The sequence below is a fragment of the Asterias rubens genome, chromosome 11 (assembly GCF_902459465.1).
Source record: "Asterias rubens chromosome 11, eAstRub1.3, whole genome shotgun sequence".
Classification (NCBI taxonomy): Eukaryota; Metazoa; Echinodermata; class Asteroidea; order Forcipulatida; family Asteriidae; genus Asterias; species Asterias rubens.
The window spans coordinates 13933633-14005721 of NC_047072.1; the positions used below are offsets into that span (position 1 = coordinate 13933633).

At 37.4% G+C, this 72089-nt stretch overlaps 3 protein-coding genes across 3 annotated transcripts in view; 2 read left to right on the forward strand and 1 right to left on the reverse strand.

Moving 5' to 3' along the window:
- Window positions 1–25037: 25037 nt before the first annotated feature.
- LOC117296734 (girdin-like) lies at window positions 25038–29043 on the forward strand. The gene is made up of 4 exons (XM_033779778.1): window positions 25038–25364; window positions 25900–26052; window positions 26248–26339; window positions 26706–29043. The coding sequence occupies exons 1-4, from the start codon at window positions 25038–25040 to the stop codon at window positions 29041–29043; spliced, it is 2910 nt and encodes a 969-aa protein (XP_033635669.1).
- Window positions 29044–31378: 2335 nt separating this feature from the next.
- LOC117296931 (sperm-associated antigen 17-like) lies at window positions 31379–58250 on the forward strand. Its single transcript, XM_033780038.1, has 36 exons — window positions 31379–31433; window positions 31815–32006; window positions 32526–32697; window positions 33153–33347; window positions 33750–33931; window positions 34495–34639; window positions 34978–35189; window positions 35779–35916; window positions 36990–37235; window positions 37396–37621; window positions 37985–38134; window positions 39193–39428; window positions 39731–39885; window positions 40336–40541; window positions 40720–40882; window positions 40968–41172; window positions 41514–41625; window positions 42276–42434; window positions 43982–44170; window positions 44866–45044; window positions 45518–45650; window positions 46488–46669; window positions 46983–47133; window positions 48095–48309; window positions 48694–48838; window positions 49614–50590; window positions 50935–51155; window positions 51781–52016; window positions 52726–52812; window positions 53256–53405; window positions 54243–54401; window positions 54692–54921; window positions 55481–55741; window positions 56241–56385; window positions 56743–56880; window positions 57211–58250. Exons 2-36 carry the CDS (start codon window positions 31863–31865, stop codon window positions 57246–57248), a joined length of 6882 nt encoding a protein of 2293 aa, XP_033635929.1. The 5' UTR covers window positions 31379–31433; window positions 31815–31862; the 3' UTR covers window positions 57249–58250.
- A 2647-nt stretch (window positions 58251–60897) lies between these two features.
- LOC117296932 overlaps window positions 60898–72089 on the reverse strand; it is a 33163-nt gene continuing 21971 nt past the window's right edge. Inside the window, exons 2-5 of the mRNA XM_033780039.1 lie at window positions 68116–68309; window positions 65941–67266; window positions 64680–65668; window positions 60898–62995 (exon numbers count right to left, since the gene is read on the reverse strand). Of these exons, the coding sequence (XP_033635930.1) occupies window positions 62864–62995; window positions 64680–65668; window positions 65941–67266; window positions 68116–68299 (2631 nt within the window). The 5' untranslated portion in view covers window positions 68300–68309 and the 3' untranslated portion in view covers window positions 60898–62863. The remainder of the gene's footprint in view (window positions 62996–64679; window positions 65669–65940; window positions 67267–68115; window positions 68310–72089) is intronic.

Here is a 72089-nt window from a genome sequence, read left to right on the forward strand (position 1 = left end):
AGACCATTGATATTTGTCATTGTCTTTAAAGCCTCATACTTATGTCTAGTTATATTAGTACACAATATATGAACATTACAATTTCACTTTCTGAAAAACAAATTATTTTATGGATTGTACTCTCACAAACTTAATTGAAAATAGTGACTTTGTTTTTTGTTTGTTGGGGTGTTTGTTTGATTGTTTGTTTGTTGTCCGTTTGTTTAATTGACTGTTTGCTTGTTTGATTGTTTGTTTGTTTGTTTGTTTGTTTGTTTGTTTGTTTGTTTGTTTGTTTAATTGTTTTTTATTTGTTTGTTTGTTTGTTTGTTTGTTTGTTTGTTTGTTTGTTTGTTTGTTTGTTTGTTGGTTTGTTGGTTTGTTTGTTTGTTTGATTTTTTGTCAACAGAAAGGATAAATTCTTCTTAACAAAAAAAAATATTTAACATGATCTACAGATCAACACAAAGGGAATGATGTTGAAAAGGGAAACATAGTTTGGCATGTAAATGATGTTTCCTTGTTGTCTTATAATTAGTGCTCCTTGACATTCCAGCCTTTGTCTTAATATTGTGTCTTCAAATGAATTTGTTACCAGTTGATCCATACTTCTCAGTGGTTAAAAGGAACACAGCATCATATTAACGAAGGTACTGCCTCTATTCTTTAAAAACAAAAGGGCTCTTATAAAATTTAACCATAAAAACAAAATGCAGAAGTGTTCTATAAAATTTCATTTACCAGTAGATCAAAAACAAATATCCAGCCACCTGTAAAATAATAATGAAAGACTATGAAAAAGACATCATACATGTAACATAATGAGATTGCTCTTTTTCAGTAACCAGTCCCCCCCCCCATATTGGACTCCATTAGCAGGTAATATGAACCACTTCTCATTAATTAAGAGTCCATTATGGAGCAATTATCCATAATCCAAAGCTTTTCAGGCAACTCCCAAGGTTACATAGATTTTGTGTGAGCTGACCATGCAGATATTAAATTGGACTAACATGTAATTGAAATAAAAACAAATAATGGAATACCAGTCCTTATTAAAACTAGTCAAATACATCAATTTAATGGAGGGGGAGCCACTGACTTAAATTTGAGTCATTGTTGGGCTAAACAAAAACAGTTTTTTATTTATCACGCCCGACATCAAGAAAAATAAACAAATTATTTATATTTTAATGGATTAATTAAAGCACTGTATTCTCAGTACTTACCCGAGCTTGGGTAACCACACATCGGTGTATATGGGTAAAACCAAACTTTTATAATCATTTACATGTTTGCATATGGTTTTTTAAAATCAAAAATGAATTAAAAAATTAAGACAAGTAATGCTGGACTTCATGACTGCAAAGGTTGGTTGACCTTGGATGAGGTCAGAAGCTCTAATAAATTGAGTTTCTGCAAACAGTTCTGTTACCCTCTACTGACAGGAAAATGCTGAGCAATTAATGGGGTAGAGAGACTCTAATGTACCCCAAAGTATAACTTAATTATTCATCATAAAATATTGTTGTGTGAAAAACAAGATCCACTCCAAGCACTGCATATACTGATCATATTACAAGACTGCAAGTTAGTCTCTAGATACTTGTATTGGCAGGAAAACAAAGACCCAAGGTTGGGGCCGACAGAATTGCATTACTATTTTTAAAATAGATATAAAGAGAGAAATATTTCAAAGAATAATGCACTTAAAATAAAAAATCCTTTTCTAAAGTGTGTGGGAGTGTGTTACAATGCTATGAGTAAATACATACTTTGAGTGACCCAAGATTTGGACTTTGTCAATACTGTTTAATAGAAATTCATTATTTCCCCTTCAAATGGCTTATATCAAACAAAAATCTTAGAATTATCTGTGATCTTCAGTATGTGTATTCAAGTAACAACTGCCCATTATCAACACACTGCAGTGCAATTTATTATGGATGTTTTGGTGGATTTTTAAACAAACCCAATAAGGCGGCATAAGGAAATATTTAAATTGTAAAAACAATGTACATTTGTATATGAATTGTGCTAATATAAAAACGTTTGATTTAAAAAGATCATGGTTGCAAAGTTATTGCATGCTATGAAATGTTACAAGCAATATACAGGTTTTTCCATGTGGGGTGGCGTTCAAACAGTTACCACATTGTTGGGTACTATAACCTAACCACTATTTATAATGACATCACAGCTAAACGTTAATCATATTTAGATTCAATCAAAGTTAACTCCTCACATGTTTCACAGTCCTAACAAGAATGAGTATAATATATTCTAAATATGGTAGACACTGCAGACAAACAGGCAGACTGTTATAATGATAAGGGGGTAGACAGATATGACAAGAGACAGGGAAGAACTGAAGAAACTGACACCAATTAATATCCTCTTATTCATTCGTCATCTATGCACAAATAATGAATATCCTTTTCTCGAAACCCGAGCCCCAACCTCAAATATTCTTGAAAAAAGCAAGCCTTCCACAGCAAACACTGCTGTTCGAAAGAATCCCCTAAACTTATCAATATAATAATGTCTTTTCACATTCAGTGTATTGTGTTTGAACGGAGCTACTATTGACTAGGCCTATCTCCAAAATCAAATATATTGAGCATACAACTCAAATTTCTGTATGCGCTTGAAACATGGTTATCCTGTAAATGGAGACTCTTTGTATTAACTCACTACTGGGTTACAGTTGACTGTTTACTCAACAATGCACCGTACTGGAGTATCAGATTATAGCAAAGAAGGCAACTGGGATAATAATGAATCTTCACTTGACATAAATCTGTCAAGATTCATTGGATTTGGAAATTGAATGAACAGGAAACAAATTGCTTAGTTTGATTTCCATGGGTTTTATGAGAAGGGCATGGTATTCATAATATTTTCCAAATGACTGTTAATGTTGAACTTGTGCCTTTACTTATAATACTTTAGCACAAAGAGTGGTAAACTTTAAATAAAAACAAATAAATAACACCAAATCCGTTGACATGTGAAGAGTAAGAGTACGTGCTTATCTTGCTGTCCCGCCTCTTTCTAAAGGAAGGTGATGCGCAAGTGACAGCAACTTGTGCAAATCTGAACAATCAGTTTTCTGTCTTAAATGTTTAATCTGTGTACTTTTAGCACTTCCTTTACAAATACAAGACATTACTAACTGTTTATAAGACTATTGTATAAACATTTCAATTCTTTTGTCAGGTTGTTTATTGATATTGAAATGTGATACCTTGGAGACACTTCTGATATGTTTCAGTTACCAAGAGTTCAGTGTCAGGCCAATAAAAGAAAGTCAAATGAAAGTGACATCTAATCTTAACATTCAGTTGGTCTGTGTAAGAAGGTCAGAGTAGCTTACGGTACGGAATTTTGCAAACTCCTGCCAAGCGCAGTTGGGAACCTTTCCCAACAACATTATTAAATAATAATAAACAAACTAATTGAAGTCCGAACCAATTCACTTGGCAATCCCTAATAACACATGGAAGCCATGAACTGTTCTCCATGCATCCCATCATTCCTCCCCCTTTTTGAGATCAGTATATTAAATTTCATCTCCGAAGTTGCTGATTTTGCCAATTATCTTTGCGCTCCACTGATGGATGACTAATTAAATTTTGATGTACCAGTTTGTCGGCTTGCCATCCACTATTTCATCACATCTATGATCATGAGTATACTCCCTTGCCAATACAAGAATGCAAGTAGAGTCACGTACTCTTGGGAAAAGTCCTCCCTGATAGACCAGAAATCTTGTTTTTATAAGCACACAGCTTGATAAACAGTGAATCCCTAAGAACTTGGTACAATGCTTTGATTTCCCATAAACATACAACATTGATTGTAAAATTGTTTGAAGGGGCAATAAGAAACCTACAAATTTATTGTTATGGAAAAAAGCTTTGGCAAAACATGTAGACACTTCCAATATGGCAATTGGAAAACGTCTGTCTCTTTATGAAATTCAAATTTATAAATTTGTAATTCAACATTCACAACTATTTTCTTTTGTAGATCCCCACAATTGCTGATTTTAAACTGTATTTTATACTTTTCTTGTTAATTCTGATTTGTGTTTAAAGGAATTTTTAAAATGTTACTCTGTAGCCATGAAGTATTGTTTTTTTTATTGATCGGGCGCTATATAAATTGTTGCTTTATTATTATTAAACATTTGTTTGAAGACAGTGAACACTATTGGTAATTACTCAAAATAATTGTTAGCATAAACCTTACTTGGTAACAAGTAATGGGGAGAGGTTGATGGTATAAAACATTGTGAGAAACTGCTCCCTCTGAAGTAATGTAGTTTTCAAGAAAGAAGTAATTTTCCACAGATTTAATTTCAAGACCTCACATTTAGAATTTGAGGTCTCCAAATCAAGCATCAGAAAGCACACAACTTTGTGTGGAAAGGGTGTTTTATCTTTCATTATTATCTTGCAACTTCCATGACAGATCGAGCTGAAATTTTCACAGGTTTGTTATTTATGCATATGTTGAGATACAGTAAGTGAGAAGACTGGTCTTTGACAATTACCAATAGTGCCCACTGTCTTTAATATTGGTAAGAGCATAGCTTTCAATTTCCATGAACTGATGACATAAAACACAATGTAACGATACATGTATACCAAAACCCCAAAGTAGAAAATAGTGTTTCCAAGTACACAAGTCACCCAAATAAAAACTAAAAAATTGCATCCAAATTCCACTGTATTTAGGCTTCATAGGAGGCGGGGCAACTTCCCTCCCAAATTCGGGCAAGGACAATTCGGGCGCATTATAATTAGGCCCCTACACAATCCATTGTGCAGCATGCACAGGCATGCAATAACCATACTATGCTTGATTTCCTCTGTATAAATAATTCAGAGCTCCAAATCACCCCTTTTCTGAGGATTATTGAGTAATCCATGGTGTCAGACCTAGGTCATTTCGTCATACTAACAAAATTGATGAGCGATTGATAGTTTGCTAGATACCATTGTTTCTCATCGTGTTCCACCATGAGATTTCCGACACCATGGCCAATTATCAGATATGACTTAGTTCACAATAAAGACATTCCATAATTTTTGAAAGAGAACAACAAATTCTGGTGCATTGTATGTGAATGTTCAGTGTCTTTTTGTCTTGTCAGGGTTTAATTGTCATAATGACATTCTCAAAAACTGAACAAAAATGTTTGGTATTTCCCAATTTTTTTTTATAAATAATAATGCAAAGAGGTATGCCAGGAAGTTGTTAATGGAGAATGCTTCATTCTCTTGTAACTTTTTGTTTGGTCAACTGGGATTTTTTTATAATTTTCTTTTACAAAAATTCTCTTTGATAAATGTATCCTTCCTTTGATAGATCAAAAGCACAAAGTCTGACACCTAGACTTATTATTACTCAATGAATCCAACATGAAGGAGATGTAGGTCAGGTCAGTGACCTCATGAAGTAAAACCCAGACATTTATATGACTTGCATGTCCCAACATCAACACAGACAATTTCAAGTGTTTTGTTTAAAGATTAATCAATGTCACAGCATATGAGTTCAGGTCAATGCCATGACTGATCCATCAAGGAGGGAGACGAGACCTATGGGTTTATGAAGGAAGGGATCAATATTCAAGGCTCTCTGGTATGTGCTTGTACATTATGAGGTACGTCTTCATGATTGCCTATCCCCAAATACCTACTTTGGGAACACTGTGTGAACAATCATAGAGAAAAGGTCCAATGGTAAAGCTGTACATGAAATTAATTAAAAGGAAATAAAACATCCTTGTCAAATACTTGTTTCCCTGGAATCCTACTTTTTAAGAATCTTATTAAATGAGACGTTGCTGACCTAACTCTGCAGTGTACGATATTGTTTCAACCACTGGTCTTTATAATCACAGTATAGATCAATCAGGGAAAAAGCGTATCACCAGCCTTTGGGAATACAGAACCCATCAGCTGGAAAATCTTACACGCCAAACTAATCAAAGACAAGGATAGCCTTTCCTTTAAACAGGTCCCCATTTACTCTTCAATAGAGAGAGTGGTTTTATTAGTACAATGTATCTTACTGAAAGGCACGCGCAGGCCCGTCCCTTCTAAATAAGACATGGTCCAAAGTGATAACCGCTCGACCTAATTTCATATGAAAATTACTGACGCAGATAAAATTTTGCTCCGCCAATGTTTTCTGCATAGATTGCTTTCTGGGTTACTGGTTACCAACAAGACTTTCATACGTACGTGCATATACACCTCAAATAAATATTGCTTTTAACAATTGCTTGAAATCTTCAATGGGTTTTGTTTGGGCAACCAAATTTGCCTAGCAAGATTTTCTGCTCTGAAGACCGCAGCTTTGAAACCTTAGTTTGCTATCATTAATTTCAAATATTAAATTTGTCAGTAATAAAACCAAGAACTTTTAGTAAATTCTGAAGGCGTCGACAATAAGGGTTAAATGTGGATTTTTGTAAAGCTGCATTTTACCAGAAGGACGAATTCTGCTAACTCAAATGAACAATTTTGCCGGAAAAATAATGAAAACAAGTGGTGAAATAATTGCATTGAGTATTGATTTGTACTTTGATGACCTGGCACCAATGTGTGATAAGTACTCAATATTTAGGGCTTTTCAGAGTCCTGCACAAAACAATCCACAGGCATACAGCTTTTGGGGGATTTGAGCCTTACCCCAACCCACCATTCCAGAGCAAATGTCTTACCATAAGACCCGATGGGGTGTGCCTGGAGAAGCCGAAACCACAATAATTTTAAAAAGGTAATAAATGCATCAAAAATGATGATTAAACAACATAATTATGTGATGTTTTATCTTGCTAGACAAAAGATCCATCAAGCTTTCATGATGATGATTTCAACGGGTTTTTAAAGCTGTATGGTCGCCCGTTAAAATGATTTTTAAAATGCTTCCTGACCTACTTTGGATTTTTTTCATGCAAAAGAACATCTTACATAGATTGAATTTTCATCAAGCAGTCATCTAACAGGTTGTTTTTCTGTATTTAAAGCTCTTTGCATGGGGCCTATTTCAACTGGAGACACAAAACAGACCTCTGACTGCTAAAGTACAACACAAATACTAAAGTGTGAATACTGAATACATATTCAGTTTTGTTCATGACAATCACACAATTATATGCCTCTATCTAATGTTTGAATGCATTCAGCATTTGTGAATATTCACAGCATTTGAATGATGCTTGTTAAATAAACGCACATTCATACAAATGTGGAAGTTCTTTTATGTTTGCACTGAGGTTTATTGCAATTGCAGCAGATGGCCCGCTCAGACATCGTTTGTCTTGTAATGGAAATGTACATATAAATGTGTACAAACATAATTGCAATTTGCAGCTTTATTTCATGCCTGACCTATTTTGAATTTTGAACAGCCTCAGGTATCGAGTAATGCTCACCAAGCTCTGGCATAATTTTAGATCAAACATCATCAACTCAAATGTGCCTGAGCATTAACATGTGTACCAACCAGGGACTGATCAATAGTACAATCAAATCAGTATTAAACTCTTGATAATCACAGTTCTGGAAATGATTACAGCTATAAAGCTTATAAGCCACACACATTTCTGTAAAATCTACAAAAGAAACAAAAGAGTGTCAGTAGCATGAACCTTTAACCCCAAGAAGTTGAAGCTCTGCATTATGATACTAATTTATAATTAGTTTAACTTGGGATGGGCCTCTATAGAAAAAATTAGTAATTTTGCCAAGAGTAAAGTAAATGAAAAACAATCTCTTGCATGACTTTTAAGGAATTTAGGTCAGATCACGACATCTCTGTTCCAGTAATTAAATTTTTAACTCTGTTAAAATTCCATTATGATTGATTTTCTTTACATGTTTGCCACAACTTTTGTTTAAATCTCGGCTGGCTAAGAGCATGACCACAAGGTCAAGAGAAATTAGTACCAAGTCCAAAAGCAAATCATATAAAGACAATACAAAAATAAGCTAGCTTTTACAATCAGCACAGTTGGAGCCACTCAAAATTTATTTGCTGCAAACAGACAAAAAAAGATTTAATAATCTTGGGGACTCCAGAATGACCCCTTTTCAAGACTGTTTTTTTATTATAGATTTCCAGGAAACATACATACATGTACATACGCATGATTTAATAATTAAACAGTTCTTTTATAGCTCTTAATACAAAATGAAGTCTCTAAGCGCTTCTGTGATTGAAGAGATGGGTTTTAAGTTGTGATTTAAATTATTCTAGCGTGGCACAGTCTTTGAGATTGTTGGGAAGAGAGTTCCATAGTCTAGGTGAAGCATATTGGAAGGAACGTTGACCGTAGAACTTCATGTGAGCTGGAACTGCTGTGAGAAGACCTTTCGAACTGGAACAAAGTTTCCGCGGAGGGTGATAGTGTTGAACTAATTCATGGAGATAGTCTGGTGCTGATCCGTTTTTGCATTTGTAGGTGAGTGTTGGGAGTTTACTTGTGTTCAATGCAACAGTTTTCACCTGAATCACAACTTTATATTGAAGTATAAAAAAATAAAAATAAAAATTATGAGCACCTTCATCTTTTGGTTACATCACAGACAAGTCACAGTTACACCCTTACCAAACTGAAACCATACTTCATGAACTTTGAAAGCATAAATGTAACAATTTCTATGACAATTGGTGTTTAGTTTTTAAACAGAAAGGCATGAGTACCAGACAAAATAACTATCCAACAATGCTCCTGCTCTCAAGTCTCTCCTATCTTTTGTTACTTCATTTTCCCCCCATTTATTGAAGCATTCTAGCGTGAGAACTGGTGAGAACTGGTGAGAACTGGTACGTGGTGGCTTGTGTCTGTGAAGTGTTATAATAACCATAGTGCGTAAGACTGTAGACCCCTTAGGGTGATCCCGCTCCTGCTGCTTGCCAGGTTGTACGGAAAACTTGGGTGTGATCCATAGTTTAAAAAATGGCAGTTACACTACAGTTGTATGGCTTCTGACTAGCACCCCGAACAGAGATATTGACAAAATAGCGAGACCGCTATAGGGCTAGATGGCTCAGTTGGAAGTGAGCGCTCACTGCTGGCATGCAGATTCAATCCTGCTCCATCAAATTTGTCTTTGTTCTACCTCAAGTTAATTAAAATCCCCCCAGTCAGTTTCCATTGTGTTGTGGTTTATTACTTATTCAGAAAAGGTAATAATTGATTGCATACTGATGTACATCTGCTTCCATTGAATTAATTTATTCGATTTCGATTGATAACGGCAATCATCTCTTTCCCTCATTCTCACAGTGAATTTGAAAGTAGGCTAATCAATAAGCTTGTTTCAACACTTTCATTGGAATAATTAACCAGTTGTAAATCTGACCGCCATTTAGTTAAATGTCTAGAGCACCAAACCCGAGTTCTAATGGCAAAATCAATGTGGGTTCGAATCCCAGTTGTGAAACTTGTGTTCTTGGGTTAGACATCTACAATTGCTTCTCATCACCAAGGAGTTAATAGGAACCACTTGGGGTGAATAGATTGTTGGGGTGAATAATAAGCAACATTTGTGCAAATTTTCAAATAAGTTGGGATGGTTTGAGGGATGCTTAGGTCATTTGATAGTAAAAGCGATAGGCACTAAAATATTTTTTTCTTAAACTGTCAAACGATAGTTAATTCATGATGTACTAATAAACCTCTCTGAAAAAATGAATTTGGTATTTAGTAATTAGGTTTTATGGGTTTGTATTATTTTGTTTAAACCTGTTAACATTTGTGGAAGCATGCAGGTCAGCATACTTGCAAGTAGATGTTAGTGACAAAAAACAGACCATGTAATTAAAGGTTACAAAGAAGTTTTCCTGTTCTGCTTACAAACTCTCCTTCTTGTAATGTAACCCTCTTGGCAAGCTATCCTACATCCTTTGCCTACTTATGTCAATATAATCAGATTCTACAGGTAAAAGGTACTTCCTGGTACTGTTTTCACACCAGTGGCCAATAAATACACAAGTAACCATTATTACAATCATTGTGACATAAATTGGCAGACACTTGTGGAGACTGCATACCCTCTGGCCTTTACTTGTAAATGGGTTTGTGTTCAATTCTTTTATAAATACAATCTGTAGCTTACTCTGTTCTCATTGACACAATCAGAAACACGGGTAAGTACTGTATGTAATACGCCTATAATAAAGTTTTTTGCGGAAGGGGTAATGAAGTAAGAATAAAAATGTACATACAATTCAAAACAGTACTGCAAATCCCTGTTAATAGAATTTTCAATAAAAAAAACCTATGAAACATTTTTGTAGACTTTGCTTCTATTGTGTAATTTGTTATCTGATGTATGCCGATTGAAGGTTGACATAGTTCGCCTCAACTGTTGTGTTTGTTTCATCCACCTGTATGTTTCATCAGACCTCAGTTCATGCATATATAGAGGATAAAAGTGGTCTAAAAATAAGAGCTGGGTCAAAGCTGCCTGCAAATGTAGGAAATTTTTTCCAGCCAGACAACCTCATCTTAGATTTGCTACAATGCACTAGGGCCTCCACTCATAATTACCAAATAATACATCCAAGACATGGGTTTTTCTTCATGAACCAGTAGAGTGTGGTAAACATGGTTTGTCAGTTAACAGCATTTCACAGTTTGCATCGGCCCTCTAATGAAGGTTTTGTGTGAGTGGATAATACAATAGGGACAAACCTGTGACTGTGTTAAATGCAAATTGAATCATGTACAATGGAACAAACAAGTACATGTACTGCACATTACAGCGGCCATACAATACAGTGCATAGGAGGGGACACAATTACTGTATGGTCGCCAAGACCTGCTAATTGAAAATTGAAAGTTTTCCCACCAAAATTGGAGCATGTTCACGATCATTTGTGCTCCAATTTTCCAAACTGATACATTGCAAGGAATACAAGAAAAGACAAGGAATAAACAAGGCATTTGTATTCTATTAATGTGTTTTTTATCCTTTCAAGCCTTGAACCATCTTCTTGTAAAATGTAAAAGTAGGTCCTCTATGTAAAATGATATTTAAAATTTTTAAAAATTATTGTTTTGGTCTGTAGGTTTATTTTTCGGTCAACTCATTGTGCATTTATTTAACCCCATAACGGAGAAGTAGCAAAATGAAAAATATATAAGAAAGATTAAATTCTAGTTGCAATCAGAGACTTCTCATAGAATCTGTTATCATTTTAGATGGAACATTGTGTAACCTCATTCTCTCTTAATGCAACGAGCCATATGACGGACAACTCTTTTTAGAGTGAAAGACGGGTACTTTCAACTCGATTAAGAGTGAAGTTTTTTCAAATTTTACTCAAAAAGAGTGACACATATTGACTTTTACTCTCAAAAGAGCAAGTTGACAAGAGGGTGAAATTTGTACTCTTACATTTAGAGAGTAACCTTTAACTACATTCATGTGAATAAATCTAATGACAGATTGATCACTGAGTCAAGTAAACCCACACACAATTCTACTGAATTATACTCTAATATTGCTTATTAATTTGCACATTTTTTTCCTCTCAATTATTTTTTTAATATTTGAATCCTGTTTTAGAGCCAGATAAGTAAACATGCATTACAAAAAAACCAATGGATTTGCTGTTTATGCGCATGGCCGTCACGCTGTAACAAAATCAACATTAAATTTTTTTAATGGCTTTATAATATTTTAAATACTTGCATTTGGAGGGCACTATGAATATTAAATTGTTGTTTACTGCAAAAGCTGTAAGGACCACAATGCAGTGAAGCCGAACTCCAGTAATGGTGCAGAGCCACCATATTGTCAATGAATACTTGATGTGTTTTACGAGCATCTTTGCAGAAAATGTTTCTAAGTTATTCACCCTTATAGAAAAGTTTGCGGTAACACCATGTAATAACAATCTCTCAATGAGTTGGGGTGGTTCTGAAAAGAACCGTTGGATTAACTCGACGTTTCGATCAGTATGCTCTGATCGTCTTCTGGTTCACCCTTGGAACGTTTTTGCATCAATATTGCATAAAGGTCTGAAAAACCTACATGCATTGCATGAATATATAACTCAGTTGTACTGAAAATTTGTGTACATTATTAAATCAGGATGCCCCAGTTCACGAATACCTTCAACAACAAAATGTAAGTGGAGTTTTTTTAAGAATTCGTCCCCCAAAAGTGTTAAAACTTTGGATTCATGTGATTTCATTTGTCAATTTGGAGGATGTTTCAAATCCAATACATGCCGGTAATCCAGTAATGGTTGGTTAAAGTCACGATCTGTTTGAATCTTTTCAGATCTAACACGAAAAATGTAACAGAAAAATCCCTTCTGTTCACAATCATCAAAGCATGACTTACTTCTATGGAATACAATATTCCAAGGATTTTTGCACAAAACATGTGTACACCCATCAGCTGAGTGGTTTGGTTCCCTTTTATTAACGCCGAGTCTACAGACAACATTAACATGAAAAACATCAAAACGAACACCAATTTAAAAGTTGGTTTTCAAATAGAAATAGCACAGTGGAAAATTGCAATACAGATCTAAGATTAGTAGTGCAAAAACATTATTTTTCATACAAAACAGAGCAAAAAGACCACGTTTCCTTTTACTAACTTAGAAGTCAAATTTGTATGCGTTTTGACTTAAATTTTAAATGCTTGTTTATTTAGGAATCTGTACATGCATTGGGAGTGTTCACTGCATCAGTCTTTTAATGTGGATTCCATTCAGAATTTCCGAAAGGAAGTTGAAGCAATGTGAAAGCAGGTCTTGACAGGTCAATTTCTCACAAATTGAATCCATAAGGATGTAACCGGCCACAAATTGAGGAATCAGGTTTCACCTCTTGTAGGAATTTAAACAGCATGTGACTTTTCAACAAGTTCCCTAGCAACATACAATACACTTCAAGGAGGAAAGGAATTCATGTAGAGTCCAATGCTTTAACCATGGCCTACAAAAATGTACAACCACGCACTAAACTCACTCCGGAGAAAAATATACAAAAATATCTACTTGATAAACATTCAGCCATGTTGTTGCCCCAGATAAGACTGAATAATACATGCTCTGATGTAATTACAGCAGCGCAGTTAAAGAATTAGTCCATATTTCATGAGAGTTTATACAGTGCATGTAATACCCTTGTTCAACATGTGAAAGTACTATCCGATGTTACAAGTGTTATTATCGTGTGGTTTTAATTCACAGGATAGGCTGTGAATGTCAATCTTCTCCAAAAAGGAAACAACCACACGTTATCTTACTGATACATCTTGAATGATGAGCCATTATGTGATGCCATAAGCAGGACTTGAAGGGGAGACCTTTGGATAACAATGTCCTCATCACCTTGATGATGCCGATCAGTTATCAACATTATAATATGGAAATTCAAAATCAATGACACCCAATGCCTTTTGCTGACAACATTACCGAATGGTCAAAGAAATTGCCTGCCAATACTATTACTTTGATAACTTCATTTCAGTGCCAACACCTGCGATGATGTAAATAAGGGAGATGAAGTTTTAACTGATGTTGGTTAAAGATTAAGTGCTGAACAAGATGTACATACTTATACTTTACAAATCAAAATAATCTTGTGTGTCTTCCATACTCCCCTTAAAATTAAATAAAAGAACAAAAGAAAACCCACAAATTTACCAGAATCCACTACGTTCATTCACAGTCCGGTCATTAAGGTCTAGTCTCTCATGTTTAATTCATGACAACGAGAAAAGATTAGAAACGCCGCTTCCGGCACCAAGAAGAGGGAAAATACAGCTGTCAAATTGAATTGCATAATTCCTGCAACTGGCTGACGTCACCTGGACTCGGTGAATGAAAATAAACGACCGTAAGGGATGACAGCACCTTAAGGGAATAGCCAAATTATAAATTGGACCATCTATGACTTCTGATTGAATGAGAGAAACGCTTACATACTTTTGCTATTGAATGATGACACAAAACATCTTAATGTTTATGGTGGGCAGGGGTACATTTGTTGGTTCCCTCCAAAATATATTGATCCCAGTATGGTATGCTAAGATCAGTGTCTAGGTTGTTATGTTTTCTCAAAGCAGTTAGAAATTTCCTAACTAATCAAATCCACCAGATAAAATGGCACACAAATAAGTTTGTAATGGTTTTTCTGTAATTAGATTCTATTTTTATTTTATTTTATTTGTTGCTACCACAACAGTGCAGTAACCTTGAAACAGGTTGCTTTCAAATAAGGGATTTCTCTTTACATTAGCCGCCCTACGCCACCCCCTCCCCCCCCCCCTAGATAATAAGTATAAAAACAACAATTTGTGTAAATGATTTTGTTTAAAGGTGAATGTGCATGCTCAAATTTTGTATTGGGTCACAAAGTAAAAGGAAAATATGTCTGAGAAACATCCTGAAAGAAATGATCCTGGGAAACTTGAGCAACCTCTGTAAGCCTGGTCAGGAAGAGATAAAAGCAACAAACTAAAAAAGGAAACCATGAAACATTGATTACATTTAACAAAAAGCATAGGCCTACTGCCACTACGGCTTGGTTTCCGGATTAAGGATGAAAATCCAACAAAATTTCCAGAACTTGGATATTAAGAGACATTTCCTCTTTGAAATTGTTTTCATATGGAAATAACTTTTATTTCAAGCATAATATTCTGCCCAAAACAAACTTCTGCATAGTACATGTTTGCTAGATGATGTTATGTTTACCAACTCCACAAAGCTGTGGAGCAAAGACCAGTTTCAATCAAGCAAGAAAAGACAAATTTGAGGTCTCATCAAAAGCCAAGCAACTGTTAGGTTTTCCAATAATGAACAACGATGAACCATAAGGAGTATCAAGAAGAAAGAAGATGATGATGATGACGTCAGCAACCACTATCCCTACTCCAACCATGTGATAAATGCGACCCTCGTGACAGGTTCCTTGTCTTCCTGGAGGGTATCGTGTTGGCTCATTTCCTCCAAGGTACAAAGTTCAATTGTGTAACACTTAGATGTTGGTCTGCTGAGGCTGGCATCTTCAAGTCCTCCCTGTGGTTGTGCACACACATTAGGCAGGTGCTCTGGGTGAGAACCAATACCTTCTTCCTGCTGGGTGATAAGGCAGCATTTATTACCTATACATGTCTACTCTATGCCTCATCAAATCCTTGGGAAAACTGTTTTGATGGGACGGAAAGAAAAAGAGGAACAAACAATATTGAGCCGAGATGTAAAGTTGCAAAGGGGAAGTATTGGATGGAAGAAGGGATTGGGTTGATGGAAATTATTTGAGTAAATGCTGCTAATGTAACACAACCCACACTCTAACGTCAAGTTTTTGAACCCATTTCCTGTACCAGGGGTGGATTTCACAAAGGTAGTCCTACCTTAGGACTAGTCCTAAGCAATGCTAAGAGATAGGACTGGTCGTAAGTTAGGACCAGTAACTCATCAAAATTTAGGAATGGTCCTACCTCTTAGCATTGCCTAGGACTAGTCCTAAGTTAGGACTACCTTTGTGAAATCCACCCCAGGACCCTTTTGTCAGCCTCGGATAAGTACCATTGGATACTTCCCTGTCATCATCTATCCTCCCCCTTCAATAATCAGTAGACCTACATGTATGCCCAATTAAAGGCATCAATCCCATGAACAATACCTAAATAATACTACAAATCAAAATTTACACAGATTTTGGAGCTTACACTAAAGAGAAATACGCCAACACTTTTTTCCCATGGACTAAACCACACTGGAATGGACTCCCCACAATATCCTAGACTTAAAAGACTACAAAGCCTTCAAGGCAGCGATCAAAGCACACTTAAGACATTTCCACTGGGTCATTGGTCAGGTCATAAAACTCTGATGCGATGCGGGTATCCGTTTTTATCGGAGTATAATATCCAGATCCAGAAATAACCTAATCTGATTTATCTAAACTAAAAACCAGCATCAAGATTGCTTAACAAGACTAATCTTTGCTTAACACCATTTATGTCAGTCGTCATCAATAGTGGACTACTGATGTAGAGCCTAGTATTTACTTCAAAGCTCCAACGCTCATGCAATGTAAAGAAATTTCATCCAATCCAAACCATACCCCACATTCTACATGTATTACCAATTGCAGGCATTCTACTTAATATGCCTCACAATGAAACATGCAGTAGTCACCAGAGGCCCAAGTTATTTGATTTGATGTATACATTTTAAAGTGTATTCAGAATGCACATGTGTGATTAATGTGTATGTATTGTATTGTAAGTAAAATTCAAAGTGCACAGCATTGTCAACACGGCTTAGTCAACATACTCAGAGAAATTTCTCAAATTTCACTTTCTAATATTGAAGACATGTTTCTACCAGATCAATGCCCACACATATTTACGTTATCTTCTTGCTTTTTCCTAACCAACACATTTCATGGTCCCATAATCCCAAAATGAACGCTGTGATGAAACATGAATAAATCCTGCGTTTAAGAAAGTGTATTTCATCATCCATTATCGCAAACTCCTCTTTCTCTTTAGTTCAAGTTGCCATTTACAATGCCAGCCCTCAATTCATCCTTAATCTTTAAAATGAAGCCTGTAGGAATTAGCAGCCTGTCCAGTGGTGACATGTGATATGTGTGGCCATGATCACACTAGTTATCACACAGTAAAGTACAAGTTTGTTGACAGGGCAATGCTATCCCATGACACCAAACCTGAACAATTTCAGGCAAGTTTGGGAAGTGTCAATGTCAGAAAACCAACAATAAAACAGACCATCAGGAATTGACACACAAAGTTATACAGGATGTCTCTAAAGGAAAAACTTTGAGTGGCCATGCAACGGAGTTGAAATTAACCAATCTTTCTCATAATATCACAACCAAAAAAATAAAAAAAATATCATAACTTAAAATTTCATTAGTGAAATATTGGAGAAAGAAAAACTTGCAATCTCAAAAATTATCTTTCATGACAGAAAATAACTTTGTACAACTGCAAAACATATGAGAAAATCCTCCAACCACAAGAGATGCACAAGAGTAGTAACTTAATAACATATTTATAAAACAAGTGATTGATGATCTTTCTATGCAATAAGCGACCAAAATTAAAGGACAACACAAATTCAATTTAGAGAGCCACTTTCTTGTGTTGTACCTCTGATGGCCATTCGATTTTCAGGTATTTGGGTGTCAATTACTGAGACATCAACAAATGAATCATCACCATCCAAAATCTCAAATGAAACTTTTTAATTAATTAGTTTGAAAGTGCCTTTTTATTAAATAAGAAAAACTGTCAGTACCAGTTGACAAAAAGAAAACACTAAGGCACTGATGTACTTGATTATCAAAATGTTTCAAATTTAAGAAATGTGACATAGACTACTTCAGGTCACACCTTTGTGCCCCCTTTTGTTGGTGAAGAAATACATGGTCACAACTCATACCACACCCCAGCCCCACCATGCCCACACCACCACTCCAAGAGATTTCCCCTTTAACATGAGCCAAAGAGTGATATTCATCCTGCGCTCGTCTTCCCTCATCTCCCAGACACGGCTCAGTGGTTTCTCATTAGCAACGCAGGAGAGGAAGATATGTCATGTATTTTGGTTGAGATCGCGTCAACGATGAGAAATGGATACTCTGTGCTCTGATTGCCATTAAACACCCAAAACAATCTATACATTTGACAGATGTTATATTCCTTGGATTTCATCTTTCTTTTTCATGGCTCTAAAAGGTTTGATATTTACTCTTTAAAACTCCAATGTGATAACAGCTTGCCATAGGCTTCGGAAGTCTGTGTCTAGTCATGGAAACAAACATATGGCGGTGAATCTAACACCTGGATGACTTGGGTTAGAATTAATTACAGTTACTCATATTCATTAAAAGGATTACACTGAGAGAAAAAGTGGAAAACTTCAGCAAAATAACGACACATAAAAGCCTGGGTTTAAAAACAATATAGACCTACTTCTTTCATGAATGTTGTTATCATTGGGCAAGCTAAGCAGTCTAGAAATAATGTGTTTTATAAGATTCCTAGATAAGGTGTCAACAGATTTTCTTTGCTTATGGTGCATAATTTGTGAAGAATAAATAAGAAGGGGCATTAATCTCTGATGCAATTAAGACATCTTTAGATGTTCATTCACATTTCTTGTGAAACTCAAACTTGAGTGTACTTTGTTGGCAATGTCTATTCCAGTGTGTAGGCGTTTCTAAATTGATGTACCTGCACATTTTGGTTGTACCAGTGTACTTATTAAAAACGATGTATTTAAAGCCACCAGCTTCACCAGAAAACTTAATTGCTTTGTAGTTTTTAGTGTCCCCGAAAATAAATTATAACAAAATTATTGTACTATGTATTTTATGTTTAATTTTTCTCAATGCAGCACATCTCAAAAAAATATTTATAACAGATATAATTCATGGGTTTAATTCAGCTTTGTTCCGAGATGTGTACGTGGGCCACTGAAAATGTAGATATCACAAACAGTCCCACATAAATGTAGTTCAAGGTACTTTTAGTACTCCAGTTTACTCATCTCACACAAGCATGCACATTCAAGTGCAGTCTATTCTCATTCATACAGCCAATATTTACAGACTATTCTCCGCTAAACCCAAACCCACCCACAGGCACAATCACACAATCACGCTTGCCACCGGCAATTTGGGTCTAATATTTATCACTGGGCCAAGCCCAACAGAAGCTGCCAGCTTTTCATGAGACTTTCATAAGATGACTCAGATCCCATGTCCATTAGTTGACTAAATTATAACAGAGCAGGCCCTTCATGGCGGCAAAAGGATTTCTATAAAGAAGTCAGTGACTGTGTGTGTCAAAAATTGCTCCCGGAAGGCTTGTTAAATGGTATTATTTTTGGCCTAAAAAGCTTTTGGGATACACAGGCACTTGCTCTCACAGGTATCAGCAGAGTGACACTGTAATGTGTCCTACTTAAACCAGGTTTAAGTAGGACGTTACACATTATATACAGCAGCTGAGTGATCCACTTACTGTATTTTTTATCAGAGGCAAACTGCAACCAACAATTATTTTTGTTGTATAGGCCTATGCTTACACTTGATTGGAACATTTAAGTGTCCCTTTTCGAAAGTTGAAAAGGACCATGAAGTTCAAATTTCATCACAAGAAAACTGTCTCAAAACTGTGATTAGTTTGTGCTATTCATATTTCTGGATCCCGGATACAGTATGAGGATTCTGTCAAGGTGTGCTAATGCACTTGAATCCACTTAAGGGCTTAGTTTCAAGACAATCCTGTAGACTTTGGCGTGGCTCAGGCACGAGACATGCTTCATCAACCACCGCACTAGACACGTGTAAAACACCACAAAGTCATGCATGATTCTTCATCCAATAACATCAGTCGAGTTCTAGCATACTTATTAACTGAAGTTGCTTCAAGATTAAAAAAATCATTTTGAAAGTACTAGATTTTGGCTTCAGCAAGAAAATAAACATCATCGGATTAACTCAAATTATTTTTCAGAAGTGAAACAGAACAATTTACAGACCGTATAAAAAAAATAATAATAATAATCCAGGCACACTTGTATTATCATGAAAAATTGCAAATGCAGTCCCTTGCAACACCCCATAAACAGCTACAGATCAAACCCTCAAACTGAAAGAAAATAACAAACAATTCAGAATCTTGGTTTACACTTCCATTTGGTTGGGGTCTGACAAGTAACATGTCATTATGTGATGGTTCACAGGCATCCAGCTGAATCAAGGTTCGTCTTTGTCGTTAAGAAAGTAAATGTTTGCACTGGAGTAGCACATCACTCTTGTAAAGTGAACTTGATCCTTTGCCTATATTTATATTACTTTTTCTCGTTTCCACTCAAACAAACCCACCCACTCAAAGTTTTGAACTATTTTTTTTATACCAAACATAAAAATGAAGCAAGATTTTGTTACAGGAGCCCATCAGGACTAAAACATCATGTTTTTTTGCAAAAAGTTCAGTGGTGAATTGTACAAACTTATTATCGGTAAGTATTATATTTTTTCTATGAATATGCAAACCAGTCAATTTCACAATTTAAGAGAAACTGTATTTTAATTTGAATTTAATTTAAATGTATGCATGGCACCCATGCTGGTCATCACAACATGTTAGTTTCCACTATTGAATTGTTTAGCACCTTGTGTAGTATTTTTTCACTGAATTATTTCGACCACCCCACCGTCCAATGACCCGGAAATAGCCAGATGGGAGAAAAATTTGTGGGATGCAAAAATTGGTAAGTGAATAAATCCATGAGTACATGTGTTCATGAGAGGCGGCATCTGCTAAAGTCTCTCAGATCAGAACTGTTAATAATCCTCTTACTATTTGAGATATTGCTTGAAGCAGTGCGGTTATTAAGAGCAGGATTAGACAGGTTTTTTTCCCCAGTCATTATTGGGTAAATTAAACTCTGTTGTTGGAGTGATTGTCAGGGTTTGTTGCAAGCAAGTCATCCACATTAGCATCAGACTGATACTGTGATACAGACTGGGTTGTCCCCATAATAGTGTCCATGATGCCTCATATAAATATCTTTGACTATCAAAATTAAAACAAATTATGACAAAGTTTCAAGATCTAGATGAAGCATGAGGAGCCTAACATTGGTATTGGGTCTAGTCAATTCATATTTTATACTCAATTATCAATGTAAATGTTAGAACATGCCTGAAACATGATTAATTATCAAGACGATAAACAATCCGTCACTGACACCACAAACCGACTTCGTGTATAAAACTTCTTCTCTTCTTCCATCTTTTTCATTTTAAACAGTATTCGCCAAGGCCTACAATTTCATTAAGTTTCAACGCTTCAAAAAGCTTTAAATTTTTATTATGATAATTATACAATTATGCGTATATAAAGCACTTTGCACCAAGCTCAAATGTATACAAAAAACAGCCGACACCAATTTTGTATTTGTTGTGCATGTAATCCTCTGTTTTTCTGATGTGAGGTGCATGATGTATTGTAACACATTGGAATGTTTCACTTTGTGAATATGACTTCAACAAATAAAAAAAAATGAAAAGATGTCCGAAACTGGGAGTTATACTAATCTTTAAAACATCAGACTTGGACTATAATCAGCCCTTCTTTGGGGGTAAGAACAGGAACATTACAGAATTTGTTATGTTAACAAAACAGTTGCTGGCAGTGTAAGCACTTTATGTAATCCACTAAGTTTGGGCGATATCACGATATTATCGAATATCGCGATATTAATTTGGAAACGATTTCGCTATCGGATGGATTTGGTTTTAATCGAAATATCGATATATCGCGATATATTGCGATAATCGCGATATCGATTAAATATCGCGATGTATTTGCTAGCTGAGACATCTTGCACCCCATAGGTTTGGAGTAAAACCAGAAGAATAGGTCATTAGAACACCTCTCTTATGCTATGACTGTCTCTTCTACAACTTTCACTTGGAGTTTGAAGACTGATGATGTCAAATTTAATTAATCGCGATTATATCGAATATCGCGATATAATGTCGGCGATATATCGTGAATAAAATAAATTGATATCGCCCAAGCTTATAATCCACCATTTTTGTATATGCATAAACTGACAAACCTGTAGAAGTTTGAGATGGATCGGCCATCTGGGTCACGAGAAAATAGTGAAAACCGATTACACATTTTTTATGACATTGATGCAAACAAAAAATGAGTAAAACACTCACTGAATAAACTCCAAACTCCAGAGTTAAATTATTTTTTTCTCATCAAATAAAGCATTTCAGGCAGAAATATTTCAAGGGATGTTTTTTTACTATCATCATCATTAGACCGTGTAAGTTTGATCTGAGATCTTCACGATTTTGTTTTCTTACCAAGTCTATTTTACAACAAACAAGTGGCAGAACGTCAAGATAACCTTCGATATCGTATAGAGAGTAAGCAGCTCCTGCTAGTCTTCTGACCATATGGCTTGCATTTCAATGTATCAGTCGTGTGGAACCAATTTAGCAAGTACAATGATGTTAGTATGGGGAAATGAACAATCCAATATTAAATTTATTATTATATATATCAAATATCATCACCTAGGCATTACAAACTTGTTAATTAAGTTTAAAGGTGCAGTTTGATAACCCCTTCTGGCACCAATACCACCTTTTCGCACTACTTCAAAAAGCCAGTAAACAACGCGACAGTCCCTTATAAAAATATCAGTAGGCCTTCACGTACGTATATGTTATTGTTGCAAAATTGTGTACCAGCACAAAAAACCAAGGGCTATTTGAACATGCACAAAGCAATTACAAAATGAATTATGTATACAGAACACTTTCCATTTTTCCCTGCAAAATAATACAAAGTCGGTGAATTGTAAATTAAGGTTTTTTCAGTGTATTGTACAATTTCCTTGACAAGAATAGCTTTTATGAGAAGAATTCTTTGCATATTAATCTATAATTAAAAGCGACATTTTATTTCTGAGCATAGATGAAACCCTATGAGCACAACAGTTCTCTTCTACAAAAATGTACTGACATATGGTGTGTCATTGATGAGCAGCCTACAACATTCGATCGGCAAAGTGTGGGTTCAAGTCCTGGTAGACATTTAATCGTTGTTCATTTGTGTTTTAAAAAATGGCTGTTCAGCCATTGGTCCACTGTGTTGTATGTGCATAAAAGAATGCATGAAACTGGACTTGCCCAGTTAAGTTACTGGATAGTTTGTATTTGTACCAACATAAGAATATATTTCAAAATAATTTAAACATAAATATATAAAAAAAACAGAAAACTGGGTAACTTTTAATACATTTTTGGGTTGAACAAACAAAATTACTAGAGTAAGAATTGAACCTGCAACCCCCGGATGTACGTGAAGGATTTGAATAATCCAAAATGTGTTTGTGTCATATATTTTATGTTGTACCTTTTTCCAGTGTTTAAAACATTAGAGTTAATTAAGCATGCACAATTATCTTTGAATGCCTTGTCGGCTAACATCACGGCATCAAAACATATTAATATTAATTTATGTATCCATATGGGTCAAATTTCAGAATACAGTTTAGTTGCCACAAAGAGTGTCTAAGTTCAATTCATTACACACATTAATTCCAACCCTTACTTTCACATGATTTCCAACAGTTTTTTTTTTAGCCATACGACAAGAGACGGAGATGCTGTGGGAGATGCTGTGAACAATATACAGAGTTTATAATTACTGTAAAATGAGCTTATCTTCCACATTTAAAACAACCAAACGAAACAAATGGGAGGTATATAATATGGCCAACCTTCCCCTCCTGTGACAAGTGGCACATTTATACATCATTTCCAAACTTCAAAGATTTTGATGTTTAGCATCTTTGCTTGCTTAAATTTAACTTCCCCATACGAAAGAAAGGATATGGAGGCACTGATTGAGGTGCTCTATCCTTGATCTATGGTTCAATAAAATAATTCTCCCACTCCCAGCTGACAGTGATAATAAGGTCAACTATGAAGTGGAGAGCTGCGAGGCCAAATAGAAATAATATAGTATTGGAAATTTTACTTGAGGAATTTGTCCCTGTGAAAAGATAAAGGACACAGCTTGGAAGGTAACAACTTTAGCTGAAGCAGACTAGAAATGCATCACCTTATATTTAATAAAGTAGCATTGGTCTTAACTGGCGATAATGAAAACAAACATTGCCTCGACTCTCGACCGAAAGCTCATACAACCACCAACAACGGTAGCAAGAATTTCTTACTAAACCAACTCATTGTCAAACGTTGACATTTCACCGACTTAGGCTTGTCAGTAACAAACATTGACAAGCTCCACAAAAACTTGCTCGCACTTACCTTTTTCTTGCGTCGTTTTGTCGCAGGAAACCGTTCCGACGAGGAAGATTGAAAGCTACCGCCACCGTCTGCCATCTTGGTTCCTGCAAAAGTGGCCCTCGCTGCCCCGGGGGAACACACGAAAAAATATCTTAGCTCAAGTCCAGCAACGAAGTACACTTATTCTGTTTATTCCATAGGCACTATGCACAAACTGAGTAGTTTCGGTAGCGTGGAAGTTGTGTCAAAGCTAACACATTGTTCAGTTGTTTCCATTAGCCTATGGCCACAGCTCCTAATGGTCCAAAAACCAGTATTTCTTCTGTTAAAATCCGTTCAGAAAGTGTTTTCCCACTCCCGTCACACCCCACGTCCAACGCGTTGAGTGGTTGAAAAAGACAGCTGCCGTTCCACACACCGCGTTGCTCAACAACGCACAAGCTAGTTATGTTTTGACACCGGAAGTAATACAAGATGGGCACCCCCGGAATCACTTTGCCAACAACCTGTTAAAAAATTAATGGTCCTGGTCGTCTGCTACCTCTGGCCATGCTCTGGACGTGCATTGCCCTGGGGAAACTTATCTTTCACGTGGAAAATGGTCGTACGGATCATGGAGGTAGAAAGGAATATTCAAGTTTTTAAAATAACTGCTCTTGCTTGCTGAGAGACTGATACGAGAAGGAAAAAGAGTAAATTTACTGTTACTGACGACAGGTGTACACTAAGTGACAAATGAGGGCGCGCTTGAAATGTTTACGAAGCAGACGAAATCAAGAATTAGCTGCCAACTGAGGGCGCACTTGACAATTAACGGTGTGTAAAACCGATGGTGCAAAATTCCAGCCCATCGCTTGAACATCAACATGTGCAAGTTTTTTAGACTAATAATAAGGCGTATTCAATATTAAACAGAAACTTTTAACGAAATCATAGATTTATAAAGACTCTATGCAAAACCGCACTGTAGTGATGCACGTTTGTGTGATTAGGCCGCATGGCGCAGATTTGCTTTTTGCAACGCGCGCGTCTGTCATTTTGCATCTCTCTCGAATGAGGGCACAAAGCTCCGCGTGAAATTGTAAAGCTACACTTTCATTTAACCAAGACGCTTTTGACAAATTTTGAAATATTGTTGTCTAAACTTCCCATCAATAATACGGAAACTACAAAGATGCCATTTCACTCACTGTTAGCCACTCCTCCAAAACGTATCCGGCGTTTCTGTGAGTTACGCCCGGTGAACAAACAAAGTAAACACAGCCAAAAATATGAGACGAATTTAGACAAGGAGCTGTTACAACACGTGAAGGAGGCTAGATTGTATCAAGATGTAGATGTAGCATCTAGGAAGGGACCGAGAGAGGGGCAAACTCCTTCACCATCGCTACCTTACAGTAAAGATTTCGGAACGTTTGATCTTACACTTTGTCTGGCCACGGATGGTCGTTGTGTGGTACTCGTAGAATATGAGCAGAGGATATTTGTCAACGGACGGCAGGTGAGAAAGTCTTGAAAGTTGGTAATAATACAATAATATTTAAATTTATTCATTTATATTGCGCCCATTCCACAAAATGTACACAAGCGCATAACAAAATAATTACAAATGTTAAAAATTTACAACAAGAAAAAGTGAGGAAATACAGCAATCCATACAAATGAAAATACAAAACCTTATGACTATCCAAAGAGTAAAATTCTAAAACATTAAGACATTAACAAAAATAAATTAGTAAAGGAACAATATAAATGCACATTCAGTAAAATACTTCTTTAAAAAGATAAGTACTTTTTTTCTGAGATTATATAAGAACATGAACTGTCGGTCTGATTGTTAGAGCTGGAGTCACAATATTACCGCCAGTGATAAATATTTTGCTTTCAATTTAGAAGAATATGTTTTTATTTTGTAGGAATATTGATGTTCGACAGACAATCACCCTATTCGTAAAGTTGTAACATAATAAAAAAATAAACAACTACTGCGCTTGAAAAGCATGTTTTTGTTTCATCCTAAAACCTGGATGTTTCAGATCTACATTCAAGATGATGGCCAGGTTTGGGATCGTCTTGGAAAGAAGAATGCAACTTTCCAGGGATACTATGACTGTGCCATCAAGGCCAAGAAACATCTACGGCGAGGCATCGGTGCAAGAAATACCAATAAAAGTCCAATGAAGAATAAGGTAAGCTTCTTTCATCGCAACCCTTGTATTTCAAAGAAAGGAACTTCTGAATTAACCGACCAGAAAGACCATAACATTAATCAAAGTGTCAACAAGTTGAAAACATCAAGGAATAGCAGATTATTTACATAAAAGTTGTGGCTTGGTAGTGATTGCCTTTATTTGAAATTTGAAATGTAATTATAACTCTCACAGAATGGATGTTACGACAACAGCGCAAGGTCCCCGGTTGGAGGCAAGTCAGTTGTTAAACATACACAACCAGAACTGCTTGAACAACATTGTGGGTAAGCATTACATTAAACAGCTGCTTCTTCAATTACATGAAATAATCACCACAGTGTGGTATTGTTAATAATAGAATTGAAGTGCCATAGTTTTCGAGAAAGAAGTAATTTTCCACGAATTTGATTTCGAGACCTCAGATTTAGAACTTGAGGTCTCGAAATCAGCCATCTAAACGCACACAACTTCGTGTGACAAGGTTTTTTCTTCTTTCATTATTATCTCGCAACTTCGATGACCAATTGAGCTCAAATTTTCGCAGGTTTGTTATTTTATGCATATTATGTTTGAGATACACCAACTTAATAGTGTCCACTGCCTTTAACCTAACATTTTAATTGATGTGAAACGATGTCTGTTTCTTTTAGGATTACGTTTGAATCTGAACTGACTGAACTTGAAGCTGCATTTGGTCGAATCATCGCCCGTCTATGCAAAATTATCCTGGACGTCATTGGTTACGAGACAACATTAGCCAATGAAAACACTGACCAAGAGAGTAGTCATAAAACTGACCGGTTGCAGACTACCCTCGATCGACTCTCTGATCAATTTCAGTCAGTCGTTGAGTTGAGCGCCAGTCTGCAAGCACAGTACGAATCTGCAGAGTCTATACAAAACATGTGGACATCTGGAGATGGCCTGATGGAAGTGAACCAGGGACCGCTTGGATCAGAGAAAGATGACCCATCGGAATCCAGTCCTAACTCTCGACGGATTCAGGACAGTAAAATCGTTAATAAACCCCATGAATTATGGGTTGAAAACCAAAAGTTAAGACGGGAAGTCCATACCCTTGAGCTTGACCTTAATCAGCTGGAGCACCTTCATAAGCAAGTTGAAAAGCAGTTCTACGAGGTGGAGAGTGCCCGAGTAGACGCCCAGAACCAACTTGCGTCAACATCTGCCGAGAATGCGGCTCTGAAGAAGCAAGTCTCTCGTCTAGCGAGTGGTAAAACAGTGACGGAGGGAAGTTCATCCGAGGGCAGTGGAACCAATTTGCTGAGTCGGTTTGCAAAGAGGCTGTCTGGATCGGCAAAGCTCACCTCGCCAATAAAAGCAACTAATCCTTCCAGTGTCGAATCATCAAATGAAGATATTGATAATGTAGAAGAATGCAGTGAACATGTCACTGCCAGGAGAGATGGAAATGGTGAACTGGGTGAGCTTAAGACTCTCGATAGACATCAAAACCTCCGCTCGGAGATGAAGCGTCTGCGAAAGGTCTACGAAAACATGGAAGATGAAGTGGAAAAATATGGGGAAGAGAACAGGTCAATGCGCATGCGTCTTCATAAAATGGAGAGGGAGAGGGATGACCTACGGGGAAAACTTCGAGCAGCAGACAGCATTTTGGAAGATAGGAACGGAGAAATAGAGCAACTAGATTGTACAAACTGTCATCTTAATACAAGGTGCACAGGTCTCTCTTCTGAGAAAACAACACTGGAACTTGAACTCAGCAGAGTCAACTCAGTTTGTGCAGAAACTGGTAGCCGCTTGAGGACAGTTGAGAGGGAATTGAAGGAATTTGAGAAGATCAATAAGGAGGCAGAGATAGAGAAACGGCAGTGCAGAGACAAACTCGACCTACTGAATCAAGCACATCTAGATGAATGTAGTAAATCATCGAAACTTCTGAAGGAGAAATCAACCGTTGAGGGACACCTCAGTAGATTAAGACGAGAGGAGGGCGCACTTGCCGCAGAATTGGACAAGCTCCGAGTGGAGAATGATGGCAATGCTAAGGGACGACTCCGGGCAGAGAATGAAAATGAACGGATTACACAAGAGCTTAGGGATGCTAAGAAAAACCAGGCCGAGTTGACAGACGATTTGAACCATCTCCGCAGGAGTCTCATCAAGTCAGAGACGGCTTCGAAGTCACTGGACGCAGAGAGCGCTAAATTGAGAGAGAAATCCAACAGACTGAACGGCGAGGCTGAAGAGTTGAGAGTGCGATCTGAAGAGTTGTATCTAGGCAATAGAATGCTTGAGGAAGAGAACAGCTGCATGAAGGAGATGAATCGAAAACTTCAGTACGAGAACTCAGAGATGCAGGAAACGGTGTCATCTCTGACTGATGTCAACACCGGCATCCGAGCAAAGATGAGGCAATGGAACCGAGACAATGTCTCCATGGAAAACAAGATGAAGAAACTTATCAATGCCAAGGCTGCACTACACGGGGTGATCAAACAGCTTAACACCGTCAACTCGGATATTGAGAACCGCTTTGAGAAGATGGACAGTGAGTACGCAGACTTAGAAGTGCGGCTTGGTGGAAAGAATCCTAACGTTGGTGACGATCGCGGTACCTTCGAAGACGACTTTCAGAGGGAGTATAATAAGCTAAAGAAACAGCTCCAGAACGACGACAGAAAAATGACGAAGGAAGAGAGGGATGAATGCCCAGGAGGGGCAATAGGTGAGGCAAGGAGGAAACCTGCCTCTGATGCTGTCGCCAATTTGAAGAGTGATTTTGCAGAGCTCGAGAGGGAATTTCTGCGTGGTGGACGGGATAAAATACAGAAAGACAGACCTAGCTCTTCCAATATGAACGATATAACTTTTGTGTCAGCATGTAGTGATTTTGACTCTGGGGAGCTTGGACTATGGTGGGATGATACCGGGGAGTTAAACAGCTCTTTGGTCTTAGGGGCAGAGCAAGACAAGTTGCAAAGAACGAGACAATCATCTGATTGATCAATTAGCTTACTCACTGTGAACATGTATGGCCAATCGTTCTCTTAAGTTTGAGGCTATTGATGACCTTTCCTTGATAAAGTCAAGCGACTCAAGAATATTACGCAGGGCTATAGGCCCATGGCTCAAGAAAGATGCCCCCCCCCCAAAAAAAAAAAACCCTAATTCGACCAAAGGAATGTTTCAAAATGATGTAACACGAGCTAGTTTGTGTGTTTGCGTTTTGGTATAAGACATACAATTTACTGTGGGAATAATAATAAAGGCATGAGTGTCCAAAAATGTTTTCATTTAGATTCTGTGAAAAAATTAGTTACTAATAAAAGGTTACTTTCCGTATCGTAGGACCTATGCTGTAAAATAAAATAATGTATTTGAAAACGTTTCGGTCTAATTTTGTTGTGTTGGAAAGTTGTTGCATGTAACAACAAATTCCAAGTGCCTTTACTGTGTCCATCGTGCTGTTAAAAAAATAATAATTAGTTCATCCATAAATTAATTTAAATAAAAAACGGCGTTATCATTATTATTAGGCCTCGGCCTAACTATCTGAAGAGTTTTGCAGTTTCGGGGAACGAACAAGTGAATCCCCCCAAAAAGTTCATAATTATTTCTTCCAAACAGAAATTGAATAAACGAAGAACTCGAATTTAACATTTTCAACGTAATAGCGTATGATAATACAACAAGTAAAGATTGAGGCAATATCTTGCAAAAAAAACTTCAACGAACCGAAAACTTTGAGACTACGCGGCGCGTGTGTGAGACAACGGGCTGTTGATGAAAAATAACGGTCACATTAAATAGCGCCCTCTGTTGTTCTCTGTGCATTATTTCCTAGCAACACTAGTACAACAAGATGGCTGCTTACGTGCAGTTTGTGTGAATACAGCGATTGGAAAATAACTGATTATTTGCAATCGTGTCGGTTATCTTCTAATTATAAAATGTCAAAGAAGAGAGCAAAGAGTGGTGGATCAGCTGGTGTGTCCAGATGGGACTCTGGAATTGTACAAGCACCTTTTGAAGAGGTAAACATTCCGTAAATTTGTTGATACTCGAGTCGATAGGGTGGTTGGATACGGATTTTTGTTTAACTTAAAGCGGCGAACATGGCGAAAAGCACAACATCAACAATGAACAAGCAAGAATACTATGTGTAATTTAAATGGGGCAGCTTGATCTACGTGATCACGTCGTTTAAAATGATTTTAAAAAATACAACCTTTTTCATAAACCTTAATTATTACAATTATAATTATTAGATCTCATCACAAAGATGTGTCACTTTGTTTCTTGTTAAATGGTTTTTAATTTGATGCACGATCATCATCTGACAATCTCATTCTCAATCTCATTTCCATCGCCATGATAATAACCAGTACATTCTAGCCATGTACCCAGGCCTTTGTCTGTAGACTATGTCATGTACAGTTTTAGCCCACCTTGTTGAGCTGTTAATGGCTCCGCTTTTAACATCGGTCTCATCACTGTGACAGTGATGAGACCGATGTTAAAAGCAGAGCCATTAACAGCTCAACAAGGTGGGCTAGTACAGTTTATGAATAATTTTACTAAAGCTATTAATTATACTAAATAATAACAGAAGCAGTGAGTCAGTCAGGACTGAGTGACTGTTTTGGGGTTGGAAGTTTTACTGTGCGTGAAAAATGTCAGAGAGACTTAAGTCTTAAACTTTAATTAAAGCTGCCAATATTTGCAACTTGCAATCAGGGAGATAATTAGAATTGCATTCAACTTAAAAATAGGGAAAAAGTTTCTATAATAAGGGAGTTTTTCAATTTTAATCATCAGAACATAGAAAGGTTGGTATATTTTTAGGGAATTTTCTGCAGAATCAGATAGAGTTGGAAGCTCTTAAAAGTCATTCTTGTCTCACTTCAATGTTGTAATTTTGACTTTGTATATAACGAGATGAAAATCAGGTCATTTACAAATGTTGCACTATATTTCTTAATACTTGATTTCAAAAGCACAGAGTGAGTGCTAACTCCTGTAGCCATTGTGTTTTTTTAAAACTTGAAACAAAACAGTTGTTAATGTATTACTACACAGTCCATAATGCATCAGACAGAGGCAAAGTGACAATAACTTTATTAAAAGTAAATAAAGAACACCTAATATTTCCAAGTTAGCACAATCGCATAGTAGAACAAATTGGAGTAAAACAGAAAAGAGAAGACACGTTGCTGGTGGTAATTAATTGTATCTTTTTATTTTGACACTAGGAAACCTGGACTGCCAGCATAGCCTTTATAGTTGGCCAACGCTTGGAAGATTATGAAAACACCAAGGTGTTGTCTGGGGCTGTTAATTCTGGTCTGCGGAAACTCTTCAGTGTCATCTCTAAAGACCTTCTTGCCCTAGAGGTTGGTTTGTATTTTTGTCCCTAATACTATGGCGCTATGTTGAAACAAAATCAAATGTGATCACACATTCTGGAGTCAAAATAAATATAAAGTGTTATAAAACAAAAAATGTTGTTCACAATTTAACTTGCTTTTACTGCTCCGAACCAAAAACAGTAAGTCTTTTTGTGAGAATCAAAGCACTTTTTAAATGTTTTGACTACTGAATGGAAGGTCTGATCTGAAAGTGTGCATTTCTCCAACCTGTTGAGAAAGGTTACCATGCGTCAAATGTAGAAAATTAAGAGGCAATTGTAATTGTCATGTGGAGTTTCATTAATACAGGTACAATAAACTTGTTATTAGTTTTTGACTGTCAGTACTGACCTTAATTTCTTCTAGGTTCAAGAGCTTGGGAACACTAAGGCTAAGAAGCCTAAGGAAGCTCCGATGTTCTCAGAGATCTGTGAAGCAGTGAAGCCCCACCTGGATAACAATGAAGATATCCCTCTTCCATTGCTGGCCAAACTGCTCAAATGGAAACTCTTAGCCATTAAGCAGAAAGATCTGAAGAGAAGAGAGGATGAAAAGAAGGTAAGTTTTTCATTACTCAATATACACAGAAATTAATTAATTTCTTTGTAGAAATGTTTTCTGCAAAGAATACTGAGCAGAACAGTGTTTTTCATTTTGTGAGTTCATTTTCTAAAAAGCCATAGGCCCTAATGTATTTTTGCAGCTTTCTTATTTATTCTGAAAAACTTTGACCCACTGTTCAGACAAATATTTATTTGTGCATACTAAACAACATATTCTCACCTATATAATAGATGTTAAATTTGACATCTATTATATATCATTGCGGTACCCACTGCCAAAACATAGGATTCGAACTGCCTCTAGCTACCGGGCAATCTCGGTAGTCTAGTTGGTAAGACACTGCTCTAGAATTGCAAGGGTCGTGGGTTCCAATCCCACCTGAGTAATATGCCTGTGATATATTTTTGTCACAGGACTCGGGAAAGTACTGAGTATACAGTGCTAACACACATCGGTGTATGGGTAAAAAAAACAAAATTAATATTCTCACCTGTTTTCCTGTACCCCTAATAGGTATCCAGTGGCAAAGACAAAGACAAGAAAGGTGGCAAGGCAGACAAACGAGCTCGGAGCAAATCCCCAGTAAAGGGCAAGGGGAAGAATAAATCCCCTGAGGTTCCGTCTCCCAAGAAGGAGAGCAAACTGAAGAAGAGAGGAGAAGAAGAAGATGATAATAAATACATCGGTAAAAACTTAATTGTAATTCTCTCACTGAAGACAATTTAGTTTCAGAAATGTTTGTCCCTTCAACACTAATTAAATGTAGTTGACTAAAGGAACATTTGATTGGTTTTTGCTAACAAGCACTTTATGTACTCCACCATGTACATTATCTCACAAACCTGTAGAAGTTTGAGAACGATCGGCCAAGTGGTTCACGATACAAGAGTGAAAAACCGATAACACATTTGGCACGACATCGATTAAAATAAAAACTTATGAAACGCACACTGGGAAATTAGTTTTCTTTATTTTTCATCAAATATGACATTTCAGACAGAATTATTTCAAGGGATGTTTTCTACTACCATCATCATTAGGCTGTGTAAGTTTGTTGTAAATCTGTGATCTTAGACAAGGTTTTTTTCTTACTAATTCTGTAATGTATGTTCGTTTAATATTGATATATTTTCTTTTCAGATGATGAGCCTGACGACGGCCCACAACACTACATTGTGATTGAAGGGTTTGACCTTGCACCCTTGCTAGCTCTACTCTCTGACCTGGGTATCAATGTAGACAGCATCATTAAGGTGGGGTCAGAAGACTATGAGAAGTTTGAAAAGAGGAAAGCACTGGAAGCAGAGCAAGAGGAGGAGGAGAAATCTCCAGAAGGTCAGTTGGAATCCTCAAGTTTAGCTAGGGGTTGGGTTTCAATTAAAAGATGAGATCAGCTTGAGTCAATTTTAATATTTTGCTAGAGATAATAAGATGGTAAATATTACTTTATTTGGGATAAATTGTGGATAATAACTCGGGGCAAAGATGAATCAGCTGAGGTGTCACACATATTTTTTTGAAATTGTTTAATGTCTTTTAAAATACTCTGCTTGGAAAATATTTCAATCGAAAAACCAAGTAACTGGAGGATTTTTAAATAAAATATTTAAAGTATTGTTTTTTCCTGAACTTCTTTGTGTATTAGAGGGACTGATCTGCAACCATGTACAATCTACATTTTCTCAATAGTTCGTATTGAAGTTATGACTCTCATAATCAACGTTATTTATTTGATAGTTGTGGAAGCAGAGAAAGCAAAGATAAAGAAAGCAACTACAAGATTAGAGACTTTCTGGAAGCAACATGATCCCCTTCTTCGCAATGCTCCTAAGGGATCTAAACTCCATGATGTAGCAAGGTTGACGTACACCGTCAAGGAGAAGATTATTCCAGATGACGTGGATGACAATGAACTTAGGGTAAGTTGGAAATACTATAGACCTTTATCATGGTATGGCAATCTCGATTTTCTCCCATTCAAATCAATGTAACCAAACTGAGGTTGTAATGAGAAATAGTCTGTTTCCTTTTTGTAAAATGAATATTAGCATTCATTACTGTTATTGGACGCAGGGAGCATGACCATGATGGTGGCAACGTGATAATGGTCTGTTGTGTGTATGTATAAAGTCAACTGGTGATTTGGGACAAACGTTTAACTCCTGCTTCAATCAATCTAATGTACACACATGAAGACAGGGAATAGATTGTATTTATCAAACAACTATTACTATGAGTAGTATTGGAAACTTTTTATAGTGAGAGAGGTTTGCGGTAACACCATGTGAATATCTTTTTATTTTTTTTTTTTATTTTTTAGAGTTGTTAACCACCGGTTCTTTTTAGAACCAACACTATGCTCAAAAGAGATATTCACATGGTGCTACCGCAATCCTCTCTTACTTAACTATTACTATGATTTTGATGTATGATTGTACCAAAGTTTTCTTGAGATTTCACTAGTTATGTATGTTTATTTCAGACTGAGTTTGGTACGGCCCTGTTTGAGGATGTTGCCTGTATGATGTATGACCTGCTGGATTCTAAACGACAATTCCTGCACTACATGGACAACATGAAACTTGTACAAGTCCCATCTGCATCTGGGCCCCCCATGCCTCCAGCGAGTAAGTTATTATAAACAAATGGTACACAACTTATAAAAGAAACATTTTGTGCCTGTGCAGATATTCAGTCTTCCAGAGGCAGGCTGGCAAGCATGTTCATAGAAGGACCTTGTAAATAATGTCATATTATAGACCAAATCAATCCCATATAATGTAGATGTATAATGTATATTTGAGATCAAACCAGGAACACTACGTGCTTCATTGATTCGGATAGCCCTACATTATGGGCACTTTCAAAGCAACAAAGTGGTTATTTGATATGGTCTATATAAGGAATCCAGTATTTAGAACAAATGAAATATATTAATTATAATTGTTTCCCCCTTATTCCCAAGTGTCTGAAGTCCATTCTGGGGTGTCCCTGACTACCTCAGGGGCAGGTGCTGCATTGACTGCTGGTGGCCCTGCCGATATCCAGGGGTTAGGGGGACTAGAGCAGAAGCCTTCCCCTGCCGAGGTGGATCAACGCTACTACAATGAGCTAATGGATAGTATACCACATGAGAGTGCTAGTATACCATTGATCATGCACTGTATGCTGGAGCAGGTTAGTCTTATGCATGGGCAAATATTATTTGTAGCAAATTGAGCTAGCCAAGGGAATTGTTTTATAGTTGTTTAAAATATTGTTTCCTACGGTGTCAGACCATGTTAGTTTTTTTACTCATGAAAAACCATTGTTTTAAGAGCCTAATGCTGTATCCGAATTGGTGGCTACATGAGCTACGGGTGTGGGTCGTATGTCATCAAAAGTGAACTGACAATAAATAGTCTGTTTTATGTACGTGATGTGGCACTGAAATCTTTATTGTGGAACTTACCTGGGCTGTGCCAAACGTGGTGGCTATGGGTGTTGCTAAGGGTGTTTGTATGGGCACCATGATACTTCAACATCTACATACCAAAATGACAACAAATCTGCAGCCACAGCTGCAACCTCTAATTCGAACCCGGGGCCGATTTCACAAAGCAATAAAATTCATCGCAAGACAAATTTTCAGTATCACCATAGTGATTTGTATTGTGACATAACACTTTACTAAGCAGCTGCGATTGATCTGCAGTTACGATCAATTTTAGATCTTTGTGAAATCGGCCCCTGGTCTTAGACTCCATGATTGTTCCCCCCCCCTTAGATTACAGCAACAGAAGAGGACCTATTGCCACCCAGTGAGAAGGCACATACACCCAGGGATGATGGTTTAGATCCAATACTAGCTGCCCATATTGAGGGTATGACAACCAAGCTGCACCTCTCAACACAGGATAAAGAGGTAAGGACTTTCTCTTTGACAGAAAGACATTATTTTAGTTAATTTACTCTGGTTGTAAAGCCAAGGGCAAGTAGAAAAGTGAACTTCATCACTGTACTACTAGCCAAGAACCCAATGGAGAGAAGACAAGGAAGGAAGTTTTAGATGTGAGAGGAAAACCCCAGAGATTTATTCCAGGGAAAACCCACACGATCATGTAGGGAGTGAAAACCCAATCCATGAAGTGCCCATGGCTTGATTTGAACAAGAGTTCTAGAGATGTGAGGCAAGGAAAGATACTACTATGCCAACTTGACCACCCCGGCAGGTTTATTGGAGGTCAATACAATTGCTATAAGTGGTTGAAACCAAGAAATAAGGTCTCATTTATGGTGATGCATGATGCTATCTTTATTTAACGTTTGAGTCAAGTTGTTGTCCAACTTTATCACCAAAGATCTGTTTTTTAATAGTCTCCTGGATGTGAGGGTGTTTAAATATTGATCTTTTTTTCATAATAGATGTTAAATTTGCATCGGGGATAAAGAATATTAATTTTGGTTTTTACCCATACACCGATGTGTGTTAGCACTGTATACTCGGTACTTTCCCGAGTCCTGTGAAAAAATATCACAGGCATGTTACTCGGGTGGGATTCGAACCCACGACCCTTGCAATTCTAGAGCAGTGTCTTACCAACTAGACTACCGAGGTTGCCCGGCAGCAAGAGGCAGTTCGAATCCTATGTTTTGGCAGCGGGTACCGCAACGATATAATAGATGTTAAATTTGCATCGGGGATAAAGAATATTAATTTTGGTTTTTACCCATACACCGATGTGTGTTAGCACTGTATACTCAGTACTTTCCCGAGTCCTGTGAAAAAATATCACAGGCATGTTACTCGGGTGGGATTCGAACCCACGACCCTTGCAATTCTAGAGCAGTGTCTTACCAACTAGACTACCGAGGTTGCCCGGCAGCTAGAGGCAGTTCGAATCCTATGTTTGGGCAGATCTTTTTTTCCATTGAATTGCACAGAAGATTTTCAAATTTTAAACATTAATGAAATATATTGTGTGATTTTCTCTCAAGAATCTGGAGAACAGTTTCCATAGTCTTACCTCCAAGTCTCCTGTGTCTAATGGGGATGCCACCAAGCCTTACTTCTACCGCAGTGGTGATGACATTGCCCGACGACTCCACCATCTCAAGACACTGAATGGATTCAATCCCTTGGAGGCTGAGCTTGCTATGATGGACTACATTCCGGTGGCGAAGCTGCGAGAGTTTCCAAGACCTTGTTTGGCTGTCTTGAAGCAGAGGGCTGCTCGATTGCAGGTACGTATATCAGCTCTGAATCCTGAGGAGGTTTTTCCTAGCTGAGAGAGATCCTTAGCTATGCCTGGTCCTGAGGAATCACCTGCCTGGTAGTCCGACTGTAATCCACTTCCAATGAGAATTGTCAGTGCTAGCTAATTTTTTTTAATTGTCCTGATAGGAGTTGATTCAGCACTGTGCTAGCGGCATGGTGGACCAGGCCAAAGTGGACCACGCCTTCAGACAGTTTGTCTTTGAGAGCCTGAAGCTGAGAGGAACTGACTCTAGTGGCAACATCCTCAACAGTACAACTGGTGAAGGCAAGATCGTATGGGATGATCCCTATCCTCTCTTTGTCAAACAGGATGCCCTGCTGGAGATTTCTGTACCGGTGGCCATAGCTAATGGTAAAAATAAAATAACACTATTTATAGCGAATTAGAACTTTAAAAATTACACTGTGCAGTACCAATGAAGATTAATTGCAAGTTCCACTGAAAACTCTAAAGGGACTACCTCCCCGAAAAAAATGTTTACTGAAGAAGTAAACTTTTACTGGAGTCCCTTGATAATCCAAAATAATTATAGATTAAAATAGAAATAAAATCAATTTTTATAGGGGACCCGATAGTAGCTTCAAACTTCTAGTGATTGGACTCCCTTTGATTATTCCAAATGATGTTTGATTATACTTGAACAATGTGCCCTTATGCTCATATCTTTGCCCTGTCTTTAAAGCTTACCTGCATTTCTTTCTTTCTTTCTTTCAGCTAATCAGTCTTTGGATAAGCCAGGTTCAAAACCAGGTTCTGCAAAGAGTACTCAAAGTGATCTGACAGCTAGTGGGATACTGAAGAATGAACCTATGCCCAAATCTCGTCAAGGGTCTGCCTGCAGTGCCAAGTCAGTCAAGAGTACAGGTATGGCACCTTGGAGATGATCAGTCATATTAAGGGTGGAATGAGAATCACAACTTTGTTGTCTCTATTTACCTATCACAGAGCTGCCAACATTTTGTAATCCGGGAAAATTTGTTCAATAATTAGGGTGATTTTTAAATTACATTTATCATAATGGGGAAATTTTCAAATTTTTTATTTTTGCTCATCAGAACATGGAAAGATTGGTTTATTTTCAGGGAACTCTCTGCAGAATCAAGGAGATTTGGCAGCTCTGTTATCGGTACTAAAAGTATTTCACACATTTTATTTGTTATGTAGTTCAAATACACAAGCAGATTTTTTGTTTCAAAGGAAAACTCTCAAAGGGTCTTTTACATGTAGGATACTGTTTTAATTTCGTTTCTTTCAATTCTTCTTTCTCTTGCTTCAATTATGACTAATTCTAAATGCACAAACTTCTTCATGTCTTGTAACAAGGAGATTGTTCTGCACATCACTTTTCATTGGAACACACAGAAGGTATTTTCACTAATTGGCTGTTAGTTCTCAATTAGTGCTTAGGTTCAATTGTTTTAGTTGTAGAAAGCAATTAATGCATGGCCCTCATTCGTTTAAATATTTTGTATTGAGAATATCTGTATGTCTCCACATAGCTCTATATGTGTAATTATCAAAACATAGTAAGGCATTAAATAATTGAGCCCAGATCAACTGGTGACACTGCTTGGTCACAAGGTAGGAACTTTTAACCATAGACAATACTTAAATATAATGTTGTCCAAGTAAATTGTATTCACGCTTGCATGTTGATCAATGTGTAACTTATAATATAGTGTTATGTATGTGCTTGTGTGGAGATATCCACTTTTAATCTAATGTACAACAAAACTTTAATATCTTGAAATAAAACTTTAATTGAGATTGTTATTGCTCAGAATTATTGTTCCTTTAACAGCAGTGTTTCTTCCCTTTTAAAATAATTTGCTAATTGCTGGGTGTTGCAAGGAGTTTAATTTAAAGAAAATGGAAACTTGGCGGCTGTTTCTGATGGGCCTAAATAATTTTGAATCCTACAGTTCACTTTGAGAAGGATGCGTCTGGCAACCCCATCCTCCCCTCTAAGGAGCCACTAGTCTTGGATTCCCGAGCTTCCCCTTCAGAGAACTCCCTGGATCCCCAGGTCACTAAAGGTCAGAGGTCAAGATCTAACTCAGCAGGGAGTATTGGGGTTCAGGAGATTGGTGAGAAGCCCAAGAGGAACCTAGATGAATGGCGGTATGCTGAGTACTTGGAACCAAGAGTTCTACTTCAGGTAAAGAGTACAAGAGACAGGTTGACGAGTTGTAAAAAACAATTTCCTAATACTGCTTTGTTGTGGCATTCTGTGTTTCCAAAAGTCATTCTCGCACCTACTAAAGCCCGGTGTTCCTCGCCAACCATTCTATGAGCATTCATTGATGAAGCTAAAACCTACATTCTGTTGACTCGAGCCACCATCACTATAATAACCATGAAAGTTTATAATATTACATTGCTTGTTTATTGGAGTTCTGTGTTATGTTGTTTGTACTGCTTCTTATATTTCTCTTTGAAATCTTGAAACAAATTTCACAGGTTCTTCAAGATGCATGTGAGGTACACCCATACATGGACACATACTACCACAAGAGGGACCACTCTCTTCTTGTAGTCATGCATAATCCTATCGGGCCTGATCTCAAGAATCATGAACCATGGAGTACCAAGTTGCATTCGAACGTCGGCTTCAGGTATGCTGCAGTTATGCAGTCACTTCATGATAAATTGTGTGAATTAGAAGCAAAGTGTGAAGCCATAGACTCAGTGGGTTTGTTTGTCACATAAAATAATACAAAGAATTGTATACGTTTTCAAGGCTTTGTTTTATTCACAGGTAAATGCTGCACACATGCACTTTAAAGCTCTACCATTATTTCATAATTTGTATTTAGGCATGGATTAAGTGATTTGTAATAATTAACTTTTTTCATTGTTGCTGGAGGTGTACGAGTAAGTATAAAATAATTACCGAACAGAATTGTGGAGTGTATTGTTTATGGCTGGTTCTTGCTTTCATTTTCTACTAGATGGGATTTTTAAGGAATATGTTCTGCGTTCTGGACAGCTAGACAAAATGTGACCAAAATTACTTGGATTCACTTCATAACATTAAGTTAATTCCTGTTCACTCCGTTTGATAGGAACTACATGGAGCATGTCGCTGATCACATCAAAGAATGGGTGGATGTTGAGGAAGAGAAGTACCAAGCTGAGATGAGACGTAAGGAACTAGAAGCCATGAGGGCTGCTGCTGCTACCCCATCTCCATCTGTCTCAAGACCCTCTAGTGGCAAGAGTCGAGCCAGGTCTGGATCACCCAAAAAGTCACGCTCAAAATCTCCTAAAGGTAAAGCCTCAGCTGGAAAGTACAATACTGAATCATTTAAGTGTTTTTTGTTTGTGTAAATAATTGACCTGAGGATTTATGTCTACTAATAAACTTTTGTTTAAGATTATCACTGCCTCTTCATCTTTGAAATGGTGAGGCCTGAAATTTACAATGCATTATCGTTGCTCAATATTAGGAAAGCGTAGTGTAAGCCCGACCCACTCAATTGACCACCTGGACCCTGGCAGTGGTCAGTTTATGAGGCCAAATTCTATGAAGGCCTGGAAGCTGGAACAAGACAAGATTCGAGAAGAGGAAGAGAAAAAACGACTGGAGAAGGAAAAGAAAGGAAGACCAAGGTCAGTCATCTATCAGAAAGTGTGTTGCCCACAAACGCATAAAAATCTCTTGAGTTTTCTAATTTATCTTTTGTTTGTGTTTCAGGTCTCGTTCTCGCTCAGCATCCCCAAAGAAAGAGGACAAAGACAAGAAAGATGACAAGAAGGACAAGCGAGCCACATCCCCCTCTAAGGAGAGTGGTCGCAACAGCAAGAAGGGAGTCAAAGGTGATAAGGGGTCAACAGGAGAGGAAGAGAAGACCGGGGAGGTAGTGCCAGAGGAGCCTAAGGAACCAGAACGAGATTATCCTGTAAGTTTATAAAATATAAAATGTGTTTACTATGAAGAGAAGCAGTAGAGTAGGGTCCATATATCACAAGTGTTATTTTTAATACATTCTTACGAGACTGTATAAACTGTGTAAAAAAAATTATAAAATATTAATTTAAACGATTTAAGAAAGTGTCATTCTGTTTCAAAGAAGTAGTTTTTTTAATTTCTGTATTTGTTGAATAGAATTTTAATACCAATCTGCCAACAGCGTTTGTTGTGATGTCAGCAATAGTTTATGTGTGATTTTTTCACTTGAGTTATTTCCCTTTGTTTATAATCAATATTTTTTATATTTATGTTTCTCTTTTCTGCTGACAGTTTGTTGGATATGATGTTGGTAATGATTTGATTCATGCAAGTGGTTTTGTTACTACTCTGTTTCCATGTGATGGAGGCCAGATACGCACAGAGAAAACACAATTCATTGATGGTAAGTCATTGATATAACTCAATGTTAGGACATGAGGAAACGTTTGTTGCATGGAAAGTTTTGCACAGAAGTTTGCTAAACTTTATTGTCGTCTTAAAGAAACAAACTGGTAATAGAGTGACTGATACATATTCACATCATACCTTTGGAAATCAAAATTAATGCATCTATTACCTACAGATAACCTACAGAAATATACTTTTAGATCATGGTATTCCAGATGTAAAAACACTGCAAGTTTATCAGGAAATAATACGGTCGCCATAACTGTACATTGTGCGTGAGATACGTTGTACAATGTACATAACATAAATATGATTTGTACTCGCACAAAACAACCACTGGTTGTGTGTTGTATACCTTTGTTAAGGGGGATGGGACTGTTGTGTTTGGCTACTCTGTGCTCTGCTTAGATCATGGCAATATTAGGATCGCGCTATCTACTCGTATGGTTGTTTGGTGCTTTTCAAAACTCAAGATACAACTTGCTAAACTTCTTGGGCAGTTTGAGGAGTAATTTTTGGGGTGGTTCAGGACAGTGAGGGCTAAAGGGTTAAGATAGCCCAACATCATATTGGATGGGTGGATACAGCGATTTTCCTTTTTGGAAATCCCAGTTTCTTACCTCTGATTTATGGTCAATGTCATAGGCCCAACATTTATGAAGACATCTGTACTGAAAGACGGCCATGTCTTTGTAATCCATCTCCTCAACCCACGTGAGATGAGTGAGAATGAGTTGAAGATGCAGACTGAGGAGGAAGCAGTGGTGGAGAAAGCTGAGAATGAAAAACAGGAGAAAGATGAAGGTAAGACATGTATGTAGCTTAATAAAAGGAATAAAAAAGTCCACCTGGGAGTTATATTCAAATTTTCAACTCATGATAGAAACATTTACACTGTACTACACAAAGGTGAGGTGCATGGTTGTCAGGATTTTTACAAATATGAAGCCCTTTATACTTCCACTCCTTTTTTAAATAATGGACTAAAGGAAGACTATAATGGAAAAGTGCCTGTGAATCCAATGTAACAAATGTCATGTGAAAACTTTTTCCATCCAGAAATAGGACACCCATCCGAAACAATCTCCAACATGAAATCAACTTTGTAAATCCTACCCTTTCACACTGGCTATTCCCCATGCAAAGGTTTGTTAGAGGATTGAAACAATAACCAAGAAGAGGATGTTGGAATCAATTAATCATGTTCAGTACACTGACATACATTCCTGATTTTGCAACTTAACCCATTTCAGTCCCCCAGCGGCCAGAATCAAAGCTCTTACAGGATTTGATTGAGGATGATGCTGGTAGCCTAGCCAGTGAGGAGCTGTCAATAAGATCTGGCTCTGTTAGTGGGTCACAGTTTGCAGAGTCGCGCGATGGTCAGTTAGTGTGCTACCAACGTGTGCGATTATTCACTGGGTGCTGTTGCTTTTTGCCGATTCATTGTATCAACTGAATACACCGTTCCTCCCACAGATTTTGACAAACTCATTTTTAAAAGCATTGTATACTTTTTGTACTCTAAAATTCTCTCTGAAACTGAGCAAATGATTTTATTGCAGTGATGATGGAATTTATCAATCTTTGTTTACAAGTCTTGACATCCCTGAAAGCTAAAAGCGCTTCGCAAAATAACATCTGTCGTTGGTGCAATCATTCCATGTTTTTGTATGCATGTACCGCAATTCCTTTGTGATTTGTTTTCTTTTTCAAATGACAAGCAAAATTGAAATGTTTTCTCAAACAAAACTTAATTGAAACCTATAATAAAAGCACCATTACAATGCTTTTGAAAGTGTAGTTAGCCTGCTGGTTGTTTTTGCAATTCCCAAATGTTAACAAAATGAGCACTTTAACAGCACAACTTCACAATGCAGTTTACTTTTGTTTGCATGTATTATAAACACAGCTTGATTAATGCTTTACTTACAGAATTTATACTTCCCATATAAATTCAACCGGCACGACAGCTAATATCTAATCGTAAAATTCAAAAAGTTTCTAACAATTGTTATATATTCTATTTAAATAAAGGAGTTAAGGTTTAAGGATGTTATCTTTGCTATTATTGTAAAAGTCTGTTTTGTGTAGGTCCTGCTATAGATAACCAGCATTAAAGTCATATAAGCCTCATTCATTTGGGCAGCAATGCTTCTTTAACATCTTGGTGCATTTACCTTTGGGTGCTACTAATCATAAGATATAGAAGCTGAAATCTGCCTGAAAATTGCGATCAGAAGAAAATAATTGCAAACAGTAAAATCCCACATTGCACCCTGCCTAACTTTGTCACAAGTTATTCAATTAAACAACTTAACAACCAACTGCAACTGTTCAATTTTCCAAAGGGGATTCACCAGTCAAGGGTATGGGTCAGATGCAACAGGATGCCACATTGGATGAACCTAATGTACTAGAACCAGCGGAGGAGAGGCCTAAGCCAATCAGCACCTTTGGCTCATTTACTGCCACCCTTAGTGATGGCATGGTGCTGGCTCTCAGTAACTATGGCAACAAGGGGACTCCCTTTGGAGCAGGTAACAAAAATACTTGTGTATTTAAAATACTATGTCTCTGTTGTAAAGTAAAGTGTAATGCTTATTTCTGGATTTATTCTAAAAATTAACAACAGCAATATACATTTTGATTGTGTCATTGAAATGTGACATTATTATTCTACAAGTACATGATATTAGTGCATAGCAATCAAGTTGGTTTCTCTTAAAGCCATTATACACTTTCGGTAAACAGTATTTTCCAAAGGCCCACACTTCGTGTATCACAACTTATATTTAAAATAACAAACCTGTGAAAATTTAGGTTCAATCGGTCATCGGAGTCGGGAGAAAATATCGGGAAAACCCACTCTTGTTTTCGCACGTTTCGCCATGTCATGACATGTGTTTAAAATAAATCCGTAATTCTCGCTATCGAGACTTGATATTGTTTTACTGTTTTCTCAAAAAGTAAAGCATTTCATGGACTAATATTTCAAGAGAAGTCTTTCACCATTACCTTCTGTAAACCCTGTAAATTATTTGTAAATCTGTGAACTTTTTTGTTTTTTTCTGTACCGAAAGTGTATAATGGCTTTAACTATGGTTGAATATCTCCATAACATCCCCAGATTGTGGGTGCAAGTCTAACTGGAGTAACCTTAGCGACTTCAAAGCAAGTAAACACTGATTTACAAATGTATTGTATTGAATTTCTTGTTATAAATTTTCTCTAGAAGAGACAAAGCAAGAGGTAGAGATCTATGTTCCTCCACCTACAAGCCCATCTCCACCCCCTACCATCTCATCTCCTAAGGGGACTAGGGCGGGGTCAGCCAAGAAGGGAAAGAAACAACAGCAGCAGCAAGAGGCTGAGAGACAGGCACAGATGCTGCTGGAACAACAACAGAAAGAGGTATGGTAACTCTGCAAATCATTTATTAACATTGGGGTTAGTTTGTAAGGGGAAATCAAATCAAGAGAAACATTAAGCTTTGGATGAGTATGTTTTCAGATCTTCTAGCTTAGAAAGGCATACATTAATTAGCGAGCATTAGTGACCAAAAGCAACTTAGTGAAGTCTTTATACAGGACATGGGATTTCAAATACTAATTGTTGAGTGATGTTTGAAGCGTTGCATGGGCTGAATGATAAGAGTAAACTTGCAGGTACAACCATGTATTAAATCTCCTTGGTTGTGTTTGAGTGTTGGCTCTGGAAAGAGCTTGTGTGGTCTCACAAAAGAGATTTAATGGTTGTACCTGTAAGTTTACTATTTATTATAGTTAATTCCTACTAATTAGGGTATTGAATGTATTTTGTTCCCATTTTCTCACAAATCCCTAATCAAACTAAACTAGTTAAAATTATATTGCTTCTGTCTTTAGGAAGAGGAGAGGAGAAAGTCAATGGAGGATGTCAAGAAGAAGTCACAAGAACCAGAGGAGCCCCCATTCCAGCAGCTCTTTGTCTCTTGTCCAGATGGCCTCCATGTCAATTACCTCTTGGAAAAAGATGCAGGTCAGAAAATACTAAAGAAACACAGTGTTTAAGACAATCATGGGTATCGGCTAAACTTACCACAAAGTGCAGTCAAGGTTGTGAACTGCACATACATTTACTTATCATAGGCCTATGCAGTAAAAGTTTTACAAATTAGACTTTTCAATCCCATACTTATTTTGTGATTGTTGCTTGTATATTGCCAGTCCAGAAAGGTTGTATTCTTTAAAACGTAATTTAAAAGGACTGTATAAATTTCGGTTTGAAAATATGTTTGTACATTAGTTCTTGGTCTCTATTATTGTTGTAATAATAATAATAATAATAATAATAATAATAATAATAATAATAATAATAATAATAATAATAATAAGACTTGTAATGAGCACATATCCACCCTGCTGGGTGTTCAAGGCGCAGTAAAACCAAAAACAAAACAAAAACAAAACAAAGAAAAACAGACACAACAAAATAAGTCCTTGAAAACCTGTGATTTGAATTTTGTGGTACAAGGACAAGATCGAAGATTAGTGGTAGAGAGTTCCAGATTCGTGGCGCAGCTGAAGAAAAAGACCTGTCACCCCATGAGTGTCGAGACTTGGGTTCAATGAAGAGAAGCATGGAACTTGATTGAAGATTCCTTGATGGAGTGTAAACTTGAAGCAGTTCAGAAATATAGTGGGGAGCCTTGCCATTAAGAGCTTTGTGGACAATGAGCATCAGCTTGAAGATGATTCGTCGTAAATATAATTTGGTAGTGTTATGGGGGGAACACAGCAAAGTGTAAAAAGGGATTGTCTTGTATTTTACCTACACATGAATTTTCATCAGATAATTTCTTAGTTTGTGTTTCAGGAGTAACGCAATTTGACTCTCAATCTTCAAGCCGTCTCTTGGTGAGGCAGAGCTACCCATTTAAGACGTCAGGGCAACAGGAATGTGAGTCTGCCCGTCAGGTCCCAGCTATGAAAGAGAAGTCTCGACTGATTACTAGTGATGGTAGTGTCATTAAGATCATGAAAGACAGCAGCGTACAGGTACTTGGAGTAACACTTGATATGTTGATTTGACTCATTGGAATTCTTTCCTTAAAAGAATCAAGTTTAAACAAATTAATTTGATCTTAAGTTACAAATCTGTTTGGGAAGCTTTGTATATTATTTTACATTGTGATATAGTAAGGGTTGCGGTATCACCATGTAATGATGATCTCCTAAATGAGTTGGGGTGGTTCTGAAAAAAAAAACACGGAACTGCAAACCATACAATAATTCATTTAAATTGTCATTTGCTATTGATCTACTATAGTTTTTAGGCTAGAGTGCCCCTAATGAGTATTATACTTCACAGGTATTGTTTGCTGATGGTGCTGTTAGTGTCAGTCAAGGAGCTTCTACATCTAATCAGGTCATGCCAAGCCCATCTCAAAGCAGAGAGCAGTCACCGCAGCGAGGGGGCAGTGGAATCAGTACACTAGTGTCCGAGACAGCAGCCAAGAAAGGTACTTTGTAAATAATGATATTGTGGGTAAATGAGACACGTCTCGGTCTTAAGTTGGTAGTATAAAAAGCTACCCCAATGTTTACATGGATCTTATCACATTTTTACAAATGACAATTTTTTTTAATTTTTAATGTACATATCAAAAGTTTCCAGTTACAATTCTGCAACAACATCTTCTCGATGTCCAATTCATGTGCGTGTGTACATCGAGGAACACTCTAAAACTCATGTTTCACATAAACGGAGATATGACCTTGTTGCACTGATAAGAAAAATTATTTTTATTTTTATAGAAGAGAAGACAAAAGGGAATGTTTACTCGAATTGTTTTTAAACAGTGCTGACGTCGATTTCACAAAACTCTTCCTAACTTAAAGGCAGTGGACACTATTGGTAATTACTCAAAATAATTATTAGTATAAAACCTTTCTTGTGTCGAGTAATGGGGAGAGGTTGATGGTATAAAACATTGTGAGAACCGGCACCCTCTGAAGTGCCATAGTTTTTGAGAAAGAAGTAATTTTCCACCAATTTGATTTAGAACTTGAGGTCTCGAAATCAACCATCTTAACGCACACAACTTCATGTGACAAGGGTGTTTTTTTCTTTCATTGTTATCTCACAAGTTCGATGACCGATTGAGCTCAAATTTTCACAGGTTTGTTATTTTATGCATATGTTGAGATACACCAACTGTGAAGGCTAGTCTTTGACAATTACCAATAGTGTCCACTGCCTTTAAGACTAATCTTAGGACTTAGGACGAGTCCCAACCCTGCACTGTAGCATGCAGACCTTAAGATTAATCCTAAGTTAGGACGAGTTACTCGTCCTAACTAGAGATAAGACGAGTCGTAACTCTTTGTGAAATCGATGGCTGGGTCACTGTTTCACATAAAATAGGGAAGGACACAGTACCCCTTTTACATGTTGTTGTTAAAAATCTGTTTCCCTTACAGGCTCTATAAAAGGGGCACCCAGCAAGACAGCAGCCATTTCAGGAGGCGAGAAGCCAGAGGAAGGCCAGGAAGGGGTCACAGTTGAAGACCCTCGCATCAGCGAATGGATAACTACTGCTAAGGACGGTACCCGTATAGGTACCAAAGCAGATGGTAGTATGTATGAGCTCAAGTCATGCATGATGTATTCTGCAACAGACCCTTTGACTTATGAGGTGAGTTCCTGATTTACTACTTCATTGTTGATTAGATTTTTGAGTAGAGTAGTTGTTTTTTCTCACCCTCTGCGGCATTTTGTAACCTTTTCAATAAGTATTCAAAAAGTAATTTAATTTTAGTATTTCTAGAAATACTGAGAGAAAAGTATGGTTCTGCATCTGCCTGCAGTCACTGTCATAGTGTCAGGGGGCCTTGGGTTCAAATCCCAATTCGGACCATTTGATTTGTCTCTCGTCCCATGTTTGGTTATTTCTAGTAAAATAAGTGAATAAGTGAATAAGTGAAAGACTGTCAGTAGATTTTTTTAAAGCTTGCTTATATGCAAAGCTTTTACAAAGACTTGACCCGATTTTGTAATTGTGGTTTATTTGTTTCTGAAGGTGATGTGTACTAGGGAGGATCGTGTTGTGGTATTGCAACGCCCAGATGGATCACGTATTGTAGATCACAATGAAGGGACACGAATCACCACTTACTACAGCCGTATGGACTGTGCTGGAGATGCTGAAGAGCTAGCTGAAACAGGTTGGTATGCAAAATAGACAGAGAGAATCTTTACTACAGCTATTCTTTCAAATACATGTTTGAGCATGTTTTTGATATTAAAGAAAACACAATTGAGTTTAAAACATGCTTAAACTATTTCTGTGAAGTTGTAGGTTATTTTTATGATTATTTTATTATAATCTACACTTAACTGTAGATGCATGTCGAATCTACACTACTGAACCTACACTTAACTGTAGATTCGTTACAAACTAAAGTGAATAGTTCAACTTGTAAATGACCGTCTTTCCAAATTGAAAGATAACATAATGTGCAAAACACAGCTGAAAACATTTTAGATTTCAATTTCTAAACACATTTTCCAAAACAATTTTCCTTTAGTAAAAACATAACTGTAAACTGTTTGTAACGTAAACGATAATGTTGCACGCACTATATATGCTTACATATTTTGCAAAAAAGTTATAATTGTGACCAAACTTCATTTGACAAAGTTTAGGGGAAATAGTTTAAGTCAGAGTGTAGACTACATTGACTTGCCTTTGGCTTGTACATTCTATCTACGAAGCAACACTTTCTCGTCCATTCTCCTTAACAGAAACTTTTATAATTAACTTTTATGACTTGAACTGCTTGAAGCATCATAGCTTGGATCTATTTAAACTACACGTATGTACTACAAGTGTAAAACCAGCATCTTCATAAATGGAATTTTGAAGAAAAGTTGACCTGACATTATTTGACATAATTATTTAAAAGTAAATTTGCATGAACTGTTCTTTTTGCTTTAAAGGTGAGGTTGGCTCAGCTGGTTTTAAGCTGATCAAACACTACAAGATTGAATGTCCAGGCTATGCTACCGTCATCTTCAACAGTGAGGATAGCCTGGCTACCACAATATTTGGCAGTGGCACAGAGATTATTAGCATTCCTGATGGCTCCTATGAAGTACTTCACCATGAGGGCGGCAGAGTGACTGTCAAAAGTGAAGGGACAGTGGGATACTTACCTCCAGTTGAGAGAGAGGATGTAGGACCAAAGGCATACACGATGAGACATCAAAAGCCAATAGTCTTTGAGATGGAGGATGAAGCAGGCAATGTCTTCACAGTGCAGTCAACAGGAGAGGCAAACGTCATCAAGTCTAAAACTGACGGGGATAATAAAGATGAGAGTGTGAAATGTGACCGCCATTTACCAAGGTTCTTTGTTATTAATGAAGATGGAAGTGGTATTGAGCTTCTTCGTGGTAACGATATAGAGACATACTTCAAACGAGCTAGCTTGGACCCAAACACTGCCATCTTGAGTGACCCACTTCCTGACCATCCAGATGTCAATGGCATCACCATCATGCGACCTTACACAGCGAACCTAAGTAAGACCTGGCTTATGACCCTAGATGAGCCCAATATTGTCCCACCAAACCTTCGCTCTCGTGACTTCACAAAGCTTCCAGCTCGTGAATACAAAACTCCTGGCCCTAATTTTGGAACCAAAGTTGGGAAGGGGCTTGCTGTTGGTTCTCGTTCCTCAAGTAAAGGTTGCCTCTCTATTCCAAAGTGTCCCAAAGAACTTGAGATCAGACAATTTGTTGAGTATAAACCAATTGATGAGGAGTTAAGACAGAAGATGAGGGCAGGTCTTGAGGCATATGCCAAGGAGATAAAGAGTAAGGACTGGAGATGGGCAGACGAAGAATTGAGGGAGCCTAGAGAAGAAGAAGAAAGGGTCAAAGCTGGAGAGCTTCTGGCGAGCATCTTGGCCCAGGTAGAGTCAATATTTATCCTGTTTCATAACAAATGTTACGCTTATTTTTATTTTTTCCAATTGGAATGTTGTTGCATAAACCTTAATATATACAATAGAACTAATAAAAACTGGTGCTTATTTCTAGGGTCCAGAAATTTAATATTCTGCACAGATAATTGTTTAAAGAAATGTTTTCTTGAAGAATCTTTTACAAGACTTTAAAATTAAAACTTTTAATCAAATTTATGCCAACCACTCCTAACAAAAGAAAGAAAACTAGTTTAAATAAAGCTCATCAGGCAACCACATTTAATTTTTGTTAAATTTATTTTGACACTCCTTTATTTTGTTTTGTTTTTAAGGATGAGGGAGATGACACCAAGACATCCCCTGCTGATGCAGTAGCAGATGGAAACACTCACAGTGCCCTGCCCAAAGATGCCTTATCGAAAACAAAACCAAGAGATGTATCTGATGCTGATAATAACAAGATATTGTATGAGAAGGCCACTGCACCCCCTCCTTTACCCCCAGCTCCTAAGCCAAAGGATAAATACACACAGGAGGACTGGGACAAAGTCAGGTATGTAGTCTAGAGGAACAAGAACGCATTTAAAAACACAATTTTGTGCTAAATTGGTAGTTTTGCTGGTTTAATGGTCAGTCAACAAGAATTAAACTTGTGTCATCTAATGCATTTTAAAATATGCAAACAAAATTTCTGACACTCAAATTGTTTTATTTTTATTAATTTTTGTGCGCAATCTTTGGCTGTAATTTCATAAATACCTGGAGAGTTTATGCATTCTGATTGGTTAAAATGTGATCAAGTAGTAGAGTTTCACCAATCTTAAATCACCAAAAAAGATCAGAAATACTAGTTGCTTCAGATTGCTTGCCTAATGTACATCCGGTGCTCGTTGCCATGCATGTCACGTTTAGGGAGAACTAGTAGTTATAACGCAGAATGCATTAAATACATACTGGTATTCCGTGTAAAAACCATTACATGCGCATACACACAACTATTATGAAACGGAGCCTGAGAACAGGATTTGAAACACAATCTTGGCGATCATTAAAGGTTTCAGACCTCATTCAATTTTAATCCCTTTCTGAAGTCAAAAATATAAATATTTCTTCATATATTCTGTAATTTGATTAATAAAAACACCCTAAAAAAAAACTCAAATTATTTGTTCAAACAGACGGGACCTTGCTAAGGAACAGAATCTGCGCAAGGCCTTGCGTAACCATGAGGTACCACCCTACTTTAAGAGTGAATGGGGAGAGAGCTTTATCGTTGGTCAGAATGCCAACAAGGGCCCAGACATGGAGAACTTGACGAAGGATCTGGCTGAGGCAACTAGGCAAGGAGATGGACAAGGGACTGCATTTAGTCTTCCTAGTACACCATCTGAATCACCAGGGAGTCAACCCCAAGGTATAAATAAGACCACCAGCCTGTTCGAGGGCGCTTCATAGTACAAATGCCATAAGAATACTACACAGAAACGGTCTACGAAAAATTACACCAAGTATTACCCCTTTCACATTATGCCAGTATAATAACCTATTAGACCATATCGAATATGACATTAACATTCAAATACCTGCCCTACAACATGGCGTGTTTGAGCGTGTGCAGGTTTGTATCCACAATCAAAACGGGGACCTATATACAAAAGGGACAATGGGTCCACGGTTGCTATCACAAAGGAATACAAAGGGGTGTACGGTTGCTATCACAAAGAGTTGAACAAAGGAGGGTCCACGATTGCAGGTGTTTACACACTTGCATGTGTGGGTGTGTGTGCGTGTGCCATAGAAATCAAACCAGGAATGCTGTGTGCTTGGAGCACATTGATGTACGAGTTTAGACGCGAATATGGCCTGTCCTACAATATGGTCACTTTCATAGCAACAAAGGGGTTATTCAATACAGTCTATACTTCTTGACTTGCAGCTTGTAAAGCAAACAGAACTGTCAGCCTTAGGCCCAAGGGACTTAGCACATCATTGCTCTGGCTAAAGTATACATTTTCTTGCCTCATCTTTGATCTTGGACCAAGATCACCCATACTGTCCATTTTATATTTGATATTGTTTATATAAGTTACAATTTTGTTATGTTATGTTTTCATTTTCATTAGCTGCTCAAGATTCTTCTCGTCAAAGTGAGCCTTCAGACAGTGCCTCACCACAAAAACAGCCATCACCAGTCAACCTTACCATCAACGGTAAATAAACATCAAATTTTGATGTAACATAAACAAGGGAAAGGGTAGGGGTCACCTTAAAGTGAACGCCCCATATATTTTGTAAAGCGCATTGATACGGTTATTGTGAAATGCGCTATATAAGAATTGGTTATTATTATAATTATTATTATTATTATTATTATTATTATTATTATTATTATTATTATTATTATTATTATTATTATTATTATTATTATTATTATTATTATTATTATTATTATTATTATTATTATTATTATTATTATTATTATTATTATTATTATTTTACAGTATACCATACCGGGTACCACCAAAACCATTGATAGGAGAATAAAAGTAAAGTACAGTAATTTTTGATATTAATTTGACTGGTCTTGAAGGAATATTGATCAATGGCTTTTTAGCGCAATATCATTATCGTAAACTCCATTAATTTTTTTCAGCCCCGATAACATCGTCAAGCCCCTCTGATGTGCGTCCATTGAATCCCACTCCAGCCCATGCTGGTGGTCAAGGAACGCCGACCACTCTCCGTCCTAATAACCCGACACCTGCACACGCTTCACAATTACAGGGACCAGCTACCAGACCAGGTTAGTTTCAACATACACTTACTACAAGAAAACCACCACCAAAGAGCTACATTCCCAGCCATATCTCAATTGGCCCCCGTGCCCCCTTTCAATGTTGGCTCTCATTGCGCGATCTTCTGCGTTCCCATCATTATTGAGCGGGGGGACGGGGAGAGAATGTTTATTGTTAGGGTGGAAGTGGACAGGATATGTTTTATTCTAACGTTACGAATGGATGGCCCAAGCATTTTGGCTGTGACTGTAGATAGCTCAGTTGGTAGAGCGCCAACACGTTAATCTTGAGCTTGCAGGTCCAACTCTCACTGGGCACAGTCAAATTTACTTTGCTCAACCCCAAGTTTTTAAATAAATAAATTACATTTCAAAACTAAATGAGTGGACGCAAGTATCATATGCTATTGTATACTGTGAACAAAAAGTAGACTTGGTTAAAGACAGTGGACACTATTGGTAAATGTCAAAGACCAGTCTTCTCACTTGGTGTATCTTAACATATGCATAAAATAACAAACCTGTGAAAATTTGAGCTCAATCGGTCGTAGAAATGCAGGATAATAATGAAAGAAAAAACACCCTTGTCACACAAAGTTATGCGCTTTCTGATGCTTGATTTCGAGACCTCAAGTTCTAAACTTGAGGTCTCGAAATCAAATTCGTGGAAAATTACTTCTTTCTCAAAAAGTATGTCACTTCAGAGGGAGCTGTTTCTCACAATGTTTTATACCATCAACCTCTCCCCATTACTCGTAATCAAGAAAGGTTTTATGATGATGATTATTTTGAGTAATTACCAATAGTGTCCACTGCCTTCAACTCTTTTGAATGCGTGTATTTCAGGCAACCCCACCCCGGGAGGGTTGATGGATAACACTAACTCCCAGACAGCAGTCCAACCCAGCGAGACTCCATCCAGTTATGCATCCTTTCCTAATCATCCATCTACCATACCTGAACATGTAGATGAAGGAGCTTATACTGATCGCTCTGGCTACACTGGTAACTAATTACAATGATACATTTAAAGGTTTTGGTTTTGCTGTATTTATTTTAATATTTGTTCAATTTAATTCAAACTTTTCAGGAAGGGCAATTTTGAAAAAACAAACAACAAGTTGTTGAGAGATTGAACAATTTTCTTTGTGCATCGTAAAAAGTGGGATAACATTTTATGCTGGAGGTTTGTCAGCAACTTGCAATAGAAAATAGTTATGTAGGCTCAGAATGTGTATTAAAAATTGACCAATAACAGCTGACGAATAATTGATTGTCTTGTTTTTGTTTCATAGATAGAAACAGTGTAAATGTAAATAATGCAGTGGATGAGCCCCGTTCCCTGAGCCAGTTCAATGAGAATAGAGCATCAGGCATGGATGGAGATGGTATCCCATCAGCTGGGAGTGATCTCATCCTGACCAAGAGCCTGCTTGTAGATGTCAATGGGGAACCAAGGAAAGAGACTGTCCGACTTCCGGCAGCCATCTTGGGACAGAGGCCTGGCATGGTGCCCAATCAACATGTAAGTTGATATCATGTTGTGGTATTTTTCTACACTTTTTGTATGAAACCTTGACAAACTTTTCAATGCCTTTAGCAGAGTGATGACGAACTTTTGTCTCAATTTGTAGATCTTGTTACATTCAATGGACTACCCACTCATTGTGTGATGAGAAGTGATTAAAGGGTTAGCACCAATACGCAGTAGAAAGTCACGCGTATAACCTTTGAAGAGCATACTTAATCCTGGTTCAAACTTCCTGCGAGTGCGAATGCGAATGCGAATTTTGAAGTCACAGGGCTGTTTTCGCTGCAAATGTTTTGCAGGAGTTGAGCACATAAAGTCAACTGAGGCAAATTATTTGTTGCGAATTTGTGACATCAAAAATTGTATCGCATTCGCATTCATAGGAAGTACAATATGAACCAGGCTTCATGATCCGATACTTTACTTGTAAGTATGGAAGTGGACTACAGCAAAGCCATTGGACAGAATGAACTTCAGCATTTTACAAATGAAACACTAATCTTAAACTATTGTAAGAAGAACATTTCTGTTTTCTTCCATGTCTTCTCTGCAGTTTCAAGTTCTTGAGGACCCCGTTCGACGTAAGGTCTACACCTCTTCTATTGCAGGGGCCGAGGCAAAAGGAATTGCCCCCTTGTCTAAGATGAGAGGGTTTGAGTTGGTCCCAGGAGAGGTACACTTTGGGACACTATGTGAGGGATGCACGTATGCCTTCACAGTCAACCTGAAGAACTTTGGGATTGACTCCTGCAGGTACAAAGTAAAGCAGCCACCACCTGCGACTGGACTTCAAGCTGTGTACAAGCCAGGACCTGTAAGTACATTATACTCTCATATTTGGGAAACCTACTCAATGCTTCAGATTACATCTACAGTAGAAATATTGAATATTCACATTCATTACACAACACAAGGAACAACAGAACAAGAAGATAATCTTTCCTCTTAGAATACCATTCCAGGTAATAAAAGGCTGTAATACTAGTTTGTTGTACTTGTCCAGAGTAGGCAATTGCAGAAATGTGTAAAATTGCTATATAGCATCAACACCTGCTTATTTTACGACAACAAAGACCAACCCCACGCTTTTCCTACAGTCAAGATTTATCTATAACACATTTCCTGCTTCATCCAAAAAACAAAACAAAAATGAATTTCCCACACAAGAATTTGAAAAATAATGAGAAGATTTCATCGCAATATGTAGCAAACTCTTTGACAGAGTAGGAGCAATAGGCTAGTATCACTTGAAAAGATGTTATTTTATAACGCCCAAAAAAAACCCCAGTGATCCTATCTTCTTAATGTATCAGGTTTCAGCTGGGATGAAAGCTTTGCTTGAGCTGCAATTGTATGCAATAGCTGTAGGAGTTCAAGGGGAGAGTGGTCAGGGATCCATTGGACATCATGTGGAAATCATCACAGAGATGGAACAACTGTTTCTACCAGTCACTGCAAATATCCTTTTGAAATATTTTAAAAGACAGATATTTTTCTTTGCCTCATCTGGTTTAAATCAGCCTGATTGTGTACAGTATCCAGGTATCACATGTAGTAGTTGCATACAAATGCAGTCCAACAAGAAACTCATCATGGTATGAAGAAAGCCTGAAATGCACCTCAAGGATAATCAAAACTTTGTGATAAAGTTCGGTTGTTGTAAATTTTCTAAAAAAGGGACTAGCCCCAAACTTTTCTAAAAGTGTCCTAGGCCCTTTATCTGAATTGCATACGGATCATCGGATGCACACACTTTAAGTATCATTGAGCGCAAAATCATGCTTTATGCTTATTACTTTCCTTGACCTTGCACACCTATTCTAACAGCCCATGAGTATGATGAACAGTGTCGCACACTGGGTACACCTAAGGTGTCCCCTGGGGTAAGAATGATATCAGCTAGACCTCCATCTCGAGAAGGCATCGTTCGACCTCGTAAAACACAACAACCAGGTAGGAACTGTTAATTGATATGGTTGTAAGACTTACAACATTTTACAACAAGTGGAAATGTAGTAATCCCGAATGAAGAGAACTCCTGCCGAATGTGCCCTAAACAGCTACAAGTCATGACTGATATATCCTGTTCTATGTAACCTATTGCAGTAAATTCACCTTGAACTGACCTTAGTTTACTTTTTATTACTTTAAACACCTTAGGAATTATTTTATAGTATTTCTCCAATAATCATATATATGAGCGAGACTTTTAAGAAGACTTTTCGCATTGTTTTAGACGTTGTTTTAACGATGACCTTCTTTGTTTGCTTTCTTTAATTACAGGAAAGGGTATTGATGGTACTTCCCAGCTTGTCCAGTGATTGAGCATCGTCAGAAGAAATTTCCCAAAAGTTGACTGATTCATTACACCAGTTTCCGTCCGAAAGATTACATGTATATTATTATTTTAATAAGCACTTAAATGCGGTCTGCCTTATCTTCATCATTTGTATCGATAAACTTACTTTGTAAACAAACCATTCATATGCAACTAAAGAGAAGAAAAATAACAAGTTTTATTAGAACTTTGGTTGTTTGGTACATAGGTCAGGATATGAAAACTGTGCCGCTTTCCATGGCATTTTCTTTGTTTTGGCGCCCTATTCCAGTAACAGTCATGGAACTGGTATGAAAGTAATAGGGCCAGGCATTTTTGCTTGTGGTTTCCGTATGGGCAATTAAATATAAAATTTTAAAAAATCCATTAATTGGTCATCATTATGAATACACATTGGCGAGTTGCAGTCAGTTTGACAATTCTGAACCAATTTCTAGGATTTGTTGACAATCACAAAAATAAACTTGAATTTATGATTTGTCTAATTGTGATTTTTTTTTAAATAAATTTCTAGAGGAGTTGTATAAAGAAAATTGTTGTTTGTTGCTTTAAAACATTGAGTTAAAAAATGAATTGTTAAGTATGTAAAGAATCCACCTGTATGTACTTATTTCAAGCTTTAAGCTTTATTTACTTGTATATTATTTTTCTTTAACAGGTTTCTTCTTTGTATAATGTTATAGGTCTAGCTTGCATTCAAACATTTGGAGCAACCTTGGGCTTCCAACAGTGGTGCTCCTAGACATTTGTATATGTTGGGGTGGGGGGAGGCAGGCGGGGGCAAAGAAAATTTGTTTGGGCCTTCAACTTTACTAGAACCATGTGCAATGGAAGAGTGTGAGAAGTGAGCCTAGTTGATGTACTGAACCATGCGTTCTTAAAATTTTCAAGCAATGTTTTAGTTAAGTTACAAGTCATGCCCTAAAGACGTTTTAATTTTGAAAACCATACGGATCCTTGTTTACGTTTTCTTTAATCAAATTAAGGGTGGTGGTGGTGGTGGGGGGGGGGGGGGGGGGTAAAGTAATTTTCTTCCAAAGTATCACCCTATGAAGTTTATTATAACAAATATTTCAGTTGTTCTGTTTAATATCTCTCCGTCCTTTATTGTATAAATAAATTTAAAGTCTTAAGATTTTGTGCTTTCTTCCAAGATTTCATTAACCTTCTTTGAGCACTTTTAAAAATTTTAATAATTTCAATAGCATACAGAATTGTTGTTTGGATTTCCATGTTCAAGGTAAGATGACAAATTGAAAAGAATTAAAAATGACAAAATATACTTCCCCCAGTTGGATTTTGAACCCCTCTACTTTGAACGTGTGATTATTAGTTGTTTAGGCAATGTTTGATTTAAAATATTATTTGAAAGCCCCAGGTATTAATGATGCTAGGATACTATTGGCACCAAGCATGAAGCAAGCTGTACCATAACACAAAACAATACATCTAAGCTTTGCAAACATTTTATTTCAAGTAGACCACAATTTCAGTAGAATATGAGACACAAAAATGTTTCTGTGGTAAAAAGTGATTCAAAATATCCCAACTCTTTACGGCGAAAAATAAGAAAAGGGTATTTTGGTTTTTAGTGCATTCAAGCATAGAGTAAGGAAAAGTACACATCGCATTACTTCAGGATTTTTGTGGGCGTTTTACATTGTAAGTGTGCCTAAAATTTCAAATGACACTTTGTAAAGCAGAAACATCTTCAGAGAGGCAACTATAGACTTGTTCAAACAATTTTTTTCATCAACAAAGAAATTGCAATTTCTTACAAGTGGCAAAACAACATGTTTGGGAAGGTGGAGGTGAAGAATTATTTGTGGTGCCTACTAATAATTGGACTAAGTAATGTTAGTTGGTGTACTTAATGACAGAGCATGTACTGCCTAACACCAACATTGTACTGCCTAACACCAACATTTCACTCGTGAGTGCAATGTTGGTGTTAGGCAGTACATGCTCTGTAACAAAGAAGCAGGAAATTCTGAGCAGGTGGCTGGTTTCCGTTCATGTCCATTTACTTTTATGTAAAAATAGTGGTTAGTGCTGTAAGAATACAGTGCAAATCCACATAGTTTTTTTTCTATTGTGAAAATCTTGAGAGTTGCAAAGGGGGTGTCTGAGCAGAGGTACAAATTTGCACCCAAGTTTCTTTAATCTCTGTCTATACAGCTTTGTGTTCAATGTCGTCAATGTTGTACAAGTTTTCTTTGTTCCTTGAACTGATAGAATGTAACAAAATGTTACATATATTTCGGAAATGAAGTTTGTTCAGAAACATTAATTAGTAATTGGAAGAATTAGTTTAAATTAAAAGTTTTTTTTTTAAGAAGCAACACTTAAGCAGAACAAACAAATAATGACAAGTGCGGCTCACCTGTGCAGGGCACTGAATGGTCAATTGTCAGTGACGTCAGAATTTCCAAGTAGTCTAGACGGTAACCCGTTCCCAAACTTTTGCAAATACATTATGTAATTATGTAGTTTACACACAAAAAACAGCATTATTACCCCTACCTTAGTAAGTTTAGGGTTAATATTTATCATCTGCATAACTTACCTGTCACTGTGCAACGGTAGGCGACACAGGCGACTGGCTATATTTGTTACAAAATCAGGGATTTTCCAGCAGTTCTGAAAGTGTTGCAGCCTTCATGTAAAGAAATTCTCCACTACTCATTGGTGTGTAAGCAAATGAGCATAAAAATTGCCAGTAACACGTGTTCAAGCATGCGCAGTTCAAAACGGGTGACCTAACAGTTCTGAAATGGTGTGGTGGTTCACCAAATACACAGGTTCTCTAGTTTTAGCCGCTCTGAACGGTCAAACAAACTAGCGCCCTCTGGCGTTGAATCAATGATGGTAGCCCTGTTGATTAGATTGTTCCTTTGATGATACAAGCGTCGAATTTGACGCAGTCAGAGTATGAAATGAGAAAGATAAATTTGCCCATCGAAAATATGTGTCCATTGAAAACAACAACCGTTTGTGCCAAAAAGCATTGGCAGCCATTTTTGTCGCTTAATATTTTATTATTATAACAAATAAAAATCTGCGATGCTATACCGCTCAGCCAATATGTTTTTCATGACATACTGTCACTGTGTAACACTCACCATGCCCCCATAGACCTTTATCACGGTGTGGTCATCTTGATTTTACTCCAATCCAACTCATTGTAACCAAACTGAGGCTGGACGATATAATAGTCTGGTGCCATGCGTGTTAGCATTCATTACTGCATTGGAAACGGGGAACATGACCAAGATGGTGACAGCGTGATAGAGGTCTGTCTGCACACTACATTGTTTATTAGATTGAAGGGGATCGAATAAAGTGGCATAATTACTTTGGAAACGTTGAACCGACACCACCATGCACACGAGGAAATAATCAAAACAAAATAACGACGTTTTGCCGGCACTTACTACAAGCGCAATATCCCATAGATTTTCTACATCGCATCGTTCCAAAAACTTAATTCTTTAAGTGTGTAAGTTCTTAATGTTTTTTGTGTGTGTGTTCTGAATAAAAAAACGTGTACAAGGGATCATTTTCAACAAGCTGGGATACATGTGTAAAAAAATTATACAATGTTGGTGCTTACCAAAAACACAATGAAACAGTGATGACCACCTCTTCTAATGCTATAGTGGGTTTAATTATTACCAATGTGGGTGAAAAAAAAAAAATCTTACAATGCACAATTCTTGAGTGAGACGTGATAATCAGTTTGCCGGTAATAGTGCTAAACAACATGTGTTCCTGACATTAGTTACACTGCCAAGTATTTCATTATCTATCAGACTACACTACTATCGAGACATTAACCGTTTCTGAATTTACGGTTGCGGCTGTTATTTTGTGCATAGTCTTCCTTCAGCAACAACCGCAGCCACAGATTTGTCTAAATAGGTTGGGATTGAAGCATGGCCGAAAAGAAATGATCGTATCATAAGGCGTGGCATCCAAAACTGTCGAAGAAGACTAAAGTAACCACAATTAAAAGTAAACAAAATATCGGGTGAATGAAAACATCAAAGTCATCCACGGAAACAAAATTCCGAAGGATGCAACTTCTTTAAAGTGCATCGTTCTTTCTGAAACCTATCTATCCTTTTGTTTAAATTCAGTAAATATTGTTAGAACAATTAACTGAAACTCAGACAGTGGGGTTTTACAATTCTACTGGTGACGTAGCTGACAATACAATTAAAGGTGAAAATACAATGGTTTCTAGCGTGTACATAGTGTTTAAAATAAAGAACTTTAGCCTTTGAAGCTAATAATATTAAATATGATATCACTAAAAATAGTCCAAAACCAAAGAGCTCATATTCAGAGAAAAAAAACGTGCTCAGCAAATACACACCAATACATTGTATAATATAAAGATGTTTAGTATGATCTATTCATGACTGGTTTTCATCTAATTAGCTTTGCAGGGAATTTGATTAAGCAATGGTTTCTACTTTGAAACAGCTATGTGAAATCAGATTATTTTATTTGCAACGTGCACATTCATTAAAACCAATCTAGTTGTGTCAATCAAGACAGTTAGTTCTTAAAGAACTCAAGCCTTGAAATTTGATTTAATTCATTAATGAGATGAGAAATGTCATTCTCTATTTTTAAACAAAACGATTGAAGGTAAGTTTTGTTTTCAAGATTTTGTAACTTCTCATTTTGACGAAAAAGTTAGACCAAAGTTTTCTTACAAGACGCTTTACAAAGCATCTTGGTTGAAAATATTCATCTGCATTAAGTTTTTTCGTTGATTAAATATTCCTGTAAGAAAGCCTTTCAACGAAAACCAAATAATCCCAAACTGTAGTTTATAACTACTATCTTACACATGTAAGTGCAGCAAAATGTCATATTTTTGAAAAATAAAATAATTATTTTAAGCTTAAAGCACACCGCACCATTTCCAACCATAGTTTAATTGCACCTTTTTAGAACAAAAAATATTGCACATAAATTTTAGTCCGCATTATTTTGCGTATTTTGTGCACAGTAATAATTATATTAATTTGTTTGTTATATTATTCTATTCTTCTAATCCTATACAGATATTGATTTTAGACACACAGTTTATCCATCATAACAACTTTAAGTACCATACCGGTATTTCATTGTGCTTGATTAATACTATTTCATATTTATAACATCAAAAATAAAATATATTTTCGGAATGTACACACTAGACTTATACTTAACTTGAGCTAATCAATATTCAAAGCATGATATGATATTCTTTACAACGTTCACATCATACGGCAATATACTAAGATAGTTAACAATAGCTTTCCCCAAATTAAATTTGCTCAATCAAATTATGGCAACAATACACAACTTGTTGTCTTTTATGAAAAACAAAACATACGTTTAAAAGACATCCAACTAAATTGTAATCACACTTCTGGCGACTCATTTTCTTCGTTAGAGAATAGTTTGATAAATTTCTGTTCAGTCGATTGTGGTGAATGCTGGGAATTCCCTTTTATTGTCTTTTGTGACGTTGCCTTGGTTATGATAGCAATTTGGGCCTTTGATAAGATCTACATATCCTGTATTCTGTAGACTTCAGCTTCAATTCAAAAGTAGCGCCCTCAGTAGTTCTTCTTCTTCAAACTTCTTATCTTCTTCATTCAAGGCCTCGGCAAACTCCGTCAGTCGGCGAAGCTCTTCCAGTTGGCCGATGTCAAAGTCAATTTCCTCTAACTAAAAATCCACAAGAAAAAAGAAGAAGTTTCACAGGCTATTTTTGCAGCCGCAAAAAGCAATATCCACTAAGTTTAAACAAAGATTGTGCCCGACACGAAGTGTAATTTAGGGCCTACCTCATTTCAGTAACATGTTCATCATTATAGTTTTAAAATGTTGTGTCGTTTGCTTGTTTCTGAACTGATACTTCATGAATATTTTTTAAAATCTAACACCAACAAAAAGTTCAGTGCACGTTTAAAAACATTGCAAAACATGTTTTGCTTGGGTCTTAACTTAATCAGGGTCGAACTTAGATGTTTCATTATATTTTCTAAATCTATTAATAAATTGACGTTTCAAAGAGAGACGACAACAAAGCTAAATATAGACTGACATCAGGTGAGTTTTCGAGGTAAACATTCTCATTAAAATCCTACGACTATTAATTGACTGAAAGTACGCTATTCGATAGTGAAGTCTCGTAGTCTCTCGAGAGATCTCGTTCTTGATTTAAAAAAATGTTATGGCTTAGTTTGCGAATGTATTTAAATTTTTCGTAAGCTCAAGCTGAGATTGTATCTCAGAGATACCGTACATAATGAGAAACTTTAAAGACACTGGACACTTCTGGTAATTGTCAAATACAAGTCTTCTCACTTGGTGTATCTCAACATATGCACAAAATAACAAACCTGTGTAAATTTGAACTCAATTATTGGTCGTCGAAGTTGCGAGATATTAATGGAAGAAAAAACACCATTGTAACACGTAGTTGTGTGAATTCAGATGCTTGATTTCGGGACCTCAAAATTTAATTCTGAGTTCTCGAAATCAATGTTTTATACTATCAACAGCTCTCCCATGCTTGTTATCAAGTAAGTTTTTATGCGAACAATTATTTCGGGTAATTAATAATAGTGGCCACTGCCTTTGAAAGAGAAAATGAAACATCGATTTTATTCCAAAGAATTCGATGCGTCCAAAATGATGCCAAGAGGGAGAATAGTCTGTTCCCTGTTCATGTTCATCAGAAAACAACTGTATGTATACAGATATTTGAGGAGTGGTACAAGCATGGAGGAAGAACATATTTTCTTCCTCCATGGTACAAGTTACGATAATTATATCAATACACACTTACTTTAAGCTTTACATAAAGTATTCCTATTGACAGCAACGATTGTTTATCGAGAGATCATTTAGATACAAAAGTGAAGTGACAAAAGCAGAGGAGTTTATCGTGTCTGTTTCTCGCCTCGTTACGAGTGGCTGCACCAGGAAGTGTTATCATTTGAATCACTCCGTGGGTGGGTGAGGAATTAGCTAGCGACAGAGTTTCGATTAAAACCGTGCAAAGTGATAAATCTAAACGCACATAGACGTGTGAACACGACTTTCCCCTTGAGATAATTGATATAAGTTTCCCCTGGGTCTAGTGCAGTTTCAACATAGTCACGATTTCCCTCCCACTCTCATGTTTAACAAAAACAATGCTGTTCTGAACTGTCACATTTTAAACATTGCTTGGTTTATAAAGTGAGCCCCTCCCCTCTCAAAAAAAACAATGATATTCCATGAAAAAGCTCTCACTAAGTACACGTCATGTTGTGGTTGTTTCACTTATGAAAACATATTGTGAACTCCGTACTTTCTATGGTAATATAAATATTATAGAAGCTACATTAATGTTGTAACTTACATCATCTTGAAAGTCATCAATGTTGTCTTTAAAATCTCCCCATCTCCCGTCCTCCTCCTCTTCCTCCTCCCCCTCGTTATCTTCGACTATATTTCCTGACATTCCAAGAGCGTCAAGTAAGGCATCTTCCGAAACAGGCATGGCTTCAATTGGTTCTTGGTCCATGATGAAGCTCCCATCTCTCGTGTCGTAGTAGACATCGAAGTCACCGGGCCACTGCTCGTAGCCGAGATCAGAGGGTTGAAGTAGGATGTATGGATTCTGGTACCCATCTTCCTCATTGCGTTTGGGCTTCATGAGGTCTCCAATCATCCTCCCCTGGACGTAGTAACCCACGTGGGGACCTAGTAAGGCATCCTCGCCATCACGTCTCGTCCGTGGCTGCTCCACAAAGTCGCCCCAGTTATCCTCCTCATCAGCTTCCTGGAGGTACTCGTTGTACAGACTAAGAAGCTCATCATCACTCAAGCTCTCCAGACCTCTCCCAGTCGGCGAGAAAGATCTCTGAAACACCGGCGGGTACTCGTTAAAATCCTGGTAGTCAATAACTCGAGGGGTTCTCTTCACTTGACGGCTGTTTTCAGCATTCATGAAACCTAGTATATCTTGGTTATTTTTATCCAAAGCCAGCTGCAGTTCATCCTCTTCTTCTTTTCTCTCGAGTTCATCCAACAGCAGTTGGTTCCGTCCAAGTTCAGCTGCCATGTCTTCGATGGACGATATCAGAACGGCGGCTTCAAGTTCAGTGTTCAGAAGACCCAACAGTTCATTGTATTTAACGAGTGCATCATTACGTTCAACTCCAACTGTCCAATCAGGATCAAGTATCGCTTCATCTGCCATGGCGTCAGAGGCTGAAAAGACTGGGAAATATTTTTCTCGCGAGAATGGCTCAAGTCCCGTTTTAGGGTAGCGGATCTCGTCAGGAGGACTTCTTGGGTCAATTTGTCTCCGGAAATCTGATGAGCGGGGATCAATATCTAGGTATTCTGTTGAGAAAAAAATAATTTTACAATAATTATTTTCAAGATTTAGATTTGTTCGCGGGAGACATGATTCATACAAATTTTACCAATCTCCTAGTCATGTAAAGATTGGGCAAAGTAGAGCACAACCACACCAGTGTTTTGATTAAGTGCTGCCCATTTGTAAAGCAATCCAGATAGGATTTGAACCCGTTTTTATTGTGAATCAATCCAGTAAAGGAAATAGGTTTTTAACATTTTAACAGGCAGAGATCTCAATTGTAGTTTGACATTACCTGATGGGTCACTCCTCTTGCGATAACCTTCAAGATTCGGTAAGCTCTCCACATAGACCTTCAGTGACTCTTTCTCATCATCTCGTTTGTACCCATCGTACGTGAGAGTACCTTCCCTGTATGGTGAACCTGGTACAAGGAAAGCGCCCCATCCTTCCTCTTCACTATCTTCATCATCTTCACCGTCAAGCATCTCATCGTCCTCAAGGAACTCTCCTTCTTCTATCTCATTCTCATCACCTTCTTCTCCTCCAACCTCTTCGATTTCATCTGCTTCTGCCTCCGCAACAGCCTCGTTATAATAATTTGGCAGTGGAGCTCCGACGTAGAACTCCTCACCCTCCATGCCGGTGTTTTCATCCGCTTCGTTTTTAAAGTACTTGATGAGATCCTCGAAGCGTTCCTGTGGGGTCAGTACTTGGTCCTGGTCCATCTGAGTTGCCTCGTCGTCTTGTTCTTGTAGTCTCTCTAGCGCGTTGATTTTCTCAATTAGGTCAGATTGACCTTGGCCTGGATCATCCCAGGAAAGGTCTCGCTTGCTTCTATGTCTGGTACCGGCCTCAGGCATTGATGCAACATCCAGCTTAGAACTACTCTGGATATCTTCACCTTTGACATCTGACACGGAAGTATTGGTATCTTCCTTTGTTTGATCCTCGGGTTGGGTTTCTATGGTGTATATGTCTTTCTCATCTTGAACCTCGTCATTCTCGTTTCCCATCATTCCTTCTTCTGTGAATTGGATTTCATTTGGCTCCAGTTGCTCTTCGTCTTGGTACTGGACGTTGCCATCAGCGCACAATCCCAACTGACACAAGAACTCGTCAACAGTCTGGTCAACCTGGTTGTTCATTTCTTCCACCGGGATCCCATCGAATGCTCCACCCGGAGTATCAAGATCTATTCCATTATCAACCACGTCATCAACAGCACTGGACCCGTAGTAGGACTCTAAATACTCATCGAAAATATCAAAGTTGCTGGACCACATCTGGGATTCATCTTGGTTATAACTGGGCTCATTGGGGAGGTCGTACAGCCACGGGGAGACTGCACTCTCTTCAAATGAGTAATAATCCATGGATGGTTCCATCATAAGGTAGTCGAGGAGATCTGACTCACTACTGCCCAAAGGGGCTTCCCCATCCATGACGTCACTGTCGATGACATCATCTGTATCTTCTTCCATACTCCCATTGATGACCTCATCCACTTCGTCTTGTACTATCTCTTTCTCCTCCTTTGGTGCCTCGGGCTTATCGTCAGGGGTTGGTGCTGAATCGATTGTTTCCAAAGACTCTTCCTTCAACAGAGCCTTTTCGATATCTGCAGTTAGTAACAAATGAAATTGTGACTATTATCATCGATACACACGTATCCTGGCTATAATAGTTATATAACATTATCTATAGAAAAAGGTTCATGATTTAAAAAACATTATAAAAATGCACTGTATATGCAAGCAGGCTTTCTTGGCTATGGGCTAGTGTTTTGCCTTTAAGGGTTTGAGTTCTTTTTTGTAGGACACAAAGCACAATGTCTACAGATTTACATTGAACTTACATGGTTTAAAAATAATGGTGGTAGGAAGCATCCCTTAAAATATTACTTGCTGAGGTGCTGTAGTTTTTGAGAAATTAGTAAAACACGTAAAGGAAATAATTTTCGTCTCAAGAGACGAACATTATTTTAGCGAGTACAACTAAAAGACAGTAGACACTATTGGTAATTGTCAAAGAACAGTCTCCTCACTTGATGTATCTCAACATATGCATCAAATAACAAACCTGTGGAGATTTGAGCTCAGATGGTTATCGAAGTTGCGAGATAATAATGAAAGAAACAACACCCTTGTCACATTAAGTTGTGTGCTTTCAGATGCTTGATTTCGAGACCTAAAATTCTAAATCTGAGGTCTCATAATCAAATTCGTGGAAAATTACTTCCTTCTCGAAAACTACGTCACTTCAGAGGGAGCCGTTTCTCACAATGTTTTACATTATCAACCTCTCCCCATTACTCGTTACCAAGTGCGTTTTTATGCCAATAATTATTTTGAGTAGTTACCAATAGTGTCCACTGCGTTTTAATATACCAGTATTTGTATTTTACTCATTTCTCAAAAAATGAATAGTATTTTATACTGTTTATGACAAGTGAGGACTGAGAACACACCTTCATCAAGATCGTCCAGGTGTTTGACCTCTTCCACTGCCTCTGTGATCTTTGTGTCTGGTCCAATCACCTCCTCCTCCTTTATCAATGGCTCCTCTAGGACGCCTGTGGGCGCTGCGTATACTACACATGACGTCATCGCGGTCATTAACACCAACACCCATAGTGAGTTAGATACAGCCATGTTCAAAGACCTGATGAAAAAGGGAAACATTGTACACAACATGATTGAATTGTACAATTATTTCTTAGGTTTCTTCCATTTTGGCTGAAATTATCAGACACCAATTCATCCTTTTAGTCTGACAAGAAGTTCTTGTGTATACCCGAACGCTCCATTTAAAAGTGATAATTTGCACACGAAAGAGAATACACATTATATTCGATAACAAAACAAAGTTCTTAATCATGTCGTACAAGAAACAAAGAATCGGAATATCTTATGAGGGAATCTTAGTCTGGGCATGAAAGCCTTAGGACTTTTTTTGTTTCGTTTGTTTTCTATTGTAAAACAACAAAAAAGGAGTTGTGAAGTTGCACGAACAAGGCGGCAAAAGCTGTGTCCCATACCGTACAAATGACGGCCTTGAGCACGCACGGTAAAACACGACAATTTTTTCCCCTTTCATGCCTTTGGTTTGACATCTTCAGGATATGAAGACTAGTCAGTCAACAACGACCTAGTGAAAGATAGTCACGTAGACCGAGTGGTACACAAGTAGGCTAAGATGGGTCTAGGTTAAATCACTATGGACGGTGAGGCTAGCAGGCATGACACACGACCATCAGCACGGTGACTGCAGAAAGACTGATTATAGAATGTGGACTGAGATGAAGAAAAGATGGAAGGAAAGAGGGCGGGAGAGACACGGGGGCGGAGAGAGATGCAATTATTGGAGCTTCAGATTCTGATGTAAGGTTTAGTGGACAGAGAAGAGTGCCGAGAGGAGGGGAAATAATGATCTATTTAAGGAGAGTGTTCTAAAAGCCCAGTTTCATGAAAGTTATTGCATTTCAAAGAAATAACATTTTACTTTAACAAGTGCTTGGTGAGGTGTTTCTTCCTTAAATCATGCAATCATTCGGAAAACCGTCTGGTCTGACGCGATTCAAACGAGTTGAGAGCAATAAGTGTTGTTCGTTCTCTCTTATTAAAGTAAGATAACGTTTTAGTAGTAAACCCTTTAAAGAAAACAACCTTTAGAACCCTAAGTACAAACAATCACAAAATGCAAGCAGTGAAACTATTATTTGAGGTCTGCACCGTTCTAAATAGAGTTTTGACTTTTTATAGTCACTCCTAATTTATAACTCACTGTTGTTATAACTCAATGTGCTTTAAAAACTGGGGCAATGCCAATGCAAATCTTATTTTGGAGCACAGTACTTGATGACGTCTTATGCACCTAAGGGTTTGAAGAAAAGTCACTGTGAGTTCCAGTATTTTAACAGCGATGTTAATTCACTGTACGCTAAGAAATCTACTCCCTGATTCAATCACGTCCATCGATATGGTCGTCTGCTCTTTAAGGGAAAACGCCAACTGTATTAGTGAACGAAATTGATTGGCTCAATGGAAATGTCCTTTAGCCTATTAGGTGAGCCTGTTGTATTTTCAGACTGTTCGCGTCTGCGCTGTACACCCCAAAAGAGATTAATTGCCATGACAATCTAATTACCGTATTCTGCCGGCGAAGATACCATTGTGGTAAATTGAATTCAGGTTTATTTGTAGGCACCACGCGTTATTACCGGTGCGATTGTTTGCCAAGCACTTCTCACGAGTAATATTAGACGTGCTTTTGCATTCGTTTCCTTTCAAGTTTTTTTGAAAACCACAACTGATGCGCGAGTGGCAACAAATGCGACCGCACGAACGCACGAACGCGACTTCCTAGCTGCTTGTACTCTGACGGTGCAAATGCCGTTCGTAATTAGCTGTGTTCTGTTGGATCATGAAGTTCATAAAGTACTTGATGGTATGAAATTTGAACTTCAAATCTTATTCCGCTGAAGACGAGCAGAGTATACTGTTCGAAACGTCGAGACCTAACCGGCTCTTCTCAGAGCCAACATACACATCAAGTTTACACATGGTTGTCCCCACAAGTTTACTACTTGTTAACAGTCTTCCTATTTCCCACCACACTGCAAAGCTTCAAACAATATTATTCACATCGTACATGGGCATTAGGTGTGCCGTGCAAACAAGTATAATAGTTGCCTAGTCGTTTCTTTATCATGTGCCACTACCATCCCGGCTGCTGGAAAATGCTATCAAAATTGAATTCACTTCAATCAGGAATGAATATTTTACCATGATTTTTTGTAGGATTTCAAATCATTAGGACTACGGTTCGAACCCACTCCGAAAAAATGTTAAACTAAGATTACAGTGACTCAAAGTTCGAACCAGCCAAGACATGTGTTCTTAGTTCGAATCCATCCTTCCTTGAAACTCGTTAACTCAACTCCAAGGGGTTAAACGACGACATGACAAGGTAACTTAATACTGGGGTTCGGATCCACTTTGGTCAGGGCACGAATCACTTGTCAACAGGTCACAATAAACAAATCGAGATGCATACGATTTGTTTATTTAGACTTCCAAGAGGAGATCAAATTTCAGCAAGGATTCTACCATGCAACCCACTGATGAAAGACATGATTATAATATACAAGAAGAAGACCATGAAGACCAATGATCCTCTTTCAATATGCAGCATGTGTCAGGTCGGCATAAGAGACGCTGCTACTAAATCCCATGGGGTGAAACATCAGACTTTCGTCATTTCTAAATGGAAGTCATTATATTACCCATGGTCTAAAGGGATCATGAAAATGTACTCATAAACCAGTCGATGACATTTACATCTTAATGAGATCTCACGTTCGTTTTGAGCAAGTAATTTAAGCGTATATCTCACAACACAAAAGCTGCGCCAGTTATTAGTACAACAAAATAGTAAATCTAATATTATTAAAAGATTGCTTTCTTATTAACATATCAACCTATTAAAGTTGTATATATGTCGTCCACTCTCGTGTCTATCACTCGGACTTGAGATCTACAAAACAATTGACGTTTGTTTCAGGTGGATTGTTATTTTCATTGTAATTTATACAGGGATAGATCAACATATGCCCTTCCTGAATAACATTTAGAGTTTTATCGGCAAATGTTGATAATGTCACTTGGGAACACTTCTTATGTATATTTTGTCCCACAAAACAACCAACAACTTGACAAATATTGGGGCTGCCATGGAATTCAATTCAATTCAACTCAATTTAACGCAGTTGAAGAGTAGACGTTCCATATAATGATTTCGGTGAAGGTGTGAGTTACTGACACTTAGGCGAAGTGACGCCTACATGGTCAAACTACTCAAAGTAGAAATAAATGCTTGAATGATTCTCAGAAAATATTACTCGTCAACTAATACAGAGATGTCATGTTAACGGTATCCACCAATATAAACTAATTTCACATCAAATGCTTTTTTTCCCCCAAAAAAAGTTTTCTGAAATTTGCCTTGTGCATTCTATGCTGCGTACAACTGAGCTAAAGTCTGCTTTAATATTAATAAAGAAATTAGATTGAATTTCAAATGAGATCTTATATGAAATAATGTGCACATCTAGAGATGTTACTATCTTTCAGATAAAGACAAGGTAGTCTATATTTTCCTGATTAACGTCAGTGTGGATTAACATTAAGCTTTACACGGTAAAAAAACAAGATTGCCGCACCTGATAATGTTTCATCGAGAACACACTTACGTATAAAATGTCAACAATATTTCTTGTATAGGCCTACGCCTATCTTCGAAATCTATTACATTATAATGTAGTATCGGAATTCTCTCATTAATTTAATGGGGATGAAAACCGTTTCTGATTCTTTCTGACAAAAGACTATCACCAACCCATCATGCAGAGATGAATTGATTGACTTGACAGAATGCATGGCA

Excerpts from the sequence above, each read along its gene's own strand:
- LOC117296734 (XM_033779778.1), top strand. The coding sequence starts at position 25,038 with ATGCCATTTCACTCACTGTTAGCCACTCCTCCAAAACGTATCCGGCGT. Across the intron at positions 26,053-26,247 it reads AAAGTCCAATGAAGAATAAG|AATGGATGTTACGACAACAG; the intron begins GTAAGCTTCTTT and ends TAACTCTCACAG. Across the intron at positions 26,340-26,705 it reads CTGCTTGAACAACATTGTGG|GATTACGTTTGAATCTGAAC; the intron begins GTAAGCATTACA and ends TGTTTCTTTTAG.
- LOC117296931 (XM_033780038.1), top strand. The coding sequence starts at position 31,863 with ATGTTCTCAGAGATCTGTGAAGCAGTGAAGCCCCACCTGGATAACAAT. Across the intron at positions 51,156-51,780 it reads GAGGACTGGGACAAAGTCAG|ACGGGACCTTGCTAAGGAAC; the intron begins GTATGTAGTCTA and ends TTGTTCAAACAG. Across the intron at positions 55,742-56,240 it reads CTGTGTACAAGCCAGGACCT|GTTTCAGCTGGGATGAAAGC; the intron begins GTAAGTACATTA and ends TTAATGTATCAG.